This window comes from Zea mays, chromosome 5 (genome assembly GCF_902167145.1).
Source record: "Zea mays cultivar B73 chromosome 5, Zm-B73-REFERENCE-NAM-5.0, whole genome shotgun sequence".
Classification (NCBI taxonomy): Eukaryota; Viridiplantae; Streptophyta; class Magnoliopsida; order Poales; family Poaceae; genus Zea; species Zea mays.
Window position 1 is genome coordinate 213,344,993 of NC_050100.1, and position 69,608 is coordinate 213,414,600.

Below are 69,608 nucleotides of genomic sequence, written 5' to 3' on the forward strand. Positions count from 1 at the left end.
CGCGGCGAGGCAAACGGTGGGGCGCGTGGCGTGCGCGTGGCGGGCAAACGGCGCGCGGCGAGGCGGCGGCCGCGGGGAGGCGCGGCGGGGCGGCGACGCGGGGAGCGGGTGGGCGCGGGGAGCTGGCGGGCGCGGCGGGGCGGCGGCGCGGCGAGCGGGCGTGCGCGGGGAGGCAGCGGCGCGGGAAGGCGCGGCGGCGAGCGAGCGGGCGGCGCGGTGTAACAGAGGATGAGTGGAGAGAAAGGAGAGAAAGGAAGAAGCACGCCGTTTATTTGCTTTCTTTGCCGAGTGCCCGTGATCTGGCACTCGACAAAGATTTTTTAAAAATATTAAAATATTCTTTGTCGAGTGCCAGATCGCGGGCACTCGGCAAAGTGTCCTTTGTCGAGCGCCAGATCGCTGGCACTCGACAAAGTGTTCTTTGCCGAGTGCCAGCTGGATGACACTCGGCAAAGAATCTTTTACAATCCTTTGCCGAGTGTCATCCAGCTGGCACTCGGCAAACCATCTTTTGCCGAGTGTCATTTGTTGACACTCGGCAAATTACTTTTTTATTTTTTTTATTTTGGTCACCAAACTTTTTGTGGTATGTTCCTACACTATGTAGACCTACATGTACCATTTTGGGACAATTATAACAGTGTTTTTTATAGCTAGTACATTTAGTTTGTTTATTTGAATTTCTTCGGAAAATTCAGATTTGAACTGCAGGTCACTCGAAACTTGGAAAACCGTACATGCAAAAATGATATCCATGCTACTTAGCACAAGTTACGACCGATTTTAGGAGCGGACCGGAAACTTCGAGCACCATGCTCACTCAACATGACCGTAAACTTGTCATGATAAAATTTTTTATCATGACACGTGGACAGGTTTCATGATTTTCTGACTTTGTTTCTGTTTTATACAATTTTTAAACACCTGGATGTTAAGTTTACGGTCATGTTGAGTGAGCATGGTGCTCGAAGTTTTCGGTCCGCTCCTGAAATCGGTCGTAACTTGTGCTAAGTAGCATGGATATCATTTTTGCATGCACGGTTTTCCAAGTTTCGAGTGACCTGCAGTTCAAATCTGAATTTTCCGAAGAAATTCAAATAAACAAACTAAATGTACTAGCTATAGAAAACACTGTTATAATTGTCCCAAAATGGTACATGTAGGTCTACATAGTGCAGGAACATACCACAAAAAGTTTGGTGACCAAAATAAAAAATAAAAATATGCTTTGCCGAGTGTCTACATAGGACACTCGGCAAAGACACTGTTTGCCGAGTGCGAGATATTTGACACTCGGCAAAGACTGACGGCCGTCAGTTGTAGACGGCCGCTAACGGCCCTTTGCCGAGAGCCATATTTGCCGAGTGCTTGACGCTCGGCAAAACAGTCTTTGCCGAGTGCTTGGATGTGCCGAGTGTCCTACCCTCGGTAAACCAGCTCTTTACCGAGCGCAGAACTTTGCCGAGTGCGGTACTCGGCAAAGTGTGCTTTACCGAGTGCCCGATAAAAAGCACTCGGCAAAGCCTCCGGCACTCGGCAAAGTCGCGGATTCCGGTAGTGATTTCTTATCTGTCCAATTTTAAAAGATAATTAGAGACAACACTGAGATAGTTTTATCTCAACTACTGACGCTGAATCAAACAAAATTATTTACCTGTAATTGCAGCCAAACGCACCGAAGACTCTCCGTTTGGCTCGATTCATGTATGAACTAATACTGGCCAGTGGCCACGAATCTGCATGACTCCAATTAAAACCACAGTAATGCCGCTCTGCGGTTGTATTGCGTATACTCGTCAACACAAATAAACAAACTACATGAACCGGCCGGTCGCATGCATGCACATTTATACATGTCGTCCAGCCGTTCACACGCCCGCCACGGACGTGCCAACAACCGTGCGCGATACTGTATATTGCATGGATAATTCTATCTCCGTCTCTTCTTCGGCCGTCTCATCGTGTTAGGATTGACCCAACTACATTACATTATTACATTTACATCTATAGACAGACACACAGAACAGAACTTCGACCTTTTTTACTTTAGTCCCGATCAAAGATATAGATAAAAAATAATAGAAGCATTAGTCCTAATTAAAACTACCATCCATGACTAAAATCTCCAGCTCAACGGCCAAAACGCTGTATGCTTTTACATGAGGGACGTTAAGGGACTATTTAGTAATTTCGGATAGAGCCACCAACGGAGATCAAAGTGAACTCAACACAATATCCAAGAGCATGGTTAGTTATAATGATCTTATGTTATTATTAATAATCATCAAAATCAAACGGGACCGAGGTGCTTTTGTAAAGGCGACTCACCCTTTAGGGTCTCTTTGGGAGAGCTCTAGGGCGCTCCGGCTCCTGGTTGATAGGTACCTGACAATCCACGTGCTCAACGGATTGACTCTGGCTACGCTTGGTTCCGTAAATAATACTCTCGCAGTTGTTGGCTCTCTTCTAGGAGCTGAGCGAAGGTAGCTCTGTGGCCAGAGCCGGAGTGACCAAAGCATACGAGAGAACGCTCCCAAAGAGACCCTTACTCGGTTGGTAGCTCTAATTAGGACAATGCAAGTGGTTGTCTTTGGTCCCAGACGATGGCGCCACCATCCGAAAGTAAAGGTCTATTTGGTTTGTGGCTAATTATGACACACTTTGTCTAAGGTTAGTCGTCAAATTGAATAACTAACCTTAGACAGAAAAAGTTAGACAAAATATGGCAAGTTAGACAGCGAACTAAATAGACCCTAAATATCCCTAGCCATTAGACTATGTGGTCCTTAGTCTTTGTTGGTGGCTTCAGCCGGAATTTAAGAATTATTAGCTAGCTTTCTTTCTCTCCGTCCGAGCTCTCCATTATTGCTTAGTTGCTTTCTATTCTTGCTCAGTTGCTCGTGGATTGAGTTCGTAGTTACTTTATTCCTCCATTCGTTGTAGGGTTTTAAAGGTTAGCAACTTCATCCTTTAATGTTTTATTGCTAGTATAACTCATTACATAGCTTATAAATGGAGAAATTACAGGTTCTTAGATTAGAAATAATGATAGGTTTTATTTTGAGTTATAGTCCATTTGAAATCAAACTCGGTTGGAAGTTTTCATATGTCGACCAAATATATGCACCTTTCTTTTCAGAGCTGGCTCCAGCAAGAGCCGCTAAAGTCTTCTCTACCCTAAATATAGAGGATCAAACGGTCATCTATTCTCTCCAACAGCGTTCTCTAAACGATTCTCTAAATTCAGAGAACTCTGCTGGATTCTCTGTATTGAATACTTTAAATAACCGGTTTAGCAAAACTAAAATATGTACAATACATTTGAGAGTATGACAAATACGTATGTACAAAAAATAAAAAATAAAAATGTCTCTAATATAGGTATTTGCTTTTAGAGGACGTTGTTGGAGAGGAAAGAGATATAGAGGATGAAATCTTTTAAAGGAGACCGTAAAGGATGGGTATTGAGGATGGATATAGAGAGAGACAGATATAGCTCATTTTATGGTTTATAATATAGAAAATTGATGTTTTTAGACTGAAAATAATGGTGGTTTTTATTTATACACCATTTAAGCTCAAACTCATTTGATAGTTTGCTTATGTAGAAGAAGAAGGATTATAGTGGTTGATAAAAAATGAGTATCCACCTTTTATTGCCAGTATGCTCATTTTATGGCTTAGAAATAGAGAAATTAATATTAGTTCATCAAAATAACTATAAAGTTGATGGCTTCGGATTCTCACCCTCGCATGGGGTTCATGAACGACTGAGGTCGGACCTTCCTCTCATTGCATGCGATGAGAGTACGAAGAACACCATATTATTGGAGTATAGTGTTAAGAAAAGAAATAGTCTCCCAATAAAGTCACATCTTCTAAAAGTGGCTGGATCATATTGTTAGTTCTTTTGGCCATCTATTTTATGGTTTGTAGCTATTTTTTATAATGTTTATTAAAGTCCTTGAATAATTTGATGTTTTAATTTTGATTGTACGACACTAGATGTCAAGGTTCATTCTGAGAGGAAGAGTATGTTAAGCACATGCAAAAGTCAGCTGAGGCGGTTGATGAGAGTGCCCTTGTGCATCAAGATATGAATCGATAAAAGTCAATCCATGAACAACTGGCAAAGAATATATATGTTTTAGTAGGAACCGGCGGTCACGAAATCCTTATTTCGTTGTGTTGCATTGCAGGTTTATGGCTAGTTTGGGAACCCATTTTTTAAGGGATTTCTATTTTTCCAAGACAAGATAAACTAATTTTCCTTCGAAAAATGATTCGGAAAATGAGGTTCTCAAATTAGCCCTTAGTTTATTTACCACTGTTTATAATTGTCTACATCATATCAAGGTTTTAATGAATTATTGTTCAAATCAAATATCTATGGTAGGATATTAATTAATGATTAATTATGTTGTGTAATTGATATTTAGGGTGTTTAACCAATTAATCATACATGTTGTATAATTGATGTTTTGGACCTTTTAAATTTCATGTTATGTTTTTTTACAATGGAATTAGATTCCAACCATTTGCACGTTCATGCATACAACCTTAGGAATAAAAGTCACAAGTCCATAAACTACTTTGAGAAGATAAATATTATCTGTTTGAAATCAAAAACAAATTAAACAACTACCCCATCCGTTCCAAAATATAATTCGTCATCCATGGTGTCGGCGTTTCGAGACCGGGGGTCCCTCAGGCCGACGAGTGAGTGTCGCGTGCCCCAGCCCAGATGGGTCGAGCGCGTGGGCAAGCGCGAAGGGGGGAAAGGAGCGAGGCGGCCGGAGACCGGCGCGAGAGAGGTGGGAATCCCGCGGCCTTCGTGTTCGTCCCGTGCCCAGGTCGGGTGCGCTTGCAGTAGGGGGTTACAAGCGTCCACGCGGGTGAGGGAAGCGAGCGGCCCCAAGAGAGCGTCTGTCCCGTCCTCGTCCCGCGCGGCCAACCCTCCTCTAAGAGGGCCCTGGTCCTTCCTTTTATAGACGCAAGGAGAGGATCCAGGTGTACAATGGGGGTATAGCAGAGTGCTACGTGTCTAGCGAGGGAGAGCTAGTGCCCTGAGTACATGCCGATGTGGCAGCCGGAGAGATCTTGGAATCCAACTAGTGTGATGTCGTGGCCGTCGGAGGAGCGGCGGAGCCTGGCGGAGGGACAGCTGTCGGAGCGGTTGTGTCCTTGCTGACGTCCTCCTGCTTCCGTAAGAGAGCTGAGAGTCGCCGTCGTCACAGGGCATGCGGGGCGCCATCATTGCCTATCTGGTGGAGACAGCCAGATGGGACACCGGTCTTGTTCTCTGCGGCCCGAGACAGCTCGGGGTAGGGTGATGATGGCGCTTCCTGTTGACGTTGCTGGCCTGCGCCCTAGGTTGGGCGACGTGGAGGCTCCTCCGAAGCCGAGGTCGAGTCTGACTTCCATGGCCGAGGCTGAGTCCGAGCCCCTGGGTCGGGCGAGGCGGAGGTCGTCGGTAGAGGCCAGGGCGGTGTCCGAGCCCTGGGGTCGGGCGAAGCGGAGTTCGTCGTCTTCCGGGTCTTAGCCCGAGTCCGAGCCCTGGGTCGGGCGGAGCGGAGTTCGTCGTCTTCCGGGTCTTAGCCCGAGTCCGAGCCCTGGGTCGGGCGGAGCGGAGTTCGTCGTCTTCCGGGTCTTAGCCCGAGTCCGAGCCCTGGGTCGGGCGGAGCGGAGTTCGCCGTCTTCCGGGTCTTAGCCCGAGTCCGAGCCCTGGGTCGGGCGGAGCGGATTTCGCCGTCTTCCGGGGCTGAGCCCGAGTCCGAGCCCTGGGTCGGGCGGAGCTTCCTATGGTGCCTTTGGCAGGGACTGGCTTCCTGTCAGCATCACTCTGTCAAGTGGCGCTGCAGTCGGAGTGGCGTAGGCGGCGCTGTCCTTCTGTCGGACCGGTCAGTGGAGCGGCGAAGTGACGGCGGTCACTTCGGCTCTGCCGGAGGGCGCGTGTCAGGAAAAAGGTGTCAGGCCACCTTTGCGTTAAATGCTCCTGCGATCTGGCCGGTCGGTGCGGCGATTTAGTCAGGGTTGCTTCTTAGCGAAGGCAGGGCCTCGGGCGAGCCGAAGATGTGTCCGCCGTTGGAGGGGGGCTTCGGGCGAGACAGAAATCCTCCGGGGTCGGCTGCCCTTGTCCGAGGCTAGGCTCGGGCGAGGCATGATCGAGTCGCTCGAATGGACTGATCCCTGACTTAATCGCACCCATCAGGCCTTTGCAGCTTTATGCTGATGGGGGTTACCAGCTGAGAATTAGGAGTCTTGAGGGTACCCCTAATTATGGTCCCCGACAGTAGCCCCGAGCCTCGAAGGGAGTGTTAGCACTCGCTTGGAGGCTTTCGTCGCACTTTTTTGCAAGGGGACCAGCCTTTCTCGGTTGCATTTTGTTCCGGTGGGTGCGCGCGAGCGCACTCGCCGGGTGTAGCCCCCGAGGCCTCGGAGGAGTGGTTTCACTCCTTCGAGGTCTTAATGCCTTGCGTAATGCTTCGGCTGGTCTGGTTGTTCCCTCATGCGAGCTGGCCGTAGCCCGGGTGTACGGTCGGGGCCCAAGTTCTCGGGCTGGTATGTTGACGCTGTCAACGGTTTGGCCAGAGCCGGGTTTGCGAGAGCAGCCCCCGAGCCTCTGCACAGGGCAAGAGGGCGATCAGGGACAGACTCGGCTTTTTACATACGCCCCTGCGTCGCCTTTCCGCAAGGAGGAGGGGGGAGAGCGCCATGTTACCCTCGATGGGCACCGAACATGGTGTCTCCGGTGAGCTGCAAGCGGGTAATCCGAGTGGACGTCCGTGCCCCGTTCGTTAGGGGTCGGCTAGGAGCCCAGAGGCACGCCCAAAAGTACCTGCGGGTGATCTGCCGGACCCGGTCCCCTGGCGACGGGGTCCGAGGGCTCGATGCCTCCCTCCGATGGGATTCCGTTGCAAGATCGCTCCCGCTGGTCTCAGAAATGTCCTAGGGTACCTCGGGAGCGCAGCCCGAGCCTTGGTTATGTATCGAACGTACCCCTGGTCATCCCTCGCTCGGCATCTGAGGCGGCTGTGAACCCTTCGGGGGCCAGCCTTCGAACCCCTGATCAGTAATGGGCACGGAGCCCGAGTAGCCTGAGGCAGCCGTGGAACCCTTCGGGGGGCCGGTCTTCAAACCTCTGACCAGTAGTGGGTGTAGGGCCCACGCGATCTGAGGCGGATGTTGAACCCTTCGGGGGGCCAGCCTTCGAACCTCTGATCAGTAAGGAGGCTCGGAGCCTGGTTCCTTCACGGGGAAGGATCCCTTTCGGGGTATCCCCCTTTCCCGGTCCCTGTTGCAAGAGATAGAGAAAGAGGAAAAAGGGAAAAAGGATACGAAACCGAATGACGCGGCGTACCTTTTTTGGCGCGGTTGTTTCGGCGAAGGCGAAGCGTCGCCCGCTGCTCCTGCCAGAAGCGCCGCCTGTCCAGCCACGGAGTTAATGCGACAGGGCGAGTAGTTGGCGGGGTGGCCGTTGCGCGTGCGCGAGCCGTTCGAGGAACGGATCACGGGCGCGTTGTCTTCACGCCGTGAGAGGGGGTTCTCTTGCTGCCCCCGGATGGGACGTGAGCTTGGCTGACGACGTGACCGCTGCTCCCGCGCGCCTGCCACCGTCATTACTGCCGGCCCACTTTTGGCCGCGTTGACCGCCGTGTCAGGCTGGCGCTGCTGGGTCGCGCGCTGGGTCACCTCGAGTCGCGGTATTGGTTCCGCAATCGAGGAGGCGCGGTGGTGGCGCAAGTGGCGGTGCAGTTGCTTGCATGCAGCATCCGGCGCGCCGGTTGTGCGACGCGTGGGCCTGGGCCTCCATGCTGGCGTGTCGGGAGTCGGAGAAGCGCGTCCACTTGGCGCGGTTGCATGCCGCCTGCATGGCTGCCCGCCTCTTTCGCCCGTTGGTCTGGGCAAAAGTGGAGGGTCACTTGTAACCGCTGGGCGGTTGCGTGCACCACGCGCGGCGGTTTGGCTTCTTCTGCTCGGAGCCGGTCTGCATGACATGCGGGACCCAGCCCCGCGCCGCAGGGGAGGGCTTTGGAGTGTGTTGGAGAAGACTCAGCCCGTGACGGTTTGGGGTTGTAACACCCTGAATTTGAGGGTATAAAATTTCTTTTCTAATATCCACCAAATTCAGGTGTTACTCTCTCAGTTCTTCGCTTTCCTTTCTCTTTTCCCTAAAAATGGAGAATCATTTTGTTTTATATTAGCGTAAACCTAGTGGAATGAGCCCTAGAGGCACTTTGGTTGTTGCATTCATGCCGTTGCATGGTGTTTCTAAGTGCAAAATGTGTTTGAAACATGTTAACATATCTTATAGAAGCGCTCGGTAAATTTTCATATTTTTCGGAATATTTTTCTATTTTCCGGAAACCAAAATCTATTTATTTGTGGAACTTAAAAATGTTTTTAGAAATTATAATTATGTTTTTTGAGTTCATTAGGTCCCAAAACATTTATAGGAATTTTTCTGGAATTTTTTAAAGTATCTATAATATTTTGAGCACAAAATATGGATTTCTAGGCTTTTTCGAATTTTAAAAATAGTAAAATCCGAATTTTAACTGAATTTTTATCTCGTCCAAACCCTAGGTATATATATATGTCCGGCTTCATCTCGTCGAGCCCGTTCCAGAACACCAAACGTTTCCCCCAAATCCAATCCCTAGCTCCCGGTATTGCTCGCCGAAGTTCGGGGCGGTTCCAACTCCGGCGACAACTCCGGCGAGCAATTACTCTCAATCCGTGCATCGTCTGCGAAATCCGAGGGTACCGCTGCGTTCGTCTCGTTGAAGGCTTCGTCGCAGCGCGTTCGGTTCATCGATTGGATCCCCAAATCTCCGGCAATCGACGGATTTCTCCTCGGCTCCGGCGAGGGTCTTCTTCCCCGGTGAGAAACCTCCATTGTTGCACCTAGGGTTTCTTCGTTTCTTCGTTTTCCCGTCCGTGCAGAGCCTCTCCCACTCTCCCCTCACCTTCCCCGGTGGCGGCGCCCCTCCCCCCTCCGTTTCCCCTCCTCGACGGCGCCCCTTTCTCCCTCCCCGGCGGCGGCGGCGGTGGCCGGCGGTGGCGCCCGCGTCCCGTGCTCCCGCGCCCGCGCGCACCCCTCCCCGGCGGCTGTGGCCGCGCCCCGGCCGGCCCGGTCTCGTCCTCCCCTGCGCAGCCCCCTTACCCTCCTCTCTCTTCCATGGATGGGAGGAAGAAGATGAGGAGAGGAAGAAGAAGATGGCAGTTCTGTAAATTAAGACGCGCGAATTACAGTATGGTTTAAAACATTCATAACTTTTGCGTTTTAAATCCGATTCGGTCCATTCAAGTTGCGTTAGATTCGTATTAAAATAATCTTAATTTAGAAATATTTATCCTAATTTTTGCACATTTTATTTAATTTAGTTAGACATTTGTTTAATCAGTGGCTACTAGAACGACATTTTAATTTAAAAATCTAATTTAGGAATTCGATTTGTGCATTTATAATTAGTCACCAATATGATTAACCTTAACTGAAATATTAGTTATTAATAAGTATTTAGTTTAATCACGTTGTTTAATTATTAGTTTTGCATATCGGTCCGCGTGTGTCGCGGTGCTGTTTCGCGCACGTCGTCGCGTGTCGTTCGTGAGTGTTGCGCGTGTTGTTCGCACGCGTTGTCGTGTGCCGTTCGCGTGTGTCGCGCGCCTTGCCGCGTGCCGTTCGCGCGTATCACGCGTTGTCCGCGCGCTAAGTCGTTTGTGTCCACGCGTTGCGCACATCGTGTTTGCACGTCGTGCGTCCTTAATTCGTCTCGCTTAGAATCGCTCATATTCATTAAGTTACTTGCTTAACTGTCAACTATTAAAATAGTAAGTTAGTCAAAACTAAGTAGTAGTATTAATTTATATTTGATTAATATCAATTAATATAATTATGTTGAATTAGATGTTCTAATTAGTACTTGTTTAACGTAAACGTACTAACCCCTCGACCATAGCTTCGTCTATCATGGTTCTTTTTCTCGCGTAACCGTAGAAGCGCTCTCTATTTTATATTGCTCGCTTTTATAACATTTTATCTTATAAGGTGTAATGTTCTTATGCATATGTATATGTTTGTTTGCTTGTGCCTGTTCGTCTTCGCGTCGCGTTGCGATTAGATCGCGGTTCGTTTCTGAGCTTCGAGGAATCGACGGTCAAGCTTCAGCGACCAAGTGATCTAGCTCTTTGGGTTCCACGAAGTTGAAGACTCTGAGCATCTGTTTGGTGAAGGCAAGTGTCCTCTGACCCATTATGTCCCATTTACTTTATAATACACTGTCCCGCATACTATGAACAACCTAAGGATTTACTAGCTTTCTATTTACCTTGTCCTTGATTTACCTTTTGGGTTACTATGGTTAGCTACATGCTAGCGCTTTACTTTAATCAATGAACATGATGAGATACAATGATGATACTATGATTTTATTCTGGATATGATGATATACTTGTGGCATTTAGGGGACTCGGGCTGTTTCCCGAGTACCTCTCCGTAAGGACCTGTTCGTTGAGAGACCACCCGGGATAACAGTGCAACCATGAGGGTGAAATGGGATGCCCTTAGCTAATTAATTAGAGGAACTAGAGGTGTAGTTGCTTCGCCGTCGTGCTGTCAATGGGGTCCAGGCACAGTGCTTGCTCTGCCGAGGCTGAGTGCCGAGGTTCTTTCGTTTTGCTTTTGTTAGTCACCCTCCTGCGGGGAGAGGTACTGTGTTTATCAAACTGGAGAAACCTAACGGGCGGCTATGACCTTTAGGGAATCTTTGTAAAGGCTACGTAGTGATACCCTGCCGGACCACCTAGGAAGTGATCAATGGGGAGTCATGATCCCCAGGCAAAACGAGAATCACGACTCATGGGTAAAGTGTGCGACCTCTGCAGAGGGTAGTGAAACTGATATATCAGCCGTGCTCACGGTTAAGAGCGGCCTTGGGATCCTCTTTGATTAGAGATACAGATGGTTCAATATACAATGGTTCTATTTATGGTTTTGGCTCGATGATGATAATGATGTTCCTCGAGGAGGAAATGGTTCACGGGTTGGCTATTACTAAAACTTGGCTTCCACTAATAATAAATATCTGACCAACTAAAAGCAACTGCTTGAGCTTAACCCCACATAAAGCTAGTCCACTACAGCCAAACGGGACATTTGCTGAGTACGTTGATGTGTACTCACCCTTGCTTTCACAAAACACCAGGTTGCCTTTGGTGTAATCTATGCTCAGGTAAAGAAGAAGTCGTCGAGGCGGATCTCCAGGAGTTCTAGGACTTCGACGAGTTCGATGATTAGGCTAGCGATCTCCCCCAGTCAGCTGCCTGTGGTGGGTTGTTTACGTTGGCTACGTTTCGATTCTGCGTACTTTGATTTATATTATGTAAATGACTCTAGTCTGTAATATTATTACTTACTCTTTATTGTAATTCGAAGCATTGTGCTATGATGAGTCATTTATGTAATCGCTGTGTACGTGAATTACTGATCCTGGCACGTACATGGTTCGCATTCGGTTTACCTTCAAAACCGGGTGTGACATAAGTGGTATCAAAGCCGTGCTGACTGTAGGACCGCTGACCTAGAGTAGCATTGGCCGTTTTAAGGACTTATTGATTATTACTTCATCTCATCCTTGATTCTGCTTCAAAATATTAGTCACCTTGACTAATTCTATGTTGTGCTCCTATATGCCCCCTTGACAAAAATTATTTTATTCTAGTATGGTCTATACTTCTCTCAATCTATTAGATCTGATCTCATCTTGTGCTTGCGACATCTTTGTAGATGCCCCCTGACCATAGCCTTTAGTCTTTTGGGACTCTTTCCTCATCCATTATTAAATTGCTACAATTTGACCATCTCTATTCCATTTTGTTATTGACATGCTCGTATCCTTGCATTTTTAATACCCTTATCCCTTAATCTAAAGCACTTACCCTTGTACCTCTACTGCCTATTTAAACATTTCAGTTATATGTCCATGATCTTACTGTCTTTTGAGACCCTTTCCTATTCTCTTGTTAAGTCTCTATCTTTTTGGCAAATTGTACTTTCTTGGTCTTGGTATGCTCGTACCATTGGAATCTTGCATGCTCCTATTTTTATATATGCTTACCTTTATATCCCAATATCTGTTTGAAATATTTCGGTTAACATGCCCTTGACCACCCTTGTTTCCTAATGATCCATGAGTGATCATTTTATTTTGCGCACCTGTGGTAATCTCGTTGTTTCCTTGTAACTTCCTTCGGTAATGAATTTTTACTTCAACTCTTCTGTCGGAACCTCACTTATCTTATCCTTGATTGTTTTCTCCACCTTGCCATTTGGTGAGTCTTGCCTTGACTCTGTCCATGGATTATGCTTTTCATCATTATCACATTTACCCTTATCGCCTCTACATCTTACCTTGATGTTTATATTATACCCGGCCTTTAAAACCTTCTCTCTTCCATCTCAATTTTATAGTTGTATTTTACCTATTTTCCCTTGGTCGTATGCTATTCCTTGTCGCTTGCAAGTTTTAACTCCATCCTTGGTCGTGCTCCAGTTGAGTATTACCTTTACCTTTCTCATCTTTTAATCTTACCTTGGAGATCAAACTATGTCCGTTCTCTAAGATCTTCAATCTCCTATCCCAGTTTGGGAGCTGTGAGTTACCTATCTCTCCCTTGATTTCTTTTCACTTCTTGTCGCCTTACAAGTTTTGTGTTAATTCCATCTCTTGCTATGTTTTTATTTGCTATCACCCTCACCTTGTCGTCCATCGATCTTGCCTGGATACTCATCTTTATTCCTACTTCTTAAAAACCCCCTCTCTTCCACCTCAATTTCAGAGTGATAGTTTACCTATCGGGCCCTTGGACGTATCCTCTTCTTTTCCACTTGCAGATCTTGTCTGAACTTCATCCTTTGTGGTACTTATATCCTTGGTTCTTATGCACATTTACTTCCTCTCTTACATTCTTGTTCGGTATCACCTTTAGCCCTTGTAATATTCATACCCTTACCTTCATGCTTACTTTGAACCTCCCTTTAAAAGCCTTCTCTTTTCCATCCTTGTTCGAGGATAATGTCTTACCTATTTCGCCATTGACTGCTCCCCCTTCTTTACGCCTTGCAAGTCTTGTCTAAAATACATCCTTTATTGTGTGTTTGTCCATTATCACCTTAACACTTGTCATCCCTCGATTTTTACCTTGATGCTTATCTTGCACCTGCATTTTAAAGCCTCCTCTCCCATTTCATTTCAATAGTGACGTCTTGCCTATCCCGCTCTTGTTCATTCCCTTTTTCCTCTGTCGCGTTGCAAGTCTTGTCCTAACTCTATCTTTTGGTGTGTTTTTGCCTTTCACCTCCCTTACCTTTGTAATCTCTAGATCTTTCCATGATGTTATCTTATGCCTACCTTTTGAAATATCATCTTTTCCATCTCGATTTGAGAATGGTGTTTTACCTATCCTGACCTTGGTTGCATTCTCTCCCTTGTCAGTTACAATCATTACTTTAGCTCCATCCTTTATTATGCTCATGCCCCTACCCTCCATGTCTTATTATTCCCCTTGCCTTTTGTTGGCCTTAGAGTAGTTTCCCTTTTCAAGGAAAGACCACCATTTAATTAAAAGGAACGTATAGCAATGAGATGTTTGTTGATGTGTGCTCATGATGTTTGTCCTTCTGCTATGACTGATTTGCTTCTTTGAAATGAGTGTTGATGTGTTGTGGCCCTTGGACCGTAATGGAATCTGTTTACTAGGTGAGTGCCATAGAGTTAAGTAGTTGGGTTCTCCCCCTCCTCTCTCTAATCTGTCTATACTTACCTTTTCTCGTTATTCTTTCCTCTTGCACCTGTCCTTTTGGCAACCTCAACTCCTCCAAATCAGTCAAGATCAGAGTCGGCAACATCTTCATCAAGTGTGTATCAATGCTCTTGTTAAGGGGGGGTTAGCCGCTAACCCCCAATGAAGACAATGCAATCAACATCAACCAACAAGATCAGATTGGCGCAGCGAAAGCGTGTGTGGGTCCTAACCCACAGGTCCAGGAGATCCTCAAGAATTGCATCAATCGGTCTCAAGCATCTGATGGTCAAAGCAACCAATCCACAAGTCAAGCCGGCGGAGTCAAAGTTGAGTTAGAAAAAGCTATGAAAGACTAATGAACCAATCTCATTTTCCTGCTAGCCTCTTCTTGAATCTCGAGGACGAGATTCTGTTAAGGGGGTTAGATTTGTAACACCCTGAATTTGAGGGTATAAAATTTCTTTTCTAATATCCACCAAATTCAGGTGTTACTCTCTCAGTTCTTCGCTTTCCTTTCTCTTTTCCCTAAAAATGGAGAATCATTTTGTTTTATATTAGCGTAAACCTAGTGGAATGAGCCCTAGAGGCACTTTGGTTGTTGCATTCATGCCGTTGCATGGTGTTTCTAAGTGCAAAATGTGTTTGAAACATGTTAACATATCTTATAGAAGCGCTCGGTAAATTTTCATATTTTTCGGAATATTTTTCTATTTTCCGGAAACAAAAATCTATTTATTTGTGGAACTTAAAAATATTTTTAGAAATTCTAATTATGTTTTTTGAGTTCATTAGGTCCCAAAACATTTATAGGAATTTTTCTGGAATTTTTTAAAGTATCTATAATATTTTGAGCACAAAATATGGATTTCTAGGCTTTTTCGAATTTTAAAAATAGTAAAATCCGAATTTTAACTGAATTTTTATCTCGTCCAAACCCTAGGTATATATATATGTCCGGCTTCATCTCGTCGAGCCTGTTCCAGAACACCAAACGTTTCCCCCAAATCCAATCCCTAGCTCCCGGTATTGCTCGCCGAAGTTCGGGGCGGTTCCAACTCCGGCGACAACTCCGGCGAGCAATTACTCCCAATCCGTGCATCGTCTGCGGAATCCGAGGGTACCGCTGCGTTCGTCTCGTTGAAGGCTTCGTCGCAGCGCGTTCGGTTCATCGATTGGATCCCCAAATCTCCGGCAATCGACGGATTTCTCCTAGGCTCCGGCGAGGGTCTTCTTCCCCGGTGAGAAACCTCCATTGTTGCACCTAGGGTTTCTTCGTTTCTTCGTTTTCCCGTCCGTGCAGAGCCTCTCCCACTCTCCCCTCACCTTCTCCGGTGGCGGCGCCCCTCCCCCCTCCGTTTCCCCTCCTCGACGGCGCCCCTTTCTCCCTCCCCGGCGGCGGCGGCGGTGGCCGGCGGTGGCGCCCGCGTCCCGTGCTCCCGCGCCCGCGCGCACCCCTCCCCGGCGGCTGTGGCCGCGCCCCGCGCGCCCGGTGCGGCCGCGCCCGCCCCCGGCCGGCCCGGTCTCGTCCTCCCCTGCGCAGCCCCCTTACCCTCCTCTCTCTTCCATGGATGGGAGGAAGAAGATGAGGAGAGGAAGAAGAAGATGACAGTTCTGTAAATTAAGACGCGCGAATTACAGTATGGTTTAAAACATTCATAACTTTTGCGTTTTAAATCCGATTCGGTCCATTCAAGTTGCGTTAGATTCGTATTAAAATAATCTTAATTTAGAAATATTTATCCTAATTTTTACACATTTTATTTAATTTAGTTAGACATTTGTTTAATCAGTGGCTACTAGAACGACATTTTAATTTAAAAATCTAATTTAGGAATTCGATTTGTGCATTTATAATTAGTCACCAATATGATTAACCTTAACTGAAATATTAGTTATTAATAAGTATTTAGTTTAATCACGTTGTTTAATTATTAGTTTCGCATATCGGTCCGCGTGTGTCGCGGTGCTGTTTCGCGCACGTCGTCGCGTGTCGTTCGCGAGTGTTGCGCGTGTTGTTCGCACGCGTTGTCGTGTGCCGTTCGCGTGTGTCGCGCGCCTTGCCGCGTGCCGTTCGCGCGTATCACGCGTTGTCCGCGCGCTAAGTCGTTTGTGTCCACGCGTTGCGCACATCGTGTTTGCACGTCGTGCGTCCTTAATTCGTCTCGCTTAGAATCGCTCATATTCATTAAGTTACTTGCTTAACTGTCAACTATTAAAATAGTAAGTTAGTCAAAACTAAGTAGTAGTATTAATTTATATTTGATTAATATCAATTAATATAATTATGTTGAATTAGATGTTCTAATTAGTACTTGTTTAACGTAAACGTACTAACCCCTCGACCATAGCTTCGTCTATCATGGTTCTTTTTCTCGCGTAACCGTAGAAGCGCTCTCTATTTTATATTGCTCGCTTTTATAACATTTTATCTTATAAGGTGTAATGTTCTTATGCATATGTATATGTTTGTTTGCTTGTGCCTGTTCGTCTTCGCGTCGCGTTGCGATTAGATCGCGGTTCGTTTCTGAGCTTCGAGGAATCGACGGTCAAGCTTCAGCGACCAAGTGATCTAGCTCTTTGGGTTCCACGAAGTTGAAGACTCTGAGCATCTGTTTGGTGAAGGCAAGTGTCCTCTGACCCATTATGTCCCATTTACTTTATAATACACTGTCCCGCATACTATGAACAACCTAAGGATTTACTAGCTTTCTATTTACCTTGTCCTTGATTTACCTTTTGGGTTACTATGGTTAGCTACATGCTAGCGCTTTACTTTAATCAATGAACATGATGAGATACAATGATGATACTATGATTTTATTCTGGATATGATGATATACTTGTGGCATTTAGGGGACTCGGGCTGTTTCCCGAGTACCTCTCCGTAAGGACCTGTTCGTTGAGAGACCACCCGGGATAACAGTGCAACCATGAGGGTGAAATGGGATGCCCTTAGCTAATTAATTAGAGGAACTAGATGTGTAGTTGCTTCGCCGTCGTGCCGTCAATGGGGTCCAGGCACAGTGCTTGCTCTGCCGAGGCTGAGTGCCGAGGTTCTTTCGTTTTGCTTTTGTTAGTCACCCTCCTGCGGGGAGAGGTACTGTGTTTATCAAACTGGAGAAACCTAACGGGCGGCTATGACCTTTAGGGAATCTTTGTAAAGGCTACGTAGTGATATCCTGCCGGACCACCTAGGAAGTGATCAATGGGGAGTCATGATCCCCAGGCAAAACGGGAATCACGACTCATGGGTAAAGTGTGCGACCTCTGCAGAGGGTAGTGAAACTGATATATCAGCCGTGCTCACGGTTAAGAGCGGCCTTGGGATCCTCTTTGATTAGAGATACAGATGGTTCAATATACAATGGTTCTATTTATGGTTTTGGCTCGATGATGATAATGATGTTCCTCGAGGAGGAAATGGTTCACGGGTTGGCTATTACTAAAACTTGGCTTCCACTAATAATAAATATCTGACCAACTAAAAGCAACTGCTTGAGCTTAACCCCACATAAAGCTAGTCCACTACAGCCAAACGGGACATTTGCTGAGTACGTTGATGTGTACTCACCCTTGCTTTCACAAAACACCAGGTTGCCTTTGGTGTAATCTATGCTCAGGTAAAGAAGAAGTCGTCGAGGCGGATCTCCAGGAGTTCTAGGACTTCGACGAGTTCGATGATTAGGCTAGCGATCTCCCCCAGTCAGCTGCCTGTGGTGGGTTGTTTACGTTGGCTACGTTTCGATTCTGCGTACTTTGATTTATATTATGTAAATGACTCTAGTCTGTAATATTATTACTTACTCTTTATTGTAATTCGAAGCATTGTGCTATGATGAGTCATTTATGTAATCGCTGTGTACGTGAATTACTGATCCTGGCACGTACATGGTTCGCATTCGGTTTACCTTCAAAACCGGGTGTGACAGGGGTGCAAGCAGGGAGAGTTGCCTTTAAAAGGAGGGTGACCCCTTTCGAAAGGCGACCATGTCTTCTCGCTCCCTTATGCACCGCGTCTTTCCACCTTCCAAGCCCCCGGATGGGGGATACCCGTCGTCTTTTTGCCTCGTCGTTGGAGGGACGCAACTCCATGGGAGTTGGTACCTTTCAGCCATCGTTCGGCTTCAAGGATTTTCATCATGCAGCCCGGCTGCACCCCTCCACCGGCGGTCACCCAAGATGGTGACCTCCAGCTTGATGGTGGGGGAAAGCGAGCCGGGCTGCGGCCTCTGCCCCTCCCTCAGCCTCAAGGATTTTCGTCATCCAGGCCAAGATGGAGGATGAGGCGAGTCGGGGGGGCTGCCTCCGTGGGGGGTCGGTTGCCCTCTTCTTCCCCTGGCGTCTGAGAGAGAACGGCATCCTCCAGCTTCACGGAGACTTCCTCCAGCCATGCCGGGAGAGGCGGGCCGCCGTCACTCAGCCAGGGCGCAGCACCACGTCCTCCGTCCGGACGACGGTTGCGCCGCGCACCACGAGGGCAGCGCCCACGCTCTGGGCGGTCCTGGCAAGGGCGAAGACCTGCCAGCGTGCTTCGAGGCGTCGGCGGCCGGAGATGGCTTCTCTACCGATGAGATCGCCAACTCCGCCAGTAGCCCTGGGTCTCTGTCTCCCGGCCTGAATGGCTGGCTCTCGTCCTCGGTGGGTGAGAGTCCTTCTGCCGTAGCACCCGCCCCAAAGCCGCTGCTGAAGCTGCTTCGTCGCTCGGGGCGAGGGTAGTTATCGCTGTCGCCGGATCGGGCGGCGGCGGGCCACCCGTCGGCCCGCGATCGTTCCGCGGGCTCCCCAATCTTGTGGGGTTGTTCGTGCCCATGGGGACGGAACCGGAGTTCCGTTTGAGACGGCACTTCGAATGCCGGTGTTTTTGTTCATTACGGCTTTTGGGGCCTGAACATGCATGTAATTACGGCACGGAGCCGTGTTTTTTCCTCATTTTTGAGCGCTAAGACTCGTCTGTTGATTATCTGAACCGCTTCACCAAGCATGAGTCGCCCCGTGTCAAGGTGACGAGTGAGGTATCCGTATCCCGGAGGCGTAGGAATCCCTCGGCTCGGTCGGCCTTGCTGTCCGAGGCTCCTCTAGCTTAGTTAAAGGGACCCCTCGGCCGCTCTTCGACGAGCCGAGGCCAGGGGTAGCGATGTCAGTATGAACAGAGGCGGAGTCGGCTCTAGAATGAAACCTGGTTGGTCGGAGCCTAGCCGGGTTGTCCGTTGGCGGGACCGACGTCGGAGTTGATCAGCCGAGGCCTCAGGTCGGGCTGGCGCCCTTGGGAGATGGTCGGCCGAGGCCCCAGGGGTGACCGGCTGAGCCGCCTGCTTGGGCCGGATTCCCGGAGAAGTCCCTGGCAGCGATTGCTCGGGCATGGTGATGACGTCGTCCTTCGGAGCGGAGATCCTCGGACCGCGTCGCCGTCCGAGGCTAGGTCGGGCCTCGCCGAAGGTGTCGTCGATGCCGAGGGTGTTGCTACCCCCTTCCAGCGTCAAGACCCGAGCCTGCAGGGTCAGAGTGTCTTATAGCGTGTGCCTTCTGCAGCCGCCGAGGCCAGAATACACGCCCTCGCTGTGTTGTAAAGCTGCGTCTCCTTTCCTCTTGTTTCGAGTATCCGGACTTTTTTGTCGGTAACAGGGATGTTTGTGTGAGTGGGAGTTGCTTCTCGCGGAAGGTGATGAGTGAGGTATCCGTATCCCGGAGGCGTGGGAGTCCCTCGGCTCGGTCGGCCTTGCCGCTTACGCGTACTTCCACCCGTCCATGAGGCCCTGCCACCGACTCAGTCGAGAAGGCTCGAAGGATTGCTTCGGCAGAAGAACTTCCGAACATGAAGACTTGTTCGGTCCGTGGAATCACTTTATCCGAACGCGAGTTACTTATCGCAGAAGGTGATGAGTGAGGTATCCGTATCCCGGAGGCGTAGGAGTCCCTCGGCTCGGTCAGCCTTGGCTGCTTACGTGTACTCCGTCGTTTTCAGGATCCACTTTTCGAAGTAGTCAAAAAGCACGAAAGATATTCTGGCAGAAGAGACCTTTTTTCGAGGAAAATTTCAACGCAGTGGGGGTTCCCCCCCTTTTAGCCCCCGAGGGAGGGTCGGGCTTTGCCGAGGCGAGGCCGACCCTTCCTTGATGACTAAACTTTGTGTGGGTGCGAGGTATATGAACGACTTGAAAACATCTTAAGGGTAAAAGCGACGTAGCTGTTGGATGTTCCAAGCGTTGTCGTAGACCTCGCCTTGACAGTTGGCCAGCTTGTACGTTCCGGGCTTCAGAACTTTGGTGATGACGAATGGCCCCTCCCAGGGGGGCGTGAGCTTGTGCCTCCCTCAGGCGTCTTGCCGCAGCCGAAGCACCAGGTCGCCCACCTGGAGGTCTCGGGGTCGGACCCCTCGGGCGTGGTAGCGCCGCAGGGACTGTTGATACCGTGCCGAGTGTAGTAAGGCCTTGTCCTGAGCCTCTTCCAGCTGGTCCAGCGAGTCTTCTCGGCTAGCTTGGTTGCTTTGATCGTCGTAGGCCCTCGTCCTCGGGGAGCCGTATTCCAGGTCAGTGGGCAAGACGGCCTTGGCCTCGTAGACCAGGAAGAACGGCGTGAAACCCGTGGCTCGGCTTGGCGTCGTCCTCAGGCTCCAGACCACCGAGGGGAGTTCCTTCATCCATCGCTTGCCGAACTTGTTGAGGTCGTTGTAAATCCGGGGCTTGAGCCCTTGTAGAATCATGTCGTTGGCACGCTCTACTTGCCCATTCGACATGGGATGAGCTACGGCGGCCCAGTCCACCCGGATGTGGTGATCCTCGCAGAAGTCCAAGAATTTTCTGCCGGTGAACTGGGTGCCGTTGTCGGTGATGATGGAGTTCGGGACCCCGAAGCGATGGATGATGTTGGTGAAGAACGTCACCGCCTGCTCGGACCTGATGCTGTTCAGAGGTCGGACCTCGACCCACTTGGAGAATTTGTCGATGGCGACCAGCAGGTTCGTGTAGCCCCCGGGCGCCTTCTGCAAAGGGCCGACGAGGTCCAGACTCCACACAGCGAAGGGCCAGGTGATGGGTATCGTCTGCAGAGCCTGAGCGGGCAGGTGGGTCTGCTTCGCATAGAATTGACACCCTTCGTAGGTGCGGACAATTCTAGTGGCGTCAGCCACCGCCGTCGGCCAGTAGAAGCCTTGCCGGAAAGCATTCCCGACGAGGGCTCGAGGCGCTGCGTGATGGCCGCAAGCCCCCGAGTGTATCTCTTGCAGGAGTTCCTGACCTTCGGCGATGGAGATGCATCGCTGGAGGATGCCCGAGGGGCTGCGGTGGTAGAGCTCCTGAAAGGGAATTAGGCTTACACCTATTTCCTATACTAATTTTGGTGGTTGAATTGCCCAACACAAATAATTGGACTAACTAGTTTGCCCAAGCTTATAAGTTCTACAGGTACAAAGTTTCACCATAAGCCAATAAAAAGACCAAGAAAAAGGGTTCAAAAGAAAGGAGCAAAGAGAAACCGAAGTGCTCCCTGGTATGGCGCACCGGACTGTCCGGTGTGCCACCGGACAGTGTCCGGTGCACCAGGGAGGATTGCCTTCAAACTCTTCACCTTCGGGTTTCTCAGGCGCAGCCCACTATAATTCACCGGACTGTCCGGTGCACCACCGGACAGTGTCCGGTGCTCCAGAGTGAAGCGGCTCTGAACTGGCCAGCTTCGGGAAAATGGAAGGCCGCTCCGCTAAAATTCACCGGACTGTCCGGTGCGCCAGCAGAGCAACGACTACTTCGCGCCAACGGTCGACTCTGACAGTGTACAGTACACGCAGCAGGAGTCAGAGCAGAGGATCAGAGGGGCACCGGACTGTCCGGTGCTGCACCGGACTGTCCGGTGCCACATGGGGACAAAGCCTCCAACGGTCGACCAGCTCCAACCCCAACGGATAGGATGACGTGGCTGGCGCACCGGACACTGTCCGGTGTGCACCGGACTGTCCGGTGCGCCCATCGCCAGCAGCTTCTCCAACGGCTACAAAATTGGATGGTGGCTATAAATACCACCCCAACCGGCCACTTCAAAAAGAGGGAGTCCAAGCAACATTCCAAGTCATCTAGTTGACATACAAAAGCCCTCCCAACCACCTATATTCATTGATACATCCTGTACACAAGATCTTGCCCACTACAACCAATACAAGTGCCACAAAAGAGAGAGCAAGCAATTGAGAGCTACTCAATTGAGTTTAGTCCTAGGGCCTTGTGAGATCCATTGAGAGATAGTGTGAGCTTCATCTTTGTGTTCATTTGCGCGTGGAGTTTTGACTCCCATTCAAACTTACTCCAAAGTGTTGGAGGCTTGTAAAAGCTAGCAAGAGACACCAAAGTGTGTGGTGGTCCTTGCGGGATCGAGAGTGATCCTTGAGAAGAAGAAGAGCTCACCGATCCTTGTGTGATCGGGGGAGAGAGGGAAAGGGTTGAAAAAGACCTGTCCTTAAGTGGACTCCTCAACGGGGACTAGGCCTTCGAGGGCCGAACCTCGGTAAAACAAATCACCCGTGTCCATTATGTTTATTGCTTGTGATTTGTTTGTTTTCTCTTGCTCTAAGTTTTCTTGCACCATTATTTGCTAATATCATTTGGTGTTGCTTCAAGTTAAATTCCCATTTAGTGAAGCAACACGTTGCAAGAAAGAACTTGTCCTAGTGCTCTTCTCACCTAAGGGTTCTTGCTTTGTTATTCTATAACTTATTAGTTGTATTGATTTATCTCTCCCGCATTATTTAGCAATACCCTTTTCAAGCAAGAACTTAGTTTCTATTCTCCGATATTTGTATATCTTGTTCTAACCACTAATCAAAGGGATCTAGTTGGGGGATAAAGTTTTAATTTACAGGTGTCGCCTATCCACCCCCCTCTAGGCGACTTTCAGCTCCTTCTCATCGCCCAGCAGGACGAACGACTTAGCGCGTCGCGCTATCCGCCGAGCCTCGGCTCGGTCGAGGGGCAGCTCTCCTTGGCGGAGATATTGCAGGTACGGGGTCTGCCAATTTCGATCAGGCGTGGCCCCGCTTCGCTCCTCCTCGATGCGCAATGCCTCGCCCTCGGAGACCGAGGGTACCTCGGATTGAGCTGAGGGTGCCTCGGGCCGTGCCGAGGGTACCTCGGGCTGGACCGAGGGCGCCTCGGGCTCGGGAGGGTTGTTGATCTTGACGGAGGGCTGATGCAGATCCCGGGAGAAGACGTCCGGGGGAACCGTTGTTCGCCCCGAGGCTATTTTTGCCAGCTCGTCCGCAGTCTCGTTGTAGCGCCGAGCGATGTGGTTAAACTCGAGCCCGTAGAACTTGTCTTCCAAGCGCCGAACCTCATCGCAGTAGGCCTCCATCTTCGAGTCGCGGCAGTGGGAGTTCTTCATGACTTGGTCGATGACGAGCTGCGAGTCACCGCGAGCGTCGAGGCGTCGGACCCCTAGCTCGATGGCGATTCGCAATCCGTTGATCAGAGCTTCATACTCAGCCACATTGTTGGACGCCGGGAAATGGAGGCGTAGAACATAGCGTAGGTGTTTTCCGAGGGGTGAGACGAAGAGTAGGCTCGCGCCGGCTCCCGTCTTCATCAACGACCCGTCGAAAAACATGGTCCAGAGCTCCGGTTGGATCGGAGCCGTCGGTAGCTGGGTGTCGACCCATTCGGCTACGAAGTCCGCCAAGACCTGGGACTTGATGGCCTTCCGAGGCGCGAACGAGATGGTCTCGCCCATGATTTCCACCGCCCACTTCGCAATCCTGCCCGAGGCCTCTCGGCACTGGATGATCTCCCCCAGGGGGAAGGATGACACCACAGTTACCGGGTGAGACTCGAAGTAGTGTCGCAACTTCCGCCTCGTCAGGATCACTGCATACAGCAGCTTCTGAACTTGTGGGTAGCGGATCTTGGTTTCGGACATTACCTCGCTGACGAAGTAAACCGACCTCTGAACTAGAGATGGCAACGGGTACAAACCCGCCGGGTTTTGCTATCCCAAACCCGTACCCGTGAAAAATATTTACACCCATTAAAAAACCCGTACCCATGACGGGTTTGAAATTTTACCCAAACCTGTACCCATCGGGTTTGCGGGTACCCACGGGTTACCCGCGGGTTTTTATCTCCAATATGCTTATTCTTTTTATAATCAATAAGTAACGTAATGATTAATGAGATCATGGTCCAAAATTTATGTAATGAACAACGAGTTCATGATTTGGTATAAATAATATTAGTAGAGAGAATTAAATACAAATAACAAGTTGTATAATCAAGTTACCTTGCACTAAATTATACATCCACCACATATATAACGCTAGTAATAACTATAATAGCAAGCACGCAACACTATCACCAACTACTTATACATTCACTATTTGATAAAAATTAGGAAATAAATAGGTAGATAACAAGTTTGTTGTTCGTTTATAAAATAAAATGACAATATGCACTAGGTTTGGTCGAGTTTAAAAAACCCACGAGTTCACGGGTTTGGGTACTATAGGAACAAACCCGTAGTCATGAACCCATCGGGTATACAGTTATGCCCATTAACAAACCCATGGGTATGAAAATTGACCCAAACCCATACCCTAATGGGGTAAAAACCCATCGGGTTTCGGGTTTCGGGTACCCATTGCCATCTCTACTCTGAACGGGCAATGCATGCCCCTCTTCTTGCCTCTCGACCACAATCGCGGCGCTAACTACCTGAGTGGTCGCGGCGACGTAGACCAAGAGGGCTTCCCCATCAGCTGGGGGCACCAAGATAGGCGCCTTGGTGAGGAGCGCCTTCAGGTTCCTGAGAGCTTCCTCGGCCTCAGGGGTCCAAGTGAAGCACTCGGCCTTCCTTAAGAGGCGGTACAGAGGCAGGCCTCTTTCGCCGAGGCGTGAGATGAAACGGCTCAGGGCCGCGAGACATCCCATGACCCTCTATACACCTTTTAAGTCCTTGATGGGCCCCATGCTGGTGATGGCTGCGATCTTCTCCGGGTTGGCTTCGATGCCCCGCTCGGAGACGATGAACCCCAAGAGCATGCCTCGGGGCACCCCGAAGACACACTTCTCGGGATTGAGCTTGACGCCTTTTGCCTTGAGACACCGGAATGTCACTTCAAGGTCGGAGATGAGGTCGGAAGCTTTCCTTGTCTTGACTATGATGTCATCGACGTAGGCCTCGACCGTGCGACCGATGTGTTCGCCGAACACATGGTTCATGCACCGCTGGTACGTCGCACCCGCGTTCCTCAAACCGAACGGCATGGTGACATAGCAGTACATGCCGAAGGGCGTGATGAAAGAAGTCGCGAGCTGGTCGGACTCTTTCATCCTGATTTGATGATACCCTGAGTAAGCATCGAGGAAAGACAGGGTTTCGCACCCAGCAGTGGAATCCACGATTTGGTCGATGCGAGGCAGAGGGTAGGGAACCTTCGGACATGCTTTGTTGAGACCAGTGTAGCCTACACACATCCGCCATTTCCCCCCTTTCTTTCTCACAAGCACCGGGTTGGCGAGCCATTCGGGATGGAATACCTCTTTGATGAACCCGGCTGTCATTAGCTTGTGGATCTCCTCGCCTATCGCTCTGCGCTTCTCCTCGTCGAATCGGCGCAGAGGCTGCTTGACCGGTCGGGCTCCGGCCCGAATATCCAGCGAGTGCTCAGCGACATCCCTCGGTATGCCGGGCATATCCGAGGGACTCCACGCGAAGACGTCGGCGTTCGCGCGGAGAAAGTCGATGAGCACTGCTTCCTATTTGGGCTCGAGCCCGGAACCGATCCGGATCTGCTTGGAGGCGTCGCCACTGAGGTCGAGGGGGACGGTCTTAGCCGTCTCCACTGGCTCGAAGTTGCCGGCATGGCGCTTCACGTCTGGCACCTCTTTGGAGAGGCTCTCCAGGTCGGCGATGAGGGCCTCGGCGTACTCCACGCACTCCACGTCGCATTCGAACGCGTGTTTGTACGTGGGGCCGACGGCGATGACCCCGTTGGGGCCCGGCATCTTGAGCTTCAGGTAGGTGTAGTTGGGGACGGCCATGAACTTCGCGTAGCATGGCCTCCCCAGCACCGCGTGGTAGGTTCCTCGGAACCCGACCACCTCGAACGTCAGAATCTCCCTTCGGAAGTTGGAGGGTGTTCCGAAATAGACAGGGAGGTCGAGTCGTCCGAGGGGCTGGACGCGTTTCCCGGGAATGATCCCGTGGAAGGGCGCAGCGCCTGCTCGGACGGAGGACAGATCGACGCGCAGGAGCCCGAGGGTCTCGGCGTAGATGATGTTGAGGCTGCTGCCCCCGTCCATAAGGACCTTGGTGAGCCTGACGTCACCGATGACAGGGTCGACGACGAGCGGGTATTTCCCCGGGCTCGGCACGTGGTCGGGGTGATCAGCTTGGTCGAAGGTGATGGGCTTGTCGGACCAGTCTAGGTAGGCTGGCGCCGCCACCTTCACCGAGCAGACCTCCCGGCGCTCTTGCTTGCGATGCCGAGCCGAGGCATTCGCCGCGTGCCCGCCGTAGATCATGAAGCAGTCGCGGACCTCGGGGAACTCTCCTGCTTGGTGATCTTCCTTCTTGTCGTCGTCACGGGCCCTGCCACCCTCCGCGGTGGCCCGGCCCTATGGAAGTGGCGCCGAAGCATGACACACTCCTCAAGGGTGTGCTTGACGGGCCCCTGATGATAGGGGCACGGCTCCTTGAGCATCTTGTCAAAGAGGTTGGCACCTCCGGGGGGCTTCCGAGGGTTCTTGTACTCGGCGGCGGCGACAAGGTCCGCGTCGGCGGCGTCGCGTTTCGCTTGCGACTTCTTCTTGCCTTTCTTCTTGGCGCCGCACGGAGTAGACGCCTCGGGAGCATCTTCCGACGGGCGGCCCTGGGGCTGCTTGTCCTTTCGGAAGATAGCCTCGACCGCCTCTTGGCCAGAGGCGAACTTGGTGGCGATGTCCATCAGCTCGCTCGCCCTGGTGGGGGTCTTGCGACCCAACTTGCTCACCAGGTCGCGGCAGGTAGTGCTGGCAAGGAACGCGCCGATGACATCTGAGTCGGTGACGTTGGGCAGCTCGGTGCGCTGCTTCGAGAATCGCCGGATGTAGTCCCGAAGAGACTCTCCCGGCTGCTGTCGACAGCTTCGGAGGTCCCAGGAATTCCCAGGGCGCACATACGTGCCCTGGAAGTTTCCGGCGAAGGCTTGGACCAGGTCATCCCAGTTGGAGATCTGCCCCGGAGGCAGGTGCTCCAACCAGGCGCGAGCGGTGTCGGAGAGGAACAGGGGGAGGTTGCGGATGATGAGGTTGTCGTCGTCTGTTCCACCCAGTTGGCAGGCCAGGCGGTAGTCCGCGAGCCACAATTCCGGCCTCGTTTCCCCCGAGTACTTTGTGATAGTAGTCGGGGGTCAGAAACGGGTCGGGAACGGTGCCCGCCGGATGGCCCGGCTGAAGGCCTGCGGACCGGGTGGTTCGGGCGAGGGACTCCGATCCTCCCCGTTGTCGTAGCGTCCCCCACGCCTAGGGTGATAGCCTCGGCGCACCCTCTCGTCGAGGCGGGCTCGACGGTCGCGGTGATGGCGCTCGTTGCCGAGGTGGCCCGGGGCCGCAGGCGCGGTGTTGCGCGTGCGCCCGGTGTAGACCGAGGCTTCCCGCATGAATCGGGAGGTCGCGGCATGAGGTTCCGCGGGGTATCCTTGCCTTCGGGAGGCAGTGCTCTCGGCCTGTCGGACCGCGGCGCCTTCCAGGAGATTTTTGAGTTCTCCCTGGATTCGCCGACCCTCGGTGGTGGATGGCTCCGGCATCGCGCGGAGGAGCGTCGCTGCTGCGGCCAGGTTCTGACCGACCCCACTGGATGCAGGTGGCGGCCTGACCCTGACGACATCGGCGACGCGGTGCTGGAGACCCTGGGGCAAGTGACGTATTTCTCCGGCCGGGGGTTGGCCCGCCCATGCCTGCCCGACGTCCCGGCGGATCGGCTCAAGCGCTCCTGCTCCCTCGTCGATCCTGGCCTGCGCCCCGCGGACTTGCTCGAGCTGTGGGTCGTAACCCCCCGCCGGAACGGGGACCACAGCTAGCTCCCGCGGGATGTCAGCGCGAGGCACCGGCCCAGGGGGAGCACCGTCCTCCGGCATGCCGAGATGGTTGCCTTCGGAGGGACCCCCTAGATCGACGTGGAAACATTCGCGGCTTGGGCCGCAGTCCTCGTCGTCGAGGCTGCGGCTACCGTCGGAACAGTCGGAGAGGCAGTAGTCACATGCGGTCATGAAGTTCCGCATGGCACTGGGGTTGCCAAATCCGGAGAAATCCCAACAAATGTTGGGGTCGTCATCTTCCTCGGACCCAGAGGGCCCGTAGGTCGAGACGTCCGTCAGCCGGTCCCAAGGCGACCGCAAGCGAAACCCCCGAGGGTTTGTACTCGCCTCTACAAGGGCGCCCGCCAAAGCGAAATTGCTAGGCGGGTTGAGGCTGAGTATAAATGACGTAGGATGGGAATCGGTTGGTACCTTTTGGTCGTCGAGCGGCGATGAAGTCACGTCGAGGACTGACTGCATCGTCGCCTCCGGTACGAGGGCGACGTCCTGCAAGCTTTTCGCAAGCGCGCTGGCGTCGTCCACTTGCTCGGGATTGGCGTGTCGCGGGGAGACGACGCTCGCCTTCGTCTCAAACGCGAGGTCGACGCCCAACACGCCCCCTGTTGGGGTGCTAGGGACGTCGACTCGCTCGACAGCCGACGAGGCGCGACCTCCTGCTTGGCCTTGGTTGCCCTGCCTCCTCCTCCGTTGGCGGGGGAGAGGGCGGGGCGAGCTCGAATGTTGCTCTTCCGTCACGTGGGGAAGACGTCGTCGATTCCGCCGCCGGCGGGCGGGCTGTCGGCCGCCATTGTCGTTGTCGCGCGGCAGTGGAAGGAGTATCATGTCGTAGCTGCCGTCGAGGGACATGAACTCAAGACTCCCGAAACGGAGCACCGTCCCGGGTTGGAGAGGTTGTTGGAGGCTGGCCATCTGGAGCTTGACGGGAAGCTTTTCGTCAACACGCAGCAGGTCCCCTACCTGGCGCGCCAACTGTCGGCGTTTCGAGACCGGGGGGGTCCCTCAGGCCGACGAGTGAGTGCCGCGTGCCCCAGCCCAGATGGGTCGAGCGCGTGGGCGAGCGCGAAGGGGGGAAAGGAGCGAGGCGGCCGGAGACCGGCGCGAGAGAGGTGGGAATCCCGCGGCCTTCGTGTTCGTCCCGCGCCCAGGTCGGGTGCGCTTGCAGTAGGGGGTTACAAGCGTCCACGTGGGTGAGGGAAGCGAGCGGCCCCAAGAGAGCGCCTGTCCCGTCCTCGTCCCGCGCGGCCAACCCTCCTCTAAGAGGGCCCTGGTCCTTCCTTTTATAGACGCAAGGAGAGGATCCAGGTGTACAATGGGGGTGTAGCAGAGTGCTACGTGTCTAGCGAGGGAGAGCTAGTGCCCTGAGTACATGCCGATGTGGCAGCCGGAGAGATCTTGGAATCCAACTAGTGTGATGTCGTGGCCGTCGGAGGAGCGGCGGAGCCTGGCGGAGGGACAGCTGTCGGAGCGGTTGTGTCCTTGCTGACGTCCTCCTGCTTCCATAAGAGAGCTGAGAGCCGCCGTCGTCACAGGGCATTAGGGGCGCCATCATTGCCTATCTGGTGGAGACAGCCAGATGGGACACCGGTCTTGTTCTCTGCGGCCCGAGACAGCTCGGGGTAGGGTGATGATGGCGCTTCCTGTTGACGTGGCTGGCCTGCGCCCTAGTTTGGGCGACGTGGAGGCTCCTCCGAAGCCGAGGTCGAGTCTGTCTTCCATGGCCGAGGCCGAGTCCGAGCCCCTGGGTCGGGCGAGGCGGAGGTCGTCGGTAGAGGCCAGGGCGGTGTCCGAGCCCTGGGGTCGGGCGAAGCGGAGTTCGTCGTCTTCCGGGTCTTAGCCCGAGTCCGAGCCCTAGGTCGGGCGGAGCGGAGTTCGCCGTCTTCCGGGTCTTAGCCCGAGTCCGAGCCCTGGGTCGGGCGGAGCGGAGTTCGCCGTCTTCCGGGTCTTAGCCCGAGTCCGAGCCCTGGGTCGGGCGGAGCGGAGTTCGCCGTCTTCCGGGTCTTAGCCCGAGTCCGAGCCCTGGGTCGGGCGGAGCGGAGTTCGCCGTCTTCCGGGTCTTAGCCCGAGTCCGAGCCCTGGGTCGGGCGGAGCGGATTTCGCCGTCTTCCGGGGCTGAGCCCGAGTCCGAGCCCTGGGTCGGGCGGAGCTTCCTATGGTGCCTTTGGCAGGGACTGGCTTCCTGTCAGCATCACTCTGTCAAGTGGCGCTGCAGTCGGAGTGGCGCAGGCGGCGCTGTCCTTCTGTCAGACCGGTCAATGGAGCGGCGAAGTGACGGCGGTCACTTCGGCTCTGCCGGAGGGCGCGTCAGGAAAAAGGTGTCAGACCACCTTTGCGTTAAATGCTCCTGCGATCTGGTCGGTCGGTGCGGCGATTTAGTCAGGGTTGCTTCTTAGCGAAGGCAGGGCCTCGGGCGAGCCGAAGATGTGTCCGCCGTTGGAGGGGGGCTTCGGGCGAGACGGAAATCCTCCGGGGTCGGCTGCCCTTGTCCGAGGCTAGGCTCGGGCGAGGCGTGATCGAGTCGCTCGAATGGACTGATCCCTGACTTAATCGCACCCATCAGGTCTTTGCAGCTTTATGCTGATGGGGGTTACCAGCTGAGAATTAGGAGTCTTGAGGGTACCCCTAATTATGGTCCCCGACACATGGCTTGTCAAAATCTCCATGGCCACCACCTCAAAGAATTGACAGACATTGATGACTTCTTGGTGTGATTCTTCCTTCTACAGCAGTCTCTGAAACCGAAGCCAATGCGTTTCTCTGAAAATAACCTGCAGAATTAATCGATGGTACTGGTTTGTGATTTAGAATGATGTCATTGCGGCAGAGCCAAATGAACCAAAACATTGGTGCAACTCCAATCAAAAAGTTTCTTTTTATGTGCAGCTCCTTTGTTGGATTCCCAAATCCCCGTAATATGATTAATACTTTATAGGACATGTCTATATGAAAGGCAAAGAAATTGGTTCTCCATATATTTCTAGCAAGGTAACAATCATGTTATGTAATATATGGATATTGTTGTGTTCATATTTTTTTATATACTCAAATGAACCGACAAAGAATGCACAACACTGGCCGATGATGCTCACAAGTATTCATTAAGCGTGTGCGTCTTTGCTTGGGTATGGTCGAGGCAAGCAAGTGGAATGGTTTCAGGATTAAAAAAGCTCTCGATATATCAAGGATAGACAACGACGACCACGACGACGATACATCCCAGGAACGATCGACATAACCTGAAACTGAAAGGAAACAAAGCGGAGAAATACACTACAACTGATCGAACAGCTGCACGCGCGCCGGTCGGTGGCCCCAGCTTTGGGTTTTAGCTTATCTATCAGTAGCAGCTACCACCGGCCGGCCGCTGACCTATCCTGCCATCAATCTCGATCGCCTCCATCATTGCATGCCCGCGGTGGCAGAGACCGTGCAGGACACCAACTGGCCCAGATCGACATGCCAGGCCGGCTTGGCCGGGGTCAACGACCTTGTGGCGCGCATGGCCTGTCTGTCGAGAGCGCAAGCCCCAGCCGCGGCGACGGCGGTGTTTAATTCGGTTCCGGTGGGTGGAGCTGCAGGGCGGGCAGAGCCGGCCGCGCGCCCGTCCGCGTCGGTCGCGCCGCTGGGTCGCAGCGCCGCGCGGCTTGTCCTCAGTCGTCGCTCTCGATCGATCACATGTGCCTGCTGTGTGGCGCGGTTTTGGTGGCTCTGTTCTTGCAACTTCCGAGCCATTTACGGCCAGAGAGATCAGTTGGAACCAACACCAAGTCACCAACCCAAGAACGAAGGCCCGCCGACTGCCACCAACCCTAGCTGTTGGGCTCCAACGATTGCTTTGCGCGCGTTTTTTTTCATCCCAGGACCTGGCTGCAACATACGCCACACCAGTTTCCATATATGGGCGTGTGTACACGAACTACGACGCACGATTTCACGTCAGTGACAACGCCAAAAATGACGGCATGCATTACCCGCACGTGCATCTCGCCGTCGGTACGTAACGGCCTTTCACATGCATCGTCCTCTGGCCGGGAGACGCGTGTAATACTGTAATGACGGCTAGGGCGGGGGTATTTAGACAGTACACACGGTGGTACGTATTTCCTCACGTGGCCAAAAGCTCAGCTGAAGGCCAACCGCTTGTAGGCAGCTAGCGTGTGTTGCAGTATGTAATTGTTGCACACACCATTGCTAACCAAGTTTGTATTGTATGATGACCCAATTAATAGGCCTTCAAATTAAGGGGAGGAACGGCAGCCAGTGCGTTTTGAATTGGTGTCTCATGCATGTCTCATCGGCCGCCTGCGCGACTGTTCCATGGGGGCATGCATATATAGCATATAACCCATGACGCAACTTGCTTCGCGAGCATGATCACTGAAGCACAGCACAGATGGTTTACGACTTCCGCCAAAAATAAATCAATAATAAACAAAAAAAATGTTAGCATCACCTCAGGCAACACGCGCAGCAGCGACGTCAGTGACGACACGGATGGATGTGAAAGGTAAAGGGATGAAGCGATAATACTCCTACGCGAGAGAGAGAGAGAGAGAGAGAGAGAGAGAGAGAGATAGCATGCATGCCGCAACCATGGAAAAGATGGACTTGGCGTCTTGGCTATAGGCCATGCGCCCATGGACTTTCAGGCAAGGCGGAAGCACCTTGCTGCAGGGGGCTGGGCAGCGGAGAGTGCGTGTGCGTGCATCCGCGTACGCCGGCTTGGCCGCTACGCCGCCGACGACGAGGGCTGCGAGAGAAGCAGCTGCGAAGGGCGGGTTTGCGTTCGCGCGGCCATATGCCCATACCCGCCCTGCAGATACGCGCTTTTGTTCGTTCGCTACAATCATCTGGATCTGCTAGCTCCTCGCTCGGCGAGGGGCATCTTCTGCTCTAACTGGGTGGACACGGTCTACATGCACGGGCGACGTCGACCTGATTGGATGGGACGATGGTCAATTGGTGATGCTCTTTCTTTGGGTGGTGGTTGTCTTTTTTCTTAGGCTAAACTAACGGCGGTTATCCGGAGTGTTTGAATGTAGTTAGTTGTCTAAAAAAATCACTAGTAAACTAATAAATACCTAGTTACCTAGTAGCTAATTTGCTAAAAGTATCTAGCTAAACTATAATTTTTTTTACGGGAAGGGGTTTCCGCCCTATTTCATTTCATTAGGAAACAGAACAGAGTGACAAACAACATCTAACCACGATTACATGACGAAGCCTAAACATCTGAAGGCTGAATACCAAGTCTAGACTATCCAGAAACGTACTCTGAATACAAACTATCAGCGAACGGAACCCACGAGGTCCCAGCGTTCAGGACGCTTAACGACGGGAACTATAACAAGCAAATGCAAGCTAGAAAGCAACTGATTTGCAGATATTCGACGCAGAATGACATCAGTGGCTCCTCCAGAATTTGGGGCAGATCAGCAAATTAGGGACGTCCACTGCCAAGCTATATCTTACAACAGTCGTCTATCCCAGCGGCGCCCATCCAAAAGATCCATTGAAGTCTCTAACAATTCTTTTGATAAGATGGACCACGCGTCAAGCCAAAAACAGGAGAACAATGTTAGCTGCACAATTAGGGGATTTGTCGTTAAAGCAAGTATCATTTCTAATTCTCCACGAAGTCCACAAAACAGCGCTGCAACCGGCAACTAAAGGGTGTCAGTCATTCTTTTTGAAATTGCAGAGCCAATCTCCAAACAAAATTTCCGAGCTCTTTGGAATGGAGAACGAATTCAGAGCAGTCTGGATAATCCTCCAGGTGAAAGTGGCCACCTGTCACTCGAATAGAATGTGAGGAGTAGCCTCAGCAAAGACATTTATCAGAGCCAGACCAATTTCTTTTCTTTAGGTTGTCTTTAGAGAGTAATCTGTTTTTTTTTAAACCAACCACAGGAACACTTTGATTCTTTGGGGAATATGCTGACGAAGGACGTCTGTGACGACCATGAAGAGGTAGGGCGAAATGGGGTCCCCTTGTCTCAGCCCACTGTTCTTGCAGGAGATCCAAGGGCCGGGAGTCCCATTGAGGAGCACAGAGGATTTGCCAGAAATAAGGACGTCGAGCATCCCCTTGCTGTTAATACAGCTACTTTCAACCCCTTGCTGTTATTTTCTCTTTTTATTGGGTCGGTTATATATATGTATATATGAATCAACTAGATATCTGGATCGCAGGACTCTACAATCTATTGTTGTTGTTGGAATATAATATAAGTGAGTTCCTCACATCTTATCAGCTTAATTTTTTGTTTGAACTAGTTGGTACATGTAATTTAATAGTTGTGTCTCAATGAACGGCAACAATGTTTGCTGGTCGTTTACTCAACGAGCTTTTAAAGTTTCCTTTGTATATGCAGTGGATGGATTGGCTGTCCATAAAATTCTAGCCCCCATATGTTCTAGATAGAAAAGCACATGATTTAGATCAACCAATTCACACACCAATTCAACAATGATCTAGAAGATAATAAATTAACCGAAAGGTTCCCGTCCTTTTTAAAGTAAGTATGCCCAAGTACTTCCGGCCGGTCTTGTCAAATCTCTTGTGTGTACTAAGCTAGCTCAACAGTATCATTATATGTGAAAACAATCATTAAATTCTTGCAATAAATAGCTCTGACTATTATTCTTTTTATGTACTACACATCAAAGCCGGACTAGTGGCCAAGTAGAGCTCTTACCTCTTCTATCTATATCAAATTAAATCGATAACACGTGATCCAGTAAAATAAAACACACCATTACTAGAGAAGTCTAGAATGCCAATCACGCTTAGCTACTTTTCGGAAAAAGTCAAAAATATTCAGCAAACTAATAAGGCTTGTACGAAAACTGAACACATCTGATTCAGACTAACCTGAGTTTGAGGCTGAGGCGAAGGCAGCAACATACGCCACAGAAGATCCGATCCGATCCGCTCGGCTTGTCCACGTCGGTAGCCAGTCCTCGCGTCCATACTCCAGGCCCACGCATGTTACTCATCAGTTAATCACTCGGCACCAACAGCATTCCATTGACTTGACACGCTATAAAATCCCTTGATCCCCAGCCTCCATGGCCGCAAAACCAGCAGCTGCGGCATCATCGTTCCACCTTACTCTCCAGGCTCCAGCTCCGACCCCGGCGAGCCGCTAGAGCAACGAGAACGAATCAGCTAGTAGCCGCCCGCGTATCTCCATCATGGCCGTGCTGGTCGCGAGGCAGGGGCGGGAGCTGCAGCGGTACAGCCAGAGCACCGGCGGGCGCATCGTGGTGGGCTGCATCCCGTACCGCGTGCGGTGCGACGGCGAGCTGGAGGTGCTGGCGATCACGTCCCAGAAGGGGCACGGCATGATGTTCCCCAAGGGCGGGTGGGAGGTGGACGAGTCCATGGACGAGGCCGCCCGGCGCGAGGCCCTGGAGGAGGCCGGCGTCCTCGGCGACACCGAGCCGGTCCTCGGCCTCTGGCACTACAAGAGCCGCCGCTACGTGGACCAGACCTACGAGGGGTTCATGTTCCCGCTCCGCGTCGCCGACGAGCTCCACCAGTGGCCCGAGATGGCGTCCCGCAAGCGCACCTGGGTGAGTTCAACTTCTCCTTCAATTCAGACCAATCCGTTGCCTGCCCCTCCCGTCGTCGCGGCACCGGCTGCCAATGCACAAATAAAACTAATGCATATCTGACCGTGCGCTCGCGATCCAATGGAACAGGCAACGGTGCAGCAGGTGATGGACGGGTGCCCGCACTGGTGGATGCGCGAGGCGCTGGAGCGGCTCGTCGCGCGCCACGCCGTGCCCGTGCTGCAGTCTGCTCTCTGAACGATTGGGCGGAGAGGAGGTCGCGCGCGGCGGCTCCGGCAAGAAAGGACCGGCGGCAGCGCGAGCCACCACGGTAGCGCGTGCTCTCCCTCTCTCGGTAAAGCGGCAGGCCGGCCGGCCCGGCGTTCGCGGGCTCGGATTTGGGTCGCCCTCACCGGAGAGTCGACGTCGCACCGCGCGGCTTGTGCTCTGGCGGTGCTGCTTTCTTCTTGACCCCCTCTCGAGGCGCGGAGTCGTCGTTGGCAAATAAAATCAAACTGTTGTTTTTAGCGGGCAAGCGATTGGACGAAATGTAAAAAGAACGAAACAAGAACAGCAGCGCGAAAAAAAAACAATTCACGATTCTTTCGAGTAAATGCAAAAAGAAAATTGTAAATTAGTAGCAACTCGTTTCTTGCCCTTGGTGGCAGGATTGAATAAACTGATCGATACGGGGAGCTGTTCAATTCAAGAAAGAAAAAAAAGTTGACACATTAGTCCTGAACTCCTGATGCTGTTGAGCTAGGCGGTGAAGTTGCTCAGCTCAGGGGACAGCAACATCTCGAGAAGTGCTCGCAGCATCTCCGATTTGCTGCGGAAAACATGCTAGAACTGGATCCTTGGGTGGCGCTCAGTGACGAGATCTCCAGATCAGACGAGCACACAACTCGCGATTCCTTTGCCAACGTCCATCCACCCCAGGAGCCGGGAATAGGAACCCGCACCGTGGCAGAAAACCGACCTGTCGATCCGGTCCCGAGCAGCGAGCGACGGCTCCTGAGCCCCCCCGCTCGCCGTGGCAGCGCCCCATCACGCAGCTGTGCGCATGTGCGGTGCGGCTGTCAGCCTGTGTCCTGTGCTCCGCGACGTCGCTCTCGGCTCTCGCTGATTTTTTTCCCCCCGAAGCCTGGCCCGCCGATAAGAACGGGCGGGGGCATGTGCGCCCGCGTTTCGCTGCCGCAATGAGTAGTAATAAACTTCTGCTCCGGCACACCGCGACGTGCCGACGGCGACCCCCCACCCCCATTACCGTTTCGTCGTCCCAGCAGCTTATTATTCTCCGATCTTTATCATGCCGTGGAGACTGACTTGACCCGGACAAAATAACAATAACACCAGGTTTGTCCGTAGGACGGTAAAAATAAACTATTGCGACGGGTCGGCAGCTGACGAAGCCGTCGAAGCGATGGTGGGCGCAGATGATTAGTCAGCTGGAAGCCACTGGCTGGCGTCCACGTGTGCTCGGGGCGCCGTTTTGTCAAGGCGTTAGGTGACGCGCGGCAGAGATGGACGTGAACCGCGAAACCCTCCGGCGACAAGTCGTCGCCTGTGCAGGTGCAGCGCCGGATCGGATAAAAAACGCGGGCCAGCCCCCAGCGCCCGACGAATTTTCGGCCGCGTCGGACGACGGACGCCACGCGAGCGAGACGGGTTGTGGGCCGCTCACGTGGACGCGACGCGACGAGCCCCCTTTGTTGGCTAGTATACGTGCTTGGGTTGCGGGCTGCGACGCTTGTTTTCGCGCGCGGCGGTGAAAGACTGGCACGCCGCGGTGATTTTTCCTGCACGGGACGTGCAGTGCAGCTGGCGGGTACGGAACAGCGACGGGATATGAGCTGCCGATGATAGCGTTGCATGTCGGCTGCAGCCTCGCTTCGAGCCTCAGCCTATCTCCAGCAGCTTGCTCGCACCTGCATTGCTGCAGTCTTCATTCGCCGGCGGAGGCGCAGAGCAGCTGCGTCTAGTACCGTCGAAATGTTCGCGGTCAGCAATGTGCCCAGAACTTGACGTGCGCATCATTCGATTCGATCCGCAGCGGAATGCCAGAAAGAAATCGGCCTTGGTCTGGCCTCTGGCGGAACGAGATTGTTCAACTTCAACCAAAGGCAGCTGCCAGCTCGACATCGAGTGTGTGAGTGGTTGGTAAGTTGGTTACGGACGGGGGCCAGTTCCGGGTGGTCCTGGTCCGAGTCTACTGCCCACTGGCGGGAGCAGGCCGGCCGGCCGGCCCGCTTGACAAGTTCGGGCCACAGGACAGGAGTTTGACGGCGCGGTTGGTGCACGAGCAACAGCGATGGGCCCTGGAATCGGCGCGGGGCCGCGGGCCGTGTGGCCTATCGTATTGGAGTTATCGGCCCGCCCCGGCATTTGCACGCACGCGAACAGTGCCCGCCTGCACACGAAATGTGAGACGCAAGAAACCATGTACCACCCACCAATACCAAAACCGTGGAAAGCAGCGGCACACGGGGCCGTGCCAGGCTGATGTTCCTGGTGTTGCTTCTCTTAGCAGAGCGGGAGTGGGTGGTCGATCTTCTCACCCAACTGTACCTAGCAGTACTTTTACGGCACCCAAAATCTGCGCAAACCCGATTCGCGTGTGTGGACAGTTTTCGCCAGGCATGTGTACACGGAAGGAGTAATTTTGCCAACCCATGCATGCATCAGCATACGGCGCCAGTCAATCCAACAGTGAGATGAGAGATGTACTAGTAATAACTAATAAGTGAGATGATATCATGCATTCTGGACTTGATACAATACAGTACGATACGGCTCCCACACAGCCGTCCATGTTTAGTACATGCCAAAACTTGTCCAGCTAAGCTAACCTTATTTGGCCCGGCGCGGGAGCCCGTCCTATAACTGAATAACCCGATCGAGGCGCGCAAGGCACACCTCCGATTCAGGACGAGCGGCCGGCCAGCCAGCGCGCGAGAGGACGTACGGACGCACAGCTAGGCGGAGGCGATGGACGGCCGACGACGACGGCAATGGCCGAGGTCGCGCTCGGGAGCGGCCGCCGCGCGTCTCCTCCTCCTGCTGCTCCTGGCGGTGTCCTTGGGTATGTGTACTACTACCTCGTCGTCTGTCGTTTGATGATCCGCGCAAACTTTGCCCGTCGCCGTCGTTGCATTTATTTTTGCGGATTATTCCGATGGATCGATCGAGAAGGTGGGCATGGTGATCACGGCGCGGCGGCTGCGGGCGTCGCCCCGGCAGGCGGCAACGGCATGACGGAGCTGCAGAAGCACGTGGCGTTCTTCGACCGCAACCACGACGGCATCATCACCTTCGACGAGACCTACCAAGGTGAGCGAGTGAGAGTGTGATAGATCCTGGGTCACGCACGGCACGCCCGAGGGCTAGGGAATTTGGCTGCTGACGCGCGTGCGTGTCTGGATCGACACGACGCAGGTCTGCAGGACGTCGGAGTTGGCGATGTCACGGCCAAAGCCAGCGCCGCGTTCATTAACGGCGCCCTCGGGCCCAAGACCAGACCTGTACGTCGTACTGCTGCTACTGTGTCTCGCTCTCAGGCACGCGGATGCCAATATATATATATATTGATTGACTGACTCTATCCCAATGCACATTGATGAAGGACAATTCCAACTCCTCGCGCATGGATATCTACGTAGAGAACATTCAGAAGGGCAAACATGGAAGCGACACAGGCGCCTACGACGCTCAAGGAAGGCACGCGTCCATGCTTATGCCCTCGAACTCGAACGAACTAGACAGTAGCAAAATGCAGATTACTCGGGCCGGTGTGTGATGATCCACTTGGTTTTTTTTTTCATCGAGAGTGGCCTCTGCTGCAGGTTCGTTCCCGCGAAGCTGGACGAGATGTTCACCAAGCACGCCAAGACCGTACCGAACGCCCTGACGAAAGACGAGCTCGACGAGATGCTCAAGGATAACCGGGAGAAGATGGACGTCGCAGGATGGTAAATTAAATCCTACTAGTCTGTTTTTTTTCTTCGTCTTCCTTTTTCTTTTTCTCATGGAAGAAATTTGGATGCATATATATGCATCGATCAAATGCCTGGTAGTGATGATTCTTGGGCCTGCACTGCAGGCTGGGAGCCAAGTCGGAGTGGGAGATGCTGTACAAGCTGGCCAAGGACAAGGACGGCCGCCTGCCCAAGGACACCGTCAGGGCCGTGTACGACGGATCCCTCTTTTACCAGCTGGCGGCGCAGGCGAAGAAGGGCTGATTCGTTTACGTTAATTTCAGTAATCAATAACAAGCAACGTTTTTTTTTTTGTCGTTTCTGAATGCTTGCCTGTGTGGCTGTGTAAGAAAGCGAGTGGGTCGGACTCAATGGCAGGCAACGGTTTTGTTTTTTTTATTATTATTTTAACGGATCGGTTCTACTAAGTGTGGCATGGCAATGGCATGTATGTGTAGGGCTCTGTTAGTTAGTTTCTTCTTGGAGAATCGAGAGGGAGAGAATGCGCGCAGGCAGCACCGGTTATTAGGCCCGTCTGCATCTACACACAACAGACGCAGGCAGGATCAGCCACAGCCACAGCCACTTGCTTCGTCGTCCGGTTCGCATGACCGCGACGGATAACAAGGCCACGAGGGCTTGGGTTTCGTGCACTTGGGCGCTTGCCCGTTCGGGGTCCTATCGTGTGGAAGAGGCTTTCAGGAAATCGGCGTATGATCGCCTTTTGAAGATTGAAGGGAAGCAAGCACCGGCCATCTCGAAAACCAAACCAAACTAACCAAATGCCTAGGACAGAGACAGGCAGGGTAGCGTCGCTCGGTCGGGGGCCGGCTGCCGGGGCGGGAGGCAGCGGCACCGGCACGGCACTCTCATTGTTGTTCAGGAGTGCGGGTTGGGACTTCTGACTTCAGTTACCGAGAGAGCGGAGCAAGAGGACATGGCGACATGCTCGATCGCCTGACGCAGCATGACTGAGTGGCGTGGATGAGTTGTTTTTTGGTTTTTCTTCATTTATTCGAATATATGTGTACCACTAACACAACAACACTGCTCCACTGATCCTAGTTCTCAAGTTTATCGAGTCTTTTCTCAGATACACCAAATCTAAGTCTACAGCGTATTTAAAGCAAGAAGACTAATGATATAATCCGCTGACTGCACTGTACGTAGTACGTACACTACGTCTTTCTCGATCTAGCCATAGACTCATCAAGTATGTGGTGCTGCTAATTTGATTCTTCTATTTGTCTTTGATCTATTGCTTATAGCATCAACATGTTTGAATCCATGTATGCAATTATAGCCATCATGCTCCGCTGTAAAAAAAAAATCACCAGTTTCAACGTTTCTACTCACTATGCTTAAAGCACCAATTTCAACGTTCCTACTTAGCACAAAATGTTAAAAAGCAGTTCCTACTTAGCACAAAATATTAAAAAGCAGTGGAGGTAGGGTTTAAACCCACACCCTAATAATGGAAGAGGGTGAAAGACACTGGACAAAGCTATCTATCTAGTAGAACATCATGCACATATATTTATAATATTAAATATAAATTAGACATATATACCATATGTATATATGATTTTTTTTGTAAAATTACAAATAATCATGTCGGGTCGGGCTAGCACTACGGGCCGAGGCTACGGCCCAAGCACCGTAAGGCGCTCGTGCCGGGTTGGCCCAAGTACTATTAAATGGGTCGTGCCTCGAGTCGGCTCGCCAGACACGACCCATTTGTCCATTTATACCTCCGCACGATAATTATGTTCCTCACCCTAGTTGCCACCACCTCGTTCGTCGTTCTACTTCTTTTCTCTCTCCCCTCATGCCTCCACCTTCGCGCCGCCCCATTCTCGATAGAGGGCGTAGGAGCATGCGCCTCCTCTCCGTATTCGTCCGACGCCAGCCCCGACACTGACTCCCGCAGTGGCTATTGCACGTCCACGAGGACGTTTCATATCATAAGCGCACCATCGTTTTTACCGTCGTCGGATGCCCCGTTCGTCTTCTCGGCCTCCGCCTGGTTCTTCCTCCCCAACCTCCTGTCCCCGGCCACGGTCGCAGCCGCGAGTCGACCGACGCTCGTCGACGCGGGTAAGGCGCGAGTCGGTCATGCTCCTGGCCTTTCTCCGTGCGTGTCGTCGAGGAGGACATGGTGGCACATGTCACGCTTAGGTTATCTTGGCGATGAGGAGTCTATGTCTGAGATATTGGACAACCAAGACCCATAGCGTGGCAGCAATCGGCATATGCTACGGAGTTGGTGGTGGTGTTGTATCGCTTCGGCGGGTCCAGGGCTTGGAAGACACTCACATTCTCTCGGCCTTCTCGGATTGACGCCTAGTGCGGGTGCCTCTCGGTTTGGAGCTGCTCCGGCTAGGCTTCTTTTCCTGCTTGCGTGCTCTCTCCTTATATGTATCTAACGGTATACTACCTATATCGTTTCCAGATGTCCAGGTCTTCATCGTGTCCTTCTTCGGCAGCGAACAGTTATGTCTGCCTCTTCCCTTCCCCTCCTGCTCTACGAAACCTTGGAAGTGGCGGAGACGATGGATGGAGTCTCTAATTTGCTGCCTATGGTACCCGTGCGTTTATAATAAAAGATATTATGCGAAGAGCGGACGATCAATAAAAAACTTTAAGATCTTTTTGGTGGATATTTTATATAAATATTATTGTAAGCCGTCGCAACGCACGGACAATCGACTGGTTTTTATTAGTTGAACAGTTGTGTGGCGTCGTCGATCGAACCGTTTGGCTGGTGGGGCGCGAGCGCGAGGTGACGACGGCGACGCTTCAGTTGAGTGCGGGTGTAGTGCTCCTGCGACTTCGGCCTGTCCACTTTTTAGGGGGTGCCGAGGGGCGTGGGGGTACGGCCGTCCGCACAATAATCTGCGCTGCGCGGAAGAAGGGAAGGGGAAAAGCAGTTAAGCTTGAGCGCGCGCGACAGGGTCAAGTCGAGGGCCGGGGAATCGCCGGAGAATGGAGGTGGGCAGGGCTCCGCGACGACGGGTGTCCCCAGCGGCGGCGGCGGCGGCTGTGCCTTCGCTGCTTCTGTTCGCCGTTCTATTCGGTTAGTCGCTCTGCCTCCGCCGGTGGCGGTGCATCTGCTTTGCGCTGTCGCATCTGACCATCTTGGCTTTACTCCGCGACTCTCCTTGCTGAATCCGTGCGCTCCTTCCTGGCTCCGTGAAGCGGGCCGGGCGGCGGCGTTCGGCCACCTGCAAGGCGCCGGCGCGACGGCGCTGTACAAGCACGCGTCGTTCTTCGACCGCGATGGCGACGGCGTCGTCTCCTTCTCGGAGACGTACGGCGGTGAGCTCCTTGCCCCCCACCCCACCCATTTATTATACTTCGGCGTCGCTCATGGTTCGCTTGTAACTCGTTTGTTGTCTCGTTCGGTCGTCCGTCGTCGCATCGGCAGCGTTTCGGGCACTCGGGTTTGGATTCGGCCTGTCCAGCGTCAGCGCTGCCCTCATCAATGGCGCCCTTGGTAGCAAGTGCAGACCTGTAAGACCACATACCCTCCTTTTTTAATTATATTAATCCTTTACTGGATCTCTGTCTGCGCAAAGCTAAAGCAAAGTAATCGAGTCGATAAAAATATGTTTACTAGCTGTCGTCTTGCACAAAAGCCTTACTTCTCTGGGAATAAAAGCATAGATCATGTAACGGCTCCGTGAAAATTGCTGACACGACAGTAGTATCACGCAGGCAACCATGTATAATCTGCTAAGATGCGTGTGAAAAACCACCAAATGCTTCGAGATTCTTGGGTAATCTTTGTGGAAAGGTATTCTTGGATAATTCCAGCTGCAGACTGTGACAACACAGGCCTGCTGTTTGCTGGCTAGGTTAGCTGACAATTACAAGATTTTCTGGCTTGATTAGCTAGCTACCTGGCCATCTGCTATATGGAGAAACCTGTCTTTGTTTTATATAAAAAAACTTATTAATTCACTTGTAAAAAAATTGGTGTTTAAATGCTCGAACACACATGCAGCAAAATGCAACGTCATCGAAGTTGGATATCTACATAGAGGACATCCAGAAAGGGAAACATGGAAGCGATTCAGGGTCATACGACGCCGAAGGAAGGTGGGCCATGGACTCACTCAACCGCTGCTGAACAAGAACAGTAGATGCGTCGATTATCCTAAGCTAAATAAACACTGAAATGATTCCTCAGGTTTGTTCCTGACAAGTTCGAAGAGATATTCGCCAAGCACGCCAAGACTGTCCCAGACGCCCTGACGTCGGACGAGATCGACCAGCTGCTGCAGGCGAACAGAGAGCCCGGGGACTACAGCGGATGGTAATCGATTTTTTTTCCCGGCCAGCCCCCAAAATATCGGTGTTTACTCCTCTGCCTCCAGCCGTCAGCTCTCACACCTCTCCCGTTTTCTTTCTTCTGCTCTGCCCTCGCACGAATCGAAAGGGCTGGCGCTGAAGCGGAGTGGAAGACCCTCTACAGCCTCGGCAAGGACAAGGACGGCCTCCTCCGCAAGGACGTCGCGAGAAGCGTCTACGACGGGACACTGTTCCACATGCTCGCGCCCAACTGGAAATCTCCCGACGAGGAGGAGGAACAGGAACTAAGCGTGATCCGGGAGAGCTGAACCGAGAGGTACAAGCAAAGTCTGGTTGAGAGATAAGGACTCTGGGACCCTCTGAACATGCTGTCAAGCAACATGTACTACTAGCGGTGTGAACGGGTGGTGTGAACACTCTTTTCATATCACATCATAAAAAAAGGTGTGAACAGATATTTCAATGTACATTATCATAAAATAAGATAAATTCATAATTCAAATAAAAATATTCTGTGTCTTACCAAAACAAACGAGATACAAAACAACTAAAAGAAATTAAGGGATGCCGGGGCTCGGATGGGTACACGGCTGGTTAGTGCTTGTCGCCGGCGAAAGGCATGATGAACAACTTAAGACCTTGGCACTCGCCTTCGTGCCCTGCAGAGCTCTAGCACAGCAGTCAGCAGCAGCGCTCGCAGGTCGCGCCAGCTCTCGGTAGCCGCGGCCCGGCGAGCCGACTCGTCGCCTTACCTCCTCGCCGCAGCCCGCAGGCCCGCCACGGCGCCACAGACGGGCGCACGGCCACAGCGCCGGCGCACCGCTCGCCACGACGCCTCTGTTCACAAGTAGGGTGGACCTTAATGTTACACGGGAATTACTTCCGTCACCTTTCTATGTGGAGGCTTTAATTGACCTTTTTAATATACTAGTTGTGTGCTCGTGCGTTGCAACGGGAACATATAATACCATTGATAGCTTATGTACGTTGGGATGAGCATCGACATATATCTGACCGGATCTTCTTCTTCCTTGGGATCTGGAGAAAAGCCCGTTTGTAAGCCAAACATGTTAAGACCTGATCATGTGCTGCCCTTGTGTCTCTGATCATCATTAGCACACTGTTCGACGCTTGTATGAGTCTTGTTAATTTGCATGTCTCGTGCATAGTCTCTCAACCATCAATTCATTATGGTATACAGAATTCGTGTGAGTTGTGACAAACATTATCAAATTCATATAAATTATTTTAAAGAATCAATATAGAGTTTTATATGATAGAGAAATACATGTGGATTAAAAAATACTAAACAAAAGATCTAAAATATAACAGTTCGATCAAGTTGCATAAGATGTACAATTTTTCAATTGCTTCTGCATTTGGAAGTCCACCATTCTATGTTATCTTTGCTATTTCTGACTTAATAGAATCCAAATAGTATTGAACACTAAGAAAACTACAAAATGAGATGGAGTTGTGTTGACTGAAAAACATATGTATGTAGCATTTGAAATAAAAAAAATACACTTTAAGTATTCAAGTACCAGATAATGCCAGACAAGGGATTAATTCCACAGAGCAAAGTACAAAATCCATGACAAGATATTTCATAATAGATTTAAAAAAGGAAGGCTTTTGCTTAAAATATGAGGCCTTAATCTCAAAATGTGTATATGTGATATTGAACGGGTCACCACCAATGCCTACACAAGTTGACTGCCCCAAACCTGCTGTTGTTTGAAACACTCGTCAACAGAAATCAGACATGCATTAACCAAACATAGTCAGGTGCTCGTGCGTTGCCACAACTCACAAATTATTAATCTTTATTTTTGCATAATTTTATATTTTTACCGTTTAAATGTGGGAGAGGAGAGAGAGGTGAATGGAATAGTAGAGATAAGATTTATAAGAAATAGGGATCTGCACCAAGAACATAAACACAAATTAATTAGCATATTCTTGCCCCATCAAGTTAAAATCATGCATCAATAGTATGGCAACAATACAAATCCGGTCTCGCTTTGGGCTGGTTCGGGGGCGGCTGCAGGGTTCCACGGGTCGTGCTAGGTGGGCGTGCGGCATGCGTCGGGCGGGCGGGATTGCGGCGTGCGGGCGGTAGGGCGGGCGGGAGGGCGGTTCGCCATGGTCGCGGCGGAATTTGCGGGCTTGCGGTGTGCGGGCGGGAGGACGGTTCGCCTTGGTCGCGGCGGGGTTTGCAGGTTTGCGGCGTGCGGGTGGGCGGGCGTAGAAAGGCGGGGGCAGTCTACAATAAGTTCTTAATAGTTAGTAGAGATTACTGTTTCTATATACCTATATCAATCATAGCTGAATGCACGTGCATTGCAACGGGAATATATAATACCAGTATACTACGATAACTTATATACAAAATATGTGTTATACCGTTATGAGAAAATGTTTCATAATAAATTTGTGATTCTGACCATACATAAATTTTATTATTTATAATCTATCTGTTTCACCACTACATTGCAACCATCAGTATCATGCAGACTTCGATATATGTCACGATTTGCATGGTCTCATTATTGGAGAGCACGTTTCACACATACCGGAAGAAATTCCCTCGTACATCGTTAGTCATCGGACACGTACCACCATACGCTTTTGCTTAAACAAAAAGGTAAGTGTGTATGTTTGCAAGACTAATAGTCAAACATCGTATAACCATAAAGTTAGAATACTATATTAATATATTAAATAAATTAATCCAATAAACATAGATTAACCCAATTAACATAGGATAAATAAATATCTAATTATAAAAGTATGAAACATGGTATAATCAATGTTGTTACTGTGTAGTAAATATTCATACGAGACTAACACAACTGGAACGGTTCAATTTGAAATTAAAATGGGGAAGTTACGAATTTCCAAATTTTCTATGTATTTGATATAGGATTAATTAGGAAATCAATTTTATTGTTATTTTCATGACAAAACAGAGGTATTATGTGATAAAAATAATATTATAGAATTATAGAAATTGGAATGAACTCATTTGGATTTAATATGAAATTTCCATGAATTAAATGGGTTTCTGCAATTATTTTTAAACTAAAAATCAATTTCTAAACTCCTTTTCCCTATTTTCTTTATTTCCTGGAATGCGTCCCAAATTCCAGAAAGATCAGGGGGCCAAGCTATAAATGTTTTTCTAGACTCAGTGAGCATACAGAGTGGACGGTGGGTTAAACACAAAAGACGTCTTAGTTGAAGTTGTATGCAATTCAACATGAGTCACGTTGGCTAAAGGGTGGAAGGATAGACATTGTACTCAATAGATCCAAGGTTTGATCCTTGAGCAGCCACGGTTTGATTTTTTTTCTGCGCTACTCTTACCTTCTTAATGAGTAGTATAGATAACACCGTGTGAACGGTATTTCTCATACCGGCTAAGTTTTTACAATATATATTCTTATTGTGTAATTAAACTTTAAATGGGTTAATTTCACAACAGACTACTCTTACCTTCTTAATGAGTAGTATAGATAACACCGTGTGAACGGTATTTCTCATACCGGCTAAGTTTTTACAATATATATTCTTATTGTGTAATTAAACTTTAAATGGGTTAAGTTCACAATTAAAATCATTGAAAGGGAAATAGTTTTAAAACTATTTCTTATATTTTGGTGCTTGATGACCTTCACAATCATTTGGACTAACTAGTTTGACCAGTCTCTGATTCACATGTTGTTGACAACAAATTGTGTATATGACTGTATAAAATACAAGTTTGCAATATAGACGACATTGTTTACGTGGTAAAATTTAAAATAGAATATGAGATAGATGTGAGATATGGGAGCTGCTGAAGATAGCCTTGAACGGTTTGAAAGGTCTTTCAGGTGAATTATTTGTTTCGCGGTTTTAGTAGAACCTAAGTTTATTTTTTGTAAAAAATGAATTTTAGTTGTCAGACGGTTTGAGTTATTAGATTCTGAGTTTGATTTTTCGTGGAAGCCAATTTCAGAAGTGAATTTTAGATTAGGATTAAAAATTCTCATCGATTCTATGTCAAAGCATGTAATGTCTGGTTCTAATATAGCTAGCTACGTACGGTTTTGTAGAATCTCTACTACTTAGAGCATCTCCAAGAGACACTCCATTTTCGACTCTCTATATGACACTCTATTTATCTCTTTACAAAGATTAAATTTTATATGTAGTATCTCACTCCAACAGACTCTCTATTTAGTTTGGCTAGTCAGCGGCTAGCTAAATTTGGCTAGAGAGGGAGCCAATTTAAAGAGCCGAATAGCTTGACAAGTTGAATGGCTAGTCTGTTAGAGAGTTATTTTGCTATTGAGTAGCCAAAATTTGGCTTGCTGAGCCATTTGACTATTCTCTTGGAGATGCTCTTATTAAGTTAGCAATAGTAGCCTGCCTTTTGTGTTCTGCCATTCTGCGATCTCAGCCGTCCATTCTACAATCTCAATCGTCCAATCCCGCACACTAGTTTTCCGCGCGCAGAAAAAAAAATCAAATCGTGGCTGCCTAGGGATCGTACCTTAGATCTATTGAGCAGAATGCCTAGCCTTCTACCCTCTAGCCAACATCACTCATGTTGAATTATGTACAACTTCAATTAAAACGTCTTTTGTGTTTAACCCACCGTCCACTCTGTATGCTCACTGAGTCTAGAAAAACATTTATAGCTTGGCCCCTGATCTTTCTGGAATTTGGGACGCAGTCCAGGAAATAAAGAAAATAGAGAAAATGAGTTTAGAAATTGATTTTTAGTTTAAAAATAATTGCAGAAACCCATTTAATTCATGGAAATTTCATATTAAATCTAAATAAGTTCATTCCGATTTCTATAATTTTATAATATTTTTTCTCTACTACTTATTAAGTTAGCAATAGTAGCCTGTCTTTTTGTGTTCTGCCATTCTACGATCTCAGCCATCCAATCCCGCACACCAGTTTTCCGCGCGTAGAAAAAAAAATCAAACTGTGGCTGCCTAGGGATTGAACCTTGATCTATTGAGCAGAATGCCTAGCCTTCCACCCTCTAGCCAACATGACTCATGTTGAATTGTGTACAACTTCAACTAAAACGTCTTTTATGTTTAACCCACCGTCCACTCTGTATGCTCACTGAGTCTAGAAAAACATTTATAGCTTGGCCCCTGATCTTTCTGGAATTTGGGACGCAGTCCAAGAAATAAAGAAAATAGGGAAAAGGAGTTTAGAAATTGATTTTTAGTTTAAAAATAATTGCAGAAACCCATTTAATTCATGGAAATTTCATATTAAATCCAAATGAGTTCATTCCAATTTCTATAATTCTATAATATTATTTTTATCACATAATACCTCTGTTTTGTCATGAAAACAACAATAAAATTGATTTCCTAATTAATCCTATATCAAATACATAGAAACTTTGGAAATTCGTAACTTCCCCATTTTAATTCCAAATTGAATCGTTCCAGTTGTGTTAGTCTCGTATGAATATTTACTACGTAGTAACAACATTGACTATACCATGTTTCATACTTTTATAATTAGATATTTATTTATCCTATGTTAATTGGGTTAATCTATGTCTATTGGATTAATTTATTTAATATATTAATATAGTATTCTAACTTTGTGGTTATACGATGTTTGACCATTAGTCTTGCAAACACACACTTACCTTTTTGTTTAAGCAAAAGCGTATGGTGGTACGTGTCCAATGACTAACGATGTACGAGAGAATTTCTTCCGGTATGTGTGAAACGTGCTCTCCAATAATGAGACCATACAAATCGTGATATATATCAAAGTCTGCATGATACTGGTGGTTGCAATGTAGTGGTAAAACAGATAGATTATAAATAACAAAATTTATGTATGGCCAGAATCACAAATTGATTATGAAACATTTTCTCATAACAGTATAACACATATTTTGTATATAAGTTATCGTAGTATACTGGTATTATATATTCCCGTTGCAACGCACGGGCATTTAGCTATCATGTATAGAAGTCTTCACGGTACTGTTGGTTGCAATGTAGTGATGAAATAGTTAGATTGAAATAACAAAATTTATGTATGGCTAGGATCACAAATTAATTACGAAACATTTTCACATAACAGTATAACACACATTTGTTCATAAGTTATCATGATATTAAATATTTCCGTTGCAACGCACGGGCACCCACCTATATGTGTTTATGTCTACATCTATGACAGGAAACACATCTACTACATCTCTCTCCAAGCTCACTTGCTACCATTGCACAATGCGTAGTAGTAGATAAGTATCACCGATATTCTTGAATTATATTTTTGGATGGAGGTAATATTATTTAAAGAAGAGCTTTGCATGCTATTTCTTTTGTTTGAATAATGCATTATACTTAAATTCCCTTTTTTGCATGTGTGAAATTTTTTCTTCGTAATATTTTTTCCATGGATCAGACTTGTGAGTCATTTTCATAAACCAACGCCAAGCATGAATCCATGTTTCCTACTTCAAACCCCGAACAAACTCCATGAGCAGGAGGCATTCATGTTGTCGTCGCTCATCGATAACGAGAAGAAGCTTGACGACTGTCAGTTCGACCTTTAAAAGCAGTCTTACGTGGTTGCATGCGCCGCTGTGTACGACAAGCTCCCGCGAAGTCGCCGCTTGGACGCGGTCCAGAGCAGCTGCACTGTGCTGTCCATCGTTAAGCAGGGGGGCCTCATGGTTGTCGCCAACGTCGACGACTCTCGGTTTGTTCTGGACACCGCATCCGACGACGACGCCATCACGTCGTCCAGCTCATCGTCCACCTGAAGCCCAACCTGCCACGTAAGTCGCTACTGACCGGACATGAATTCTTGTGCGCTGGGACGATGGACGTTGCTGACGTTATGTGAGTGTCCTCGAACATGATGTATGTAGTGGAATAGCACATTCGGTGGTGCAACGGCCAGGGGTACTACCTCGCTGATGAGCCCGGGATGCACTTCATTTGGCAGCCCAACCAAGAGTCATCGGTACTCGTTATGTCGTGTGCGTTCAACGACTACTATATCGAGGATTGAGGATTGTGGCGTCATCTTGGCGCCGAAGGTGACACAGAGGAGGATCGACAACAGTGACTAGTTCGTCATCCTCGCCACCGTCAGGGTAGCTTTTGTGCCGGCCTGCCTTTAATTCTCTTCGCAAACACATACACACTTACCTTTTTGTTTAAGCAAGAGCATATGGTGGTGCGTGTCTGATGACTAACGATGTACGAGGGAATTTTTCCAGCATGTGTGGAACGTGCTCGTGCTCTCCAATGATGAGACCATACAAATCGTGGCATATATCGAAGTTTGCATGATACTGATGGTTGCAATGTAGTGGTGAAATAACTAGATTAAAATAACAAAATTTATGTATGGCTAGGATCACAAATTGATTATGAAACATTTTCTCATAACAATATAACACAGATTTTGTATATAAGTTATCGTAGTATACTGGTATTATATATTCCCGTTGCAACGCACGGGCATCCAACTAGTTAAACTTTAAGGTTACAAAACTGTTCTACACTGAAACACAGGTTAGTTGGAATGGTGGAAGGGTAAGCTCGGTCCCTAATGTTCCTTTTTTTGATAGAACAGGAGAGGCGAGCCCCTACTGGAATTTTATTAAAACTTTAAAACGACAGAGTTAGGAGCATACAGGTAGGCCTGGGCAAAAAGAACCGGAACCGAGGAACCGAACCGAAATAACCGAGAACCGGAACCGAACTAACCGAACCGAAGGAACCGTTATGAATTTCGGTTCTGGTTTTTTGAGAACCGAAATAAATGAGATATTTTTCGGTTCTGCACTCTAAAGAACCGAAAGAACCGAAAGAACCGAAAAACCCAAAAGTATTAGATTCAATTTGTTACATGTGTTTGTAACTTCTGATGTTGTGTTATCGACTTATGTTGAACCTCTAATCATCCATGTATTATCTATAAAATTATGGTAATTGTGCACTTGTCGTTGTTTGTGGGGAGATGTTGCTGAAATTTCTCACAAAAGTTATCGTTATTCAGAATTTTAGAGTGACTGTTACAGTTCGGTTAGAACCGAGGAACCGAACCGAAGAACCGAGAACCGAACTAGTCGGTTCTGGTTTCTTTATCTTGCTATTTCGGTTCTAGTTTTTGAAGAACCGAATATCTACAAGAACTGAGGAACCGAACCGAACCGAATCGAAGAACCGAATGCCCAGTCCTACATACAGGAAGACAAATTACATAAGGTTATAAGTGGTGGTTTCTACTGCCAATGTTGAAGCCATACAGGGATGGTCGAATCAAATCTGCCTTTAGCTCTATGAGTGACTAGATGTAATTCTTTTGTGAACTCATTTTTACATTGTTGCACTGTTGGGTCCTTGTCTTGAAAAAGCCAGGCATTACAGCACTTCCAAATGCTCCAAGTCATGAGAATGACGATTTCCATAGAGAAGGGAACATTGAGCTGCTGTTCTAGATTTGCTGCAGCATCCACAGGATTAGTAATTCTTGGGGGCGTCAAACCAATTGAATTCCAGCAGGCCTTCGCGAAGTTACATCTGAGTAAAAGATGGTAAAGAGTTTCCTCCTTTTGCCAGATGCAGTTCTCACAAGTGTAAGACTCAAGAGTCATGTTTTTCCTCTTCAGCATATCCCTTGTATTGAGTCTGTTCTTTAACCAAAGCCAAAAAAAGACCTTATGCTTTGGTTGACATTTATTTTTCCAAAGCGATCTGAAAATCTGATGAACTTGAGCCTGACCCATCAAATGCCTATAAGTCTTATTTGTAGAGAAATTTTCAGATCCCCAAATGAGTTTCCAAGCATCCTTTGCGTTGGTCACCGCGATTTGTCCCCAAGTTTCGTCTAATTCAATAAATTGTTCATAGGCCTGCACTGACAGAGGAAGCTGGAAAAGCTCAATAAGGTGGTCCTTTTGTTTAGCTTCTTTGACAGTAAGTTTGCTGTTACAGGCAAAGGAAAATAATTTGGGATATTGATGGGTCGGGATGCCCTTATTCCACATATCTCCCCAGAAAAGAATAGTTCTCCCATCACCAATAGTTGGGGCGGCCAGTCCCTTGAAATCTTGGACAAGACTAAGCAAACTTTTCCACCAAAAGGAACCAATTTTTGAGCAGCTAGGGAGCCTGTCTGTCCTGTAGTAGTTGTTCCAAACCAGATTTACCCAAGGTAGATCATGATTATTGAAGAACTTGTGCAAAAACTTCAAAAGCAAAGCCTTGTTGTGCGTCTCCAATCTAACCGCTCCAAGGCCCCCATTTTTTTAGTCTGAGTAATCATGCTCCAAGCAGCCAGAGCTGGTTTCTTCGAGTTGACGTCATTTCCTCTCCAAAGACAATGTTTCCGATAAGAATCAATCTTCTTGACCGTGGCAACCGGAATTTTCAGGGTGCACATCAGAAAGGTCGGGAGAGCTGAGAACACCGAGTTAACAAGCTCTAACCTGTCGGTCTGGGAGAGGAGAGCAGAAGTACAGGACAATCTCTTCTCAATCCTATGAATGAGCGGTAAAAAGCAGTAGATTTTAGGCTTTGACAGACCAAGCGGAACACCAAGGTAGGTGAAGGGCATTGAACCCGTCTGACAATTGAGAGTTCTGGCTAGAATCTCCATTTTAGCTGAGCAAACATTGATGGGGTACATACTTGATTTATTATAGTTCACCTTGAGCCCCGTCGAAGTTGCAAAAGAGTTAAGAACGGCTCTGAGAAAAAATAATTGTCTAGGGCAAGCTTCCATTATCAATAATGTGTCATCAGCATATTGAACGATCGGAAAATCTTGACCACAGTTCACGGCGAGGGGCAACTTGAGCAGGTCTTGTTGTCGCGCTTTATTGATGATGCTCTGAAGCAGATCCGCCGCGAGAACAAAAAGGAGAGGCGAGAGGGGGTCTCCCTGTCTAACCCCACGCTTGCAATGGAAAGTTTTCCCTGAGATACCATTAAGGAGGACCGAGGACGTACCAGACTGAAGAATATCCCTAATCCAGCTCATCCACCTGGGCCCAAAACCTCTATGCGACAGCACCTGAAGAATCAGCTCATGCTCAAGTGAATCAAAGGCCTTTTCAAAATCCAATTTGAGCACAATGATCTCTTTTTTTGAGATATGGCAAAGATGAATATATTCATATGCCCAGACCAAGCAGTCCTGAATGGTTCTTCCTTTGATGAAGCCATATTGATTTTTGTGAACAAGGGAAGTCATCACTGTCTGTAAACGATTGGCCAGCAGCTTAGTGATGATTTTCATACTATTGTTCAGAAGCGATATTGGTCGGAAATCCCACTAAACGAGCATTATCCTTCTTCAGAATCAGGACAATAAAAGAACCATTGATACTTCGAAGGCAAACATCCCCGTGGTAAAATTGGTCACATAAGTCATAGAAGTCCTGAGAAATAATCGGCCAACATTTTTTGATAAAATTGGTATTAAACCCATCAGGTCCCAGAGATTTGTCAGAAGGGAGAGCAGCAACAATGCTATCAATTTCTTGCTTTGAAAATGGCTCATCTAACCAATGCAAGTCGCTATGAAAGAATAACAAGCTAGGGAGATCAAAGACATTTTCCAAAAAATCTGAAGATCCCAAACGACATTTGAAGACATTCCAAAGCAGGTTAGCTTTAAGATCATGCTCTGAAAAGATTGAGCCACTGTCATCCGAGAGCAACGCAATTGTATTACGGCCATGCTTTACCGTTGCATGAGCATGAAAGAATCTAGAGCAGATATCTCCATCGGTGACCCATTTGATGGAAGCCCATTGCTTCCAATAATTTTTTTGAAACTGAAGCAACCCAACATTCTTGGATTGCAACAACTCACAGAAATTCCATTCTTCAATCGAAAGGTCACGGTGCTCTTCAATAATATCAATGAACTCAATAAGCAACTTAATTTGTCTCACAGTTTTGTCAATTTTTGGCAGAGAACGCGGCCACTTCGAGGATCTTTCTGGTGGACTTGAATTTTGCTGTTAAGTTCTTCGCTTTGTCCAAAAGAATTGGCTGACCAGTCCAAGAATTTTGGAAAACAGTCATAAACTCATCGAATTGCAGCCGGAAATTTTCAAATCTAAAGATCTTGGGTTTGGGGACCTTTTACTTGAAAGAAATCAGACAAGGTACATGATCAGAAATATCCCTAGGCAGCGTTGTTGCGTGGGTGTCAGGGTAACACACCGACCATTCTTGCGACATGAAAAACCAATCGAGTCTCTGAAGAAGGGGCTCCCTTTGCCTATTCGACCAAGTAAAGGAGAGGCCATGGAGGGGAATTTCCATCAGATCCAGCTGACTGATTGCCTCGTTAAATTTCAACATCAGGTTAATATCCCCCTAGCGATATTTCTGTTTTCAGGCCTACGCGTAAGGTTAAAGTCCCCAACAATCAACCAAAGCTTTTCCGAGGGCATATTAATATTGGAGAACCAGTGTAAGAATTCAATTTTCCCATGCGGAGAACAGGGCGCGTAAATGTTTGTGACGATCCAAGATTCATCCGACGATATAGCAGAAAACTCAACCGAGAGAGCATACTCATTCTGAAAAATAGCACTGCCAACCAACTTCGAACTATTCCAAACAGTAATTGTCGGCGTTTCGACCTCGAGGGGTCCCTGGACCGACGAGTAAATTGTCGCCGCGTGTCCCAGCCCAGATAGGTCGGCGCGAGACGGAGCACGAAGGGGGAAAGAAGCAGGCAAAGGGGAAACCCGCGACCTTCGTGTTGCCCTGCACCTAGGTCGGGTGCGCTTGCAGTAGGGAGGTTACAAGCGTCCGCGAGGGAGAGAGAGAGAGACCGTCCACCAGCCCGTTCTCCCGCGTGGCCAACCCTCTCGTACGAGAGCCCTGGACCTTCCTTTTATAGGCGTAAGGAGAGGGCCCAGGTGTACAATGGGGGGTGTAGCAGTGTGCTAACGTGTCTAGCAGAGAGGAGCTAAAGCCCTAAGTACATGCCGTCGTGGCAGCCGGAGAGGTTTTGGCGCCCTGTTCATGTGATGTCGTGGCCGTCGGAGGAGTGCTTGAGCCTTGTGGAAGTATAGCTGTCGGGGCTGTCGGATCCTTGCTGATGTCTCCTTGCTTCCGTAAGGGGCTGAGAGCCGCCGTCGTCATGGAGCACGCGGGGTGCCATCATTACTTGTTTACCGGGGCGAGCCAGATGGGACGCCGGTCTTGTTCCCCGTAGCCTGAGCTAGCTAGGGGTAGGGTAATGATGGCCTTCCCTGTGACGTGGCGGGTCCGAGCCCGAGGTCGGGCGAGGCGAAGGCTCCTCCGAGGTCAAGGTCGAGTCTGAGCCCTGGGGTCGGGCGAGGCGGAGACCGTCGTCCGAGGTCGAGGCTGAGTCCGAGCCCTAGGGTCGGGCGAGGCGGAGTCCGTCTTCCGAGGTCGAGGCTGAGTCCGAGCCCTGGGGTCGGGCGAGGCGGAGTCCATCGTCCGGCGTCGAGTTTGAGCCCGAGCCCTGGGGTCGAGCGGGGCAGAGCTTCCTATGGTGCCCGAGGTTGGACTTAGCTGCTGTCGGACTCACTCTATCGAGTGGCACAACAGTCGGAGCGGCACAGACGGCGCTGTTTTCCTGTCAGGTTGGTCAGTGGAGCGGCGAAGTGACTGCGATCACTTCGGCTCTGTCGACTGAGGAGCGCGTGTCAGGATAAGGTGTCAGTCGAGCCTTGCATTAAATGCTCCTGCGATACGGTCAGTTCGCGTGGCGATCTGGCCAAGGTTGCTTCTCCGCGAAGACTGGGCCTCGACGAGCCGAAGGTGTGTTCGTTGCTTGAGGGGGGCCCTCGGGCGAGACGTGAATCCTTCGAGGTCAGCTGTCTTTGCCCGAGGCTAGGCTCGGGCAAGGCGAGATCGTGTCCCTTGAGTGGACTGAGCCTTGACCTTAATCGCGCCCATCAGGCCTTTGCAGCTTTGTGCTGATGGGGGTTACCAGCTGAGATTAGGAGTCTTGGGGGTACCCCTAATTATGGTCCCCAACAGTAATGAAACCCCCAAAATTTCCTATCGATGGAACAAAAGCAAACTCATCAAAGGAATTGGGACATAACCTTCTAAGGTCAGCCCTGTCAAAAAAATCCTTCTTCGTCTCCTGCAAGCAGATGATGTCGCATTTGGATTCCCTAATCGCACAATGAATACCATTCCCCTTAGCCACCGAGTTAATTCCACGGACATTAAAACTTAAATCGGACTAGTCAGAAAAATTAATAGCATTGTGACTATTCATCGAAAGGATCACGTTCGTCGATGAAAAGGAACCCAAACCCAATTACTGGGTGGGCAATAGAGTATCTGTTAGAACAGAGTGTAGCACTATCAGAAACCACAGAGTTCTTCAACACAACAAACAAACAAAGACGCTAGGGCCGAAACAGCCAAAAAGCCTGGCGAAAATGAGTCCTACAAAATAACCCCACCCGGAGCAGCAACAACAGTTTAGTTGTCATCATCTAAAGAGTCTTGTTTCTTATCCTCCTTGTCTTTTTTCCCTGACTTATTAGGGCCAACACAGCCAGGGGGGTTCTTCTTCTTCTTTAGAGCTTTGTCAGCCAGGTCCACTTCTGACAGGTTGCAAAAACTCTCCCCCAAGCGTCTGATAGTCTTAGCTGATAGGGAGGGGGACCCTCAAACTTGTGCTAACACATCAAACAGTTCTTCTTCTGGCACGAACCCTGTCTGAACCCAGCCCGGGCGTCACGAAGTCTCTTGCTTCTCCTCAGGTCAGATTCCACAACAGCATGTTTTGGGGGGGAGGAGGCCGGGTCTGAGGGAACAGACGCGTTGTCAGCAGATTCCTCAGAGAGGACCGAATCAAGGAACTTGCCATCAGGGCACTTCCTGGGGATGACAAAGGGATGTGTCTCAGCCTCTGTCTCCATCAGAGCAGAAGGAATATCTGAAGACAAGAAAGATTTTGACCAACTAAAAGAATCTTTATGCAGCAAGTTGGATAAGAAAAAGGGCGCCCATTTCTTGGGAACCTGCACCGAGGGCACCGAATTACCAACCGGGGCAAAATAGTTAGCCCAGATCCTATAGAACTGGGCATTCCTTTTCCTTTCCAAGTGACTCAGCAAAACAGGGTCCGGTTGCCAGTCTTGCGAAAACATAAAGTTCAACACCACATTGCAAACCTTCTTTTCTAACCCTATGCCTCTTTGTTTTAAATGGGGACAAGATCTAAGTAAGTGTCCCTTCTTGGAGCATTTAAAACAAAGTCTACCATCCTTGTTGATAATCAAGCCATTTTTAATGTAGGGACATGACCTAATCAAGTGTCCCTCTTCAAAGCATTCACTACACCTCTTAATGTGAAGTGTGGCTTGATCATTACCTTGGATGTTACCTTTTGTGGAGGCGTGGTTGAGGCTTTTGGAGGAGGTGTTGAATTTCATCTTTTATTTCTTCCTCTTTGCAATCCTCAATTCCTTGACATTTTCTTCAAGGGATGTAGTGCATGCCACGGTTGTTCCCGTCTCAAGCTTCTTTACCATGTGATTACGGTTATCTTGAGAAGGTTGAGCAATGCACTTCCCTTTTAGTTGTGTCAAGCTCATTTTAGCCTCTCATTTTCTTCTTTGAGCTTTTGATATGAATCATCATTTGTTCCTGCAAATTCTAGCTCAAAGGAAGATTTGCTCGTTTGACGGACAACAAGCATTAGCACATGATAATATAGTATCAATTTGAATACATGTGCATGAGTGAGGTTGTTGGGATTTTAAGTTTTCTATCACAACCTCGTGAGCAATATTCAATATGATATGATCATCCATAAGATTTTCATGAAAACATAGAAGCATATCATATTTTTCTTGAAAAGCTAGATTTTCAATTTTTAGCTTTTCTACTTGGTCCTTAAGCAAGGTGTTCCTCTTTACTAATTGAGCGATACAATGTAAAGCGTTATCTTGCTCAATTGAAATAGTGTCATACCTTTGGACCAAATCAACATGAGAGCACTTTAGCTCCTCATGTTCTTTAGTCAACTCGTCAAAGCATTGCATCTTCATGGAGAGAATACTTTCTAGCCTTTGACGAGCTTCACCTTGCTCTCTCGCTCTTTCTAGAAGTTTGAGCATGACCGCCTTATCTTCTTGGCTTAGGCGAGCGTAGAGTTGCACAAAGCTTCTTTCTTCCTCCTCATCCTTATTTGTGCTTCCGCTATCATTTTCATTAGCCACACAACATATGTGGGAATCGAAATGGGAAGACAAACCTCTTGGAGAGGTGGATTCATCGTTTGGTCTCCTCCGCTTATTTTCTTCTTCTTCCTTGCAAGGGTTAGTATCACAAATACCAAAGGAAGTAGAAGCACAAAATGAACTATCATGTTTGGACTCATTAAATTTGCTTTTAATTCTAGTCCAAATATCATGCGCATCATGGATTGATTCGTCATAATTTGATATGAAGGCACGATAATCTTCTTTGCTAAGAGAATTGCTTAAGATGTCAAAAGCTAGGTAGTTTAAGCGAAAACATCTTTGATCCTCCTCGGAGACAATTTTTCCGTTATAACTAGGAGGGAAGATACTCTTGTCTAAAATTTGTTATAATTGTGGATCTACCGTTCTAAAAGCGTTTATTACTCTAGTAGACCATGAATCATAATTAGAACAATTGGAAAGTAATATCTCAAGAGTTACCTCCTTGTTCTCTTGGGTCTTCTTGTTCTTTTGGGATCTTTTACGAGCCATCACTTCGAGTTGTTAGACTCAAGATGAAGTGCCTAGCTCTGATACCAATTGAAAGTCGCCTAGAGGGGGGTGAATAGGCAAAACCTGAATTTTAAAACTTTATCCCCCAACTAGATCCCTGGATTAGTGATTAGAACAAGATACACAAATATCGGAGTATAAAAGCTAAGTTCTTGCCTGTAAAGAGTATTGCTTTCAAATAATGCGGGAGTGATAAATCAATACAACTAAAAGGTTATAGAACAATAAAGCAAGAAGCCTTAGATGAGAAGAGCACTAGGTCAAGTTCTTTCTTGCAACGTGTTGCTTCACTAAATGAGAATTTAACTTGAAGCAACACCAAATGATATTAGCAAATAATGGTGCAAGAAAACTTAGAGCAAGGGAAAATAAACAAATCACAAGCAATAAACACAATGGACACGGGTGATTTGTTTTACCGAGGTTCGGCCCTCGAAGGCCTAATCCCCGTTGAGGAGTCCACTTAAGGACGGGTCTTTTTCAACCCTTTCCCTCTCTCCCCCGATCACACAAGGATCGGTGAGCTCTTCTTCTTCTCAAGGATCACTCTCGATCCCACAAGGACCACCACACTCTTTGGTGTCTCTTGCTAGCTTTTACAAGCCTCCAAAACTTTGGAGGAAGTTCGATGGGAGTCAATACTCCACGCACAAATGAACACAAAGATGTAGCACACTCTATCTCTCAATGAATCTCACAAGGCGCTAGAGTTAAACTCAATTGAGTAGCTCTCAATTGCTTGCTCTCTCTTTTGTGGCACTTGTGTTGGTTGTAGTGGACTAAATCTTGTGTATAGGATGGATCAATGAATATATGTGGTTGGTGAGGGCTTGAGTATGTCAACTAGATGACTTGGAATGTTGCTTGGGCTCCCTCACCTTGAAGTGGCCGGTTGGGGTAGTATTTATAGCCACCAACCAAAATCTAGCCGTTGGTGAAAGTTGTCTGTCGTATCGTGCACCGGACAGTCCGGTGCACACCGGACATGTCCGGTGCGACAACCACGTCACCCGGCCGTCAGGGTTCTGACCATTGGAGCTCTGACTTCTGGGCCCACCTGGATGTCCGGTGGCGCACCGGACATGTACTGTAGAGTGTCCGGTGCGCCATGTCGCGCCTGCCTGCCTTCTGCCTGCTCTGGCGCGCATTTAATGCCGCTGCAGGTGACCGTTGGCGTCAAAGTAGCCGTTGCTCCGCTGTTACACCGGACAGTCCGGTGTACACCGGACATGTCCGGTGAATTATAGCGGAGCAGCCGAAGTGAATTCCCGAGGCTGCCGAGTTCGGAGCTGCGACTTCGTGGAGCACCGGACACTGTCCGGTGTACACCGGACAGTCCGGTGAATTATAGCGCGCCGACTTCCGAGAATTCCCGAAGATGAAGAGTTTGAAGTCGATCTTCCCTGGTGCACCGGACACTGTCCGGTGGCACACCGGACAGTCCGGTGCGCCCGACCAGGGTGCCTTCGGTTGTCCCTTTGCTCCTTTGTTAGAACCCTTTCTCTTGATCTTTTTATTGGCTTATGGTGAACCTTTGGTACCTGTAGAACTTTATAAACTTGGGCAAACTAGTTAGTCCAATTATTTGTGTTGGGCAATTCAACCACCAAAATTAGTTATAGGAAATAGGTGTAAGCCTAATTCCCTTTCACAACCTCCTGGAGCCCAATCATGGGGGCATCACCCAAGGCAGGGGGCGGGGGCATTAAAGTAGGGTACCGGCCCAACAACCACCAGATCATCAGGAATCTGCCCATTCTGCAACGGAGCACCATGAATGTGACCAGAAGAACTATCCGAGGACAGGTCCTAATGCGGATTGCTGACCTACTGCTTGTCAGGTGGCAGGTCCAGATGGGGCTGCTGCACGGGTGGATCATTAACAATCCATTGGTCTCAATCTCCTTGAATGTTGTCTGTTGGTTGGGCTTGGACATTGTCTTCTGGCGGGTAATTAAGATCCCAGCCCGCAGCCGGCACAGGTTGACCCAGACCAAAAAACTCAAGTGGAAGCTGTTGACCATCCTCCAGGACCACTGGCACCGGGTCCTCATCTTGAGGCTGACCCCTAGCAAAGTTTGCTGGATGATCTCGCACTGCACTGTCCACGAGTCACCAATAAAGTCGTTAGCTTCTGAAAAAACAATGAACTGTGGACCTCCTCCAGAGACGTGACCCGAACCCTGAGCAAAGTCCTGTAAACATTGCGTCTGTCCTCTTCCCACAAGATCAATCTGCCAAAAGAACCAATAGCCGCCCGCAAGTATTCAGATGAACGGTAATCCAGGGGGAATCCCAACAACATAAGCCAGCATTCTCGATTAAAGAAAAGGGCTCTATGATTCCAAGCATCGTTATGCCGCTGAGCAGTGAAGGAGGCATCGAGGTATTGTTGCGGACCGAGCAGGACGAGATTGTCTCTTTCAAGCACGCTACTAAACTGAACCAGAACCTGACCCAGGTGCGACCGCTGGATATCGCGCACCCCAAGCCGCCTGTGCTCCACAAGGTATTCTCTGACCACATCCCTCACCGTCGGGAAAGTAATCTCATGATTAGGTAAAGGTTGAATGCTGATAATAGCCCAGTCCTCATGCAATGGCAGGAGGCGCCTAGTCACTGACCTGACCATAATCTCCTGGTGAAGGACCACCGAAGCGCTGAAGCCCGGTGGGAGAAAGGGTTCAGGATCAACGCGCCTATACGCCATCGGAGCCGGAATTGAAGATCGCCAACCAGCGGAGGAAGACGGAGCAGGTTGGGGTTTTGGTGAGGTGACACCCAAAGAAAGCGTCAGGGACTGAAGGGGTGTCGATTCAGATTTTTTTAATACCTCCCGGGCGAACTCCTCGAAGCAACTGAATTTGCGCGGTCCACCGATCAGAGACACCACAGGGGTGCGAAACCAGGTATTGTGATCAGGAGAATTTTGGTTTCCCACCAAGATGGCCCGACTCCCAAAGGCAGGGAACGAAGCCAGAGGAGAACCGAAGGAAGTTTTCTTATTGGGACAAAATAAATCCAAGTGTCCCCGGCCTTTACAGAAATGACAGCTTAAGGTCGGCGGGCCCAGCAGCCCAACGGGCCCGCGAGCACGCACGAGGCGCCATTGAAGGTTGCGGGGGCGAGACCAGTTGGAATTCGAATTTTGAAATTTAGAACGGTCGGGAATTCCGCCTCCAAGAACAGCACCAGTAGAATTAGAGCCCAAGAACCGAGGAGACCCAACCCTCCGCCTAGAGGAAGAAGGCCACGTTCCCATAGCCGGAAAGTTCAGACGATTGAACACAGAAATTCTGGGGCGAGGCCGAAGAAGCCCAGCAAGGGGCCTCCAATTACTATGAACCTGAGCATGATTATGAGAAGGAGGGTTCAAACGATTGAACACCGAAAATCCAGCCCGAGCCGGACGCTGAACACCACTAGGGGACTTAATATTGCTACGAATCGGAACAACATTGACACCGGTGAGAGGGAGCTTAACAATATCCGCATAGGAAGGATTCTTCCTGCCCCAGACCTTCGACCAAGAAGCCGCTTCCTCAACCGAAAAAAGCTTGAATTCATGCTTCCAGTTGGGTCCACCACGATTCCAAAGGTTGAAGAAAGCCCTGAATTCCTTATGCTCAATGCATCCGGAGTTGTAAATATGAAAACCCACAGCCATCGAAGAAACCGAAAACCGAAAAACACGGTCAGCCAGCTGAAGCACCTCAAAGCCCGCGGCGAACCCACCAAGGGCAGCCTGAAGAAGATGACCAACCGAGACTGAATTCAACTTGAAGATGCATCTGCCAAAAGAGACCACCAACCAGAAGGACGACCGAAGACTGGGGCGAGCAGGGCAAACTAAAGATGCCAGGACATCCCTGAGGGAGTCCTCGAAGACCAGTCCCGGCCGAAAGTCCAGGAGAGAGAAGTCCATGGCTGAAGAAGAGAAGACCGGGGGAGGAAGGAGCGAGGAGCAGGACGTGAGCTAGGAGCCGACGAGGGATGACGCTTGCTCCGCTAAGTGCCAGCCATTGAGCTCAATACTTGAGGCTTGATAGGGAGAGGAGTGAGGCAGCTGATCACATGGACCTCCATCCGAGGACAGTTCCTCTTCCGAAACAGAAAGGAGAGTGCAGGGACCAGCATGGCCTGTACAGTATTGTGTTTGCCCTTTTTCTTTGGCAGTCCCTAATGTTCCTTTCGGTGGCACAAAGCATCGAGCATCTCGCGCTCGCGCGAGTAACCAAACCCAGATAGCGGAGATCTCCCCGGCTTCAACAGAGAAATGGTCTGGAGGAGGGGGAGTAGGGACGAAGGACACGTCGCTTGGCTTTAATCCAGGCTTCCCAATTCCCACACAAGCTCGCGGCGCCTCTGTTCCCCTTTTCCTACTCGTGGAAACCCCATTCCCAATTCCCACACAAATTGCTGGTGGAGAGGTGGGCCCTGTTTGTTTCGGCTTCTGGCAGCTTCTGGCCACCAAAAGCTATTGTGGAGTGCTAAATGCTCAACTTTTCAGCCAATTTCTATAAATTTCGTTGGGGGCAAAAACCATCCAAAATCAACATAAACACATAATCGGTTGAGTCGTTGTAATAATAGAAATTCGTCATTTTTTAGATCATGAGCCTTATTAACAACTTTATCCTCTTCCACACGTAATCGTAATGATACTCAAATTCTCCCTACAGCCAGATTATCCCTACAACCAGATTTTCAGAAAAGTTGGTCAAAACACTACCCGCGGCGAGTCCTCGAGAACAGTCTCCCGAGTCCCGAGTCCCAAGTACCAAGACCCAACTCACCAATGGTCCAATAGAACAGACGTTGGTCCACATTTGCAATCGATGCCCTCGAGCCGCCACGCAGTCGGGTTGACAGTTCTACTACTCTCCACGACTTGACGCGAGGGCGAGGCCCTTCTTCGGCGGCTCTCCGCACGGCGCTGGACAAGAAGGTGGAGGAGGTTTGGTTTCCCTCGTGGCCCCGTCGCCACCTCGCCAAGGCTAGGGACGGAACGGAACGCCGCCCAGAGGCTCCTCTGCCTACTCGAAGGCCTGGGTAATTTATTTTCGCCATCCTCGATTGCTATAAGCCTGATCGGGGGAAATTTGGGGTCTTGAGGTATTCAGACTTCTGAAATTGAATCGCAGGAGGCAAGGGATCATCGATACACCATCCTGAGCCAAGAGCCCTCTGTTGCCTGATGTGCGCGCTTTCATAAGCTCCTAGTTTGACTCCAAAGTTGGAAATTGCTGGCAGCTTCAGCCAAGTGGTAGTTGATTGGAAGCTGAACTGTTGGTTCATGTAACAGTAGATTGCAACGCGGGTTGCAAGTTCACGGACCAACAAGCAGTTACTTAGCTATTGGGAGTTCATTTGACTCTTCTGCGATAACACAGTGAGAGATGGACGGGTTCATGGCAAGTGCAGCGACAGGGGTGATGAGCTCCCTTCTCGCCAAGCTCGCTGAGCTGCTTGGGGAGGACTACAAGATGCAGAGGGGCATGAGGCGCGAGATCGCGTTCCTCAAGGATGAGCTGGGCAGCATGAACGCGCTGCTGGAGAGGCTAGCCGGCTCGGAGGCGCTCGATCCGCAGACCAAGGAGTGGAGGGACCAGGTGAGGGAGATGAGCTACGACATCGAGGACTGTGTCGATGGTTACATGCGTCAGCTGCAGCACGAGCCGCAGAGGAACAGTGGAATCACGGGATTCTTCCTTGGGTATGTGCAGAAGGTGAAGGATCTCGTTACCCGTCACGAGATTGCCGAGCAGATTCAGGAGCTCAAGGCTCGGATCGTTGAGGCTAGCCACAGAAGGAAGAGGTACAAGATTGATGACACAGCTAATTCTGGTGCCGCCAATGTGATCCCTGTGGACCGTCGGTTGCCAGCGCTCTATGCAGAATTGGGTAGCCTTGTTGGTAGCGATGTTCCTAGAGATGAGATTATCAAGCTACTTGATGATGGGGCGCTGGCCGTAAAGGTGGTGTCTATTGTGGGCTGTGGAGGACTGGGAAAGACTACTGTCGTGAATCAGGTTTACATAAACATCGCCGAGAAATTTGATTGCCAAGCCTCTGTGTCCTTGTCCCAAAATCCTGATATGGTGAACATATTCCGGTCGATACTGTCTCAAGTCAAGAAAGATGAGTGTGGTAGCACCAGCTCATGTGACAAGGAACTTCTCATCAATGAATTGAGGGATTTCCTTAAGGACAAGAGGTATCTTAAATTTATCCACCTTTTAGAGTAATTATTTTCGTTATTATGTCACAAACTGAATACTAACCCACACATCAATTTTTTTTATATTCTCCTAAAATCAATATCTGTCTTAACAGGAATTCAGTGACAACAGACACTAGAAAATTAACTTCTCCATAACATTATTACATTAGGACTCTTAAATTTAAAGGTGGAGATATGAGGCTTTTCTCACATTTTCCACAATATAGTGTGCATATATCAATTTACAGGTTTCGATTGAATCATAGCTCTATTTCATATTTAGGTATTTTATTGTAATTGATGACATATGGAGTACCCAAGCATGGAAGACAATTAAATTTGCTTTGGTTGAGAATACTTGCGGCAGTAGAGTAATAGTGACAACAAGAATTGGTACTATTGCCAAATCTTGTTCATCCCCATTCCATCATCTCGTATATGAATTGAGGATGCTAGGTGAAGATGACTCCAAAAGGCTATTCTTTAGAAGAATTTTTGGCTCTGAGGACAAGTGCCCTCACCATTTAAAAGAGGTTTCAGTTGAAATAATTAAGAAGTGTGGTGGTTTACCATTGGCAATCATTACTATGGCTAGTTTGTTGACTACTAAATCATATACCAGAGCTGACTGGTTGAAGGTTTCTAATTCAATTGGATCTGGGCTAGAGAAAAATTGTGATGTGGAGGAAATGAACATGATATTATCTCTGAGTTACAATCACCTTCCTCATCATTTAAAGACTTGTTTATTGTATCTAAGTATGTTTCCTGAAGATTATGTGATCAAGAGGGATTATTTGGTAAGAAGGTGGGTAGCAGAAGGATTTGTTAGTGCACATGGTAGAAGAAATCTGGACGATGAAGGCGAATGCTATTTTAATGAACTTATCAACAGAAGCTTAATACAACCGGTAGATTTTCAGTATGATGGTAGAGTATATGCATGCCGGGTTCATGATATGATTCTTGATCTGATTACATGCAAGGCTGTTGAAGAAAATTTCATAACTGTTGTTACTAATAGAAAACAAATGTTGCCCTCACATGGCAAGGTCCACCGACTGTCACTTGAGTACCATGGTCTTGAAACCTTAAGAACAAATCCCATTTTTACTACTCATGTTCGGTCCCTGAACATATTTAGATACTCTGAAGAAATGCTTCCTCTTTCAGGCTTGCACTCCCTAAGAGTGCTTGATCTAGATGGCAATGAGAATTTGGAAAGCTGTTACCTTGAAGATATAGGGAAGTTATATCAGTTGCGATACCTACGGATTAAGGCAAGTAATATTACACTTCTGGAAAGGATAGAAGAGCTTCAGTGTTTGGTAATACTGGATCTTCTGAATTGCCCTAATCTAGGTGAATTGCCTAGAAGTATTGTTCAACTTCGGAACTTGAAATGGTTAACTGTTCATCGAGCGAACTTGCCAGATGGAGTTGGGAACATGCAAGCGCTAGAGTTTCTTTCACTTGTAGTTGTGGACTACACTACCTCAACAAACTTATTGGAAGAGCTGGGCAGCTTGACCAAATTGAGAACTCTTAGGTTGGATTGGCGCATCAACCCCCTGCACAGGGATAAAAAAACATATGAGGGTAATTTTGTTTCTTCACTTGGCAAACTAGGCAGTTCAAACCTTCGATACCTAACACTCATCAGTCCATGGTCACTCGACTTCCTGTTGGAACCTTGGTCCCCAACTCCACATTTCCTTCAGGAGTTAGTGATCAAAGGATGGCATCTCAACAATATTCCAGTCTGGATGGCCTCGCTAACCAACCTCACCTACCTGGACGTTGAGGTTAAAGTTAGACAAGAAACTCTCCAGATCCTCGGAGATTTCCCTGCCTTACAATTCCTGAAGGTGTCCTCAAATGCAGCAGGATCTGAGGCAATGTGCCTTGTCGTCAGCAACGATGGATTCCGATGTCTGAAGAAGTTCAGTTTCGTTGGCTGGGTAAACATGATGTTCAAAGAAGGAGCTGTTCCAGCGCTTGAAACTCTTGAGTTTCAAATCATAGCGCACGAGATGCATACTGCACGCAGATTTGGTCCTCCTGATTTCGGCATCAGCCACCTCTCCACCCTCAGGAATCTCGTCGTCAATGTTCACTGTGAAGGTTCAAGGGTTAAAGAGGTGGAGGCAGTAGAGGCTGCTATCCAGAAGTCAGCCAGTACGCTTCCTAATTATCCCACACTAGGTTTGCACAGATTTCTCGAGTCAGAACTGGTAAAAGAATGACGTTAATGGAGAAGCGGCAGAGCCATGAGGGAGGACAAGAAACAGCTAATAAGCCTTGTCTAGTTCTGCTCCCAAGTGCCTTAAGGTATGGACTATGGAGTAATGAGTACTTAGCTCTATTTGCAGTTCTTATGCAAGTCATTGGTTATATAATATACCCAGGATTTGTTTTTTATGTACTGCCTTCAATCTTCATGATGCAACAAATGCCCACTGTCTAAAGCTTGACGATTTGGGGAGTTTACTTCAGGGATGAATATGTTCCACTATATTATGAAGCTTCAGTCCATACCAAGTTAATTAGTTTATATTTGACCTAGTTGTATGTCATATATACAGTATAACTTAGTACTTACAATACCAACTTAAAGGCTGACCGAACAGTGCTAGTTTTCAGCTACTCCTTTTTCCCGACGAATACGCGCAGATGCTAGAGGCCTGGTGCTATCACTATATCACAGGAAGTAACCTGAGCATCTTGGTTCCGCCTTGGTGCTACTATCTACCTATCGGGCATCATCAGCAAACTCTATGGTACATCATAGTAAGGGTCACAAAAAAAAAAACATGCTGAGGATTGGAGGAATCTTTTGACATGAAAAGCAAGACATAGCAGGTTATACATACATAGATGCGCACAGGTGCTCTATCTGAATCAGATGCCCTTGCTGAACAGGAGCAGCAGCCACCCATTGTATCTCTAGAATGAAATGCTTACTACAGGCTATCCTCTAGCTGACGTTAAAAACCAAAGTCCCGTTGTTCATATCCCTACAAAGAGAAACCCTGTGCTGGTGCAAGGACAGGAAATCGTGTGATAAATACAAATGGTGTGGAAAGAGCTTAACAATGCAACAATATCTATGTAGCACTAGCACCATAATGGAGACGATTCTAAATATCACGGAGTAAACTGCGGCCTAGTCAACTCTAGCAACTGCCTGTATGCAGTCCAGTGATAGTATCTGTTTACAGTAGTAGCAGCCACGATAATTGGAGGGCGTATAGTTTTGCCGGGAAAAGGAAATTATGGAACTTCGAAATAAAATTCTGTGCGGAATTTTAACAAAAAACTACAGCCAGCGGATGCTGGGCCTTTTAAACGAAAAATACCGCGCTGCAGAGAGCCCACGCAGTACCGGCCTATTCTGCCCATCTCAGACTAATCTGCTACAGTGTAGCCCACTAAACCCAAATCACCACCACCAGTCCACCACTGCCCGCGCTGATGCTAAAACCTCTTGTGCTCTCCTCCCACTCCCAGTCCCACAGGCTCCCAGCAGCTCGATTCGCTCGCCTAGTCGCCTTCTCGAATTCTCCCGCAAACTTGACGCTGAAGCCTGCACGAGAGGACATGGCCATGGCCACGCCCACGCGTGTCACGGCAGCAGCAGTCGTCCTCCGGGTTCTCTCGTTGCTGATCCTGCTGCGCACGGGCACGTGCGCCGACGACTACTCGGCGTTCGTGTACGCGGGGTGCTCGCAGGGCCGCTACAGCGCCGATTCGCAGTACGCGTCGGGGGTGGACTCCGTGCTCACCTCGGTCGCCAGCAGCGCGCCGTACGCCCCCTACGACAACTTCACCTCGCCGACCGACTCGTCCGTGGTCGGCCTCTACCAGTGCCGCTCCGACCTCCCCGCCTCCGTCTGCAGCGGCTGCGTC

General features: G+C 49.3%; 5 protein-coding genes across 10 annotated transcripts in view; all 5 read left to right on the top strand.

Moving 5' to 3' along the window:
- The first annotated feature begins 34,896 nt into the window (after nucleotides 1–34,896).
- Nucleotides 34,897–36,120, top strand: LOC100193744 (uncharacterized). Its single transcript, NM_001138831.2, has 2 exons — nucleotides 34,897–35,434; nucleotides 35,564–36,120. Exons 1-2 carry the CDS (start codon nucleotides 35,054–35,056, stop codon nucleotides 35,669–35,671), a joined length of 489 nt encoding a protein of 162 aa, NP_001132303.2. The 5' UTR covers nucleotides 34,897–35,053; the 3' UTR covers nucleotides 35,672–36,120.
- A 2,202-nt stretch (nucleotides 36,121–38,322) lies between these two features.
- On the top strand, nucleotides 38,323–39,776 carry LOC100283710 (ABA-induced protein). Its single transcript, NM_001156609.2, has 6 exons — nucleotides 38,323–38,495; nucleotides 38,606–38,743; nucleotides 38,849–38,934; nucleotides 39,036–39,130; nucleotides 39,256–39,381; nucleotides 39,513–39,776. Exons 1-6 carry the CDS (start codon nucleotides 38,402–38,404, stop codon nucleotides 39,649–39,651), a joined length of 678 nt encoding a protein of 225 aa, NP_001150081.2. The 5' UTR covers nucleotides 38,323–38,401; the 3' UTR covers nucleotides 39,652–39,776.
- A 2,357-nt stretch (nucleotides 39,777–42,133) lies between these two features.
- LOC100282316 (caleosin related protein) lies at nucleotides 42,134–44,209 on the top strand. Of its 2 annotated transcripts, none has more exons than XM_008645440.4 (6): nucleotides 42,134–42,463; nucleotides 42,619–42,705; nucleotides 42,815–42,900; nucleotides 43,394–43,488; nucleotides 43,580–43,705; nucleotides 43,829–44,209. In XM_008645440.4, exons 1-6 carry the CDS (start codon nucleotides 42,373–42,375, stop codon nucleotides 44,007–44,009), a joined length of 666 nt encoding a protein of 221 aa, XP_008643662.1. In that variant the 5' UTR covers nucleotides 42,134–42,372; the 3' UTR covers nucleotides 44,010–44,209. The 2 variants fall into 2 exon arrangements, with proteins under 2 accessions (XP_008643662.1, NP_001148700.2); NM_001155228.2 differs by having other exon boundaries at nucleotides 42,230–42,463; nucleotides 42,586–42,705; nucleotides 43,829–44,155.
- Nucleotides 44,210–64,261: 20,052 nt separating this feature from the next.
- LOC103627692 (disease resistance protein PIK6-NP) overlaps nucleotides 64,262–69,608 on the top strand; it is a 6,421-nt gene continuing 1,074 nt past the window's right edge. The window contains exons 1-4 of one of the 5 annotated variants that reach the window (XR_004849703.1): nucleotides 64,264–64,528; nucleotides 64,621–65,693; nucleotides 65,983–68,030; nucleotides 68,343–68,838. Coding sequence is in view for 4 of the 5 variants with exons in the window: in XM_023300209.2 (XP_023155977.1) it covers nucleotides 64,876–65,693; nucleotides 65,983–67,945 (2,781 nt within the window). In the remaining variant the exon portion in view is untranslated. Of the gene's footprint in view, nucleotides 64,529–64,620; nucleotides 65,694–65,812; nucleotides 68,230–68,342; nucleotides 68,839–69,608 lie in introns of those variants that run through there. The other 4 variants (XM_023300209.2, XM_023300210.2, XM_008647987.3 and 1 more) reach the window with 4 other exon arrangements.
- Nucleotides 69,214–69,608, top strand: part of LOC100285264 (secretory protein-like) — a 1,170-nt gene continuing 775 nt past the window's right edge. The window contains exon 1 of the mRNA NM_001158158.2: nucleotides 69,214–69,608. This exon is cut by the window's right edge and continues 775 nt beyond it. Coding sequence (NP_001151630.2) covers nucleotides 69,300–69,608 — 309 coding nt within the window. The 5' untranslated portion in view covers nucleotides 69,214–69,299.

Coding starts and splice junctions, on each gene's coding strand:
- LOC100193744 (NM_001138831.2), top strand. CDS start 35,054: ATGGCCGTGCTGGTCGCGAGGCAGGGGCGGGAGCTGCAGCGGTACAGC. Junction 35,435..35,563: donor CGTCCCGCAAGCGCACCTGG/GTGAGTTCAACT, acceptor CCAATGGAACAG/GCAACGGTGCAGCAGGTGAT.
- LOC100283710 (NM_001156609.2), top strand. CDS start 38,402: ATGGACGGCCGACGACGACGGCAATGGCCGAGGTCGCGCTCGGGAGCG. Junction 38,496..38,605: donor GCTCCTGGCGGTGTCCTTGG/GTATGTGTACTA, acceptor TCGATCGAGAAG/GTGGGCATGGTGATCACGGC. Junction 39,382..39,512: donor AAGATGGACGTCGCAGGATG/GTAAATTAAATC, acceptor CCTGCACTGCAG/GCTGGGAGCCAAGTCGGAGT.
- LOC100282316 (NM_001155228.2), top strand. CDS start 42,373: ATGGAGGTGGGCAGGGCTCCGCGACGACGGGTGTCCCCAGCGGCGGCG. Junction 42,464..42,585: donor TCTGTTCGCCGTTCTATTCG/GTTAGTCGCTCT, acceptor GGCTCCGTGAAG/CGGGCCGGGCGGCGGCGTTC. Junction 42,706..42,814: donor CTTCTCGGAGACGTACGGCG/GTGAGCTCCTTG, acceptor TCGCATCGGCAG/CGTTTCGGGCACTCGGGTTT.